Source organism: Oncorhynchus mykiss, chromosome 8 (assembly GCF_013265735.2).
Source record: "Oncorhynchus mykiss isolate Arlee chromosome 8, USDA_OmykA_1.1, whole genome shotgun sequence".
NCBI lineage: Eukaryota > Metazoa > Chordata > Actinopteri > Salmoniformes > Salmonidae > Oncorhynchus > Oncorhynchus mykiss.
This window is the reverse complement of record NC_048572.1, coordinates 52,192,043-52,252,990: the sequence shown is the minus strand read 5'-3', so window position 1 is coordinate 52,252,990 and position 60,948 is coordinate 52,192,043. Positions and strand designations below refer to the sequence as shown.

The 60,948-nt window shown below is 42.4% G+C and overlaps 2 protein-coding genes and 1 long non-coding RNA gene across 6 annotated transcripts; 2 read left to right on the top strand and 1 right to left on the bottom strand.

The window, feature by feature from the left end:
* Positions 1-4,728: 4,728 nt before the first annotated feature.
* dis3l2 (DIS3 like 3'-5' exoribonuclease 2) lies at positions 4,729-22,313 on the bottom strand. 2 transcript variants are annotated; one of them, XM_021612868.2, is made up of 21 exons: positions 22,168-22,313; positions 19,815-20,623; positions 19,533-19,663; positions 19,267-19,320; positions 19,084-19,185; positions 17,891-18,065; positions 17,689-17,729; positions 17,209-17,438; positions 15,103-15,276; positions 14,803-14,882; positions 14,537-14,649; positions 14,279-14,386; positions 12,583-12,816; positions 12,232-12,311; positions 11,453-11,636; positions 11,100-11,186; positions 10,160-10,307; positions 9,660-9,790; positions 9,130-9,234; positions 8,276-8,380; positions 4,729-7,184 (listed from the first exon to the last, which is right to left on the bottom strand). In XM_021612868.2, exons 2-21 carry the CDS (start codon positions 20,584-20,586, stop codon positions 7,086-7,088), a joined length of 3,153 nt encoding a protein of 1,050 aa, XP_021468543.2. In that variant the 5' UTR covers positions 20,587-20,623; positions 22,168-22,313; the 3' UTR covers positions 4,729-7,085. The 2 variants fall into 2 exon arrangements, with proteins under 2 accessions (XP_021468543.2, XP_036841508.1); XM_036985613.1 differs by lacking the exon at positions 22,168-22,313 and adding an exon at positions 21,932-22,106.
* A 12,555-nt stretch (positions 22,314-34,868) lies between these two features.
* LOC110530074 (nucleolin) lies at positions 34,869-40,991 on the top strand. 3 transcript variants are annotated; one of them, XM_036985612.1, is made up of 14 exons: positions 34,869-34,887; positions 36,482-36,557; positions 36,670-36,822; positions 37,002-37,130; positions 37,389-37,466; positions 37,567-37,690; positions 37,842-37,978; positions 38,087-38,213; positions 38,325-38,467; positions 38,645-38,774; positions 38,969-39,105; positions 39,196-39,322; positions 39,409-39,635; positions 40,633-40,991. In XM_036985612.1, the coding sequence occupies exons 4-14, from the start codon at positions 37,019-37,021 to the stop codon at positions 40,665-40,667; spliced, it is 1,377 nt and encodes a 458-aa protein (XP_036841507.1). In that variant the 5' UTR covers positions 34,869-34,887; positions 36,482-36,557; positions 36,670-36,822; positions 37,002-37,018; the 3' UTR covers positions 40,668-40,991. The 3 variants fall into 3 exon arrangements, with proteins under 3 accessions (XP_036841507.1, XP_036841506.1, XP_036841505.1); XM_036985611.1 differs by lacking the exon at positions 34,869-34,887 and adding an exon at positions 35,252-35,399 and having other exon boundaries at positions 37,389-37,463; XM_036985610.1 differs by lacking the exon at positions 34,869-34,887 and adding an exon at positions 35,252-35,399.
* Positions 40,992-48,431: 7,440 nt separating this feature from the next.
* On the top strand, positions 48,432-54,802 carry LOC110530073. Its single transcript, XR_002474478.2, has 6 exons — positions 48,432-48,586; positions 51,059-51,163; positions 51,255-51,609; positions 51,793-51,902; positions 52,584-52,697; positions 54,013-54,802. It is a non-coding gene; the product is annotated as an uncharacterized LOC110530073 (long non-coding RNA).
* Positions 54,803-60,948: the final 6,146 nt, after the last annotated feature.

Genomic DNA, 60,948 nt, shown 5'->3' with positions numbered 1-60,948 from the left:
TTGGAGATACAGTGTACGATGGTCGAACTGAGCATTTGTAAGTTATATTCTTCAATAATCAATGGGTACATATTATTCATGTAATAGTCCAAAAATGGATGACTGCTGATTGCCCCTTTAAGTCACTCCCCCCCCACAACAAAAAATGTGCTCGGCAATGTTCCAAATCCAATAACAAGGTATGAAGACCCCCCCTCCCGTAAATTCTCATATTTCAACTTATTTGAGAAGAAATTGTGAAAACTGCAAGACGCCAATATCTTAAGCCGCAACGTTAAGATCGAGTCCACTTTAATTTTGGCTATGGGTTCATCCAGTGCACTGTTGCCATTGACCTTCACCTTGATATACAGTCAGTGTCTACAATCCAAATAATCTTATCAGGCTCATATTGTGCTTATCTCCAGGGAGGATTCTCCAGTTTATATGGTCATCTTTGGTCATCTAGGAGCGGTACACAGTGGATATGGTCAGTAAATGAGTGCGTGTGAGCAATGGGGCGGAGGAAAGATACAGATAGGCCTGGGTGTATACATGGGAGTTGCTACATAGAATCTTTCATTTATTAACTTAAAATTGATAGTCTCCTCCTCCATGATGTCCTGGAACCCTGTTGGTTCATGATTCATGAGGGTGAAACCTTGACAATGTTCCAGATAAAAAATAAAAACCCTCACACAATCATGTCAGAGTCAAATATAAAGATCTCAGAGTCATGTAAGTTCTGGACAACACATTTATATCTCCTAAAAAGCCCCGTTGTCTACAAAACCCTTGATGAAACAGATTCGGCAATCTGCCATCTTGATAAATTGTTTACACAATTCAGTGTCGTTTTACTGAGCTGTGTACCATAGGGTAATACATCCTTTCTAGAGATTTCTACGGTTATGTCATATTAACCCTTGTGTAGTCTTAACATTCTGTATACTTCCCTTGTCCTAAGGGTAAAAAATGACCCGCCTTCACTAAACTCCTAAAATAAAGCAGCTTAATTGAATTTTAAACCCCAAATCTATTTTGCATGAAGAAACAACCTGTCATTCATCACAAACTTTGTGAATATCTGGGTTTTCCATCTTCACAATTCAGAAAGACTGCATTTAATCAGTACACCTGTCATAATTGTTTTCTTTACTAAAGTAGGGGTTAATTATTATTAGTATTGCTAAAGGAACTGCATAGGTGTAAACATACACTTTTTTTAGCAAGATATAGCACTTGTATAGCCTAAGAAAGTAGCAGAAATGTGCAGAAAATATTTTTGAATGCATTTTATTGAAGGGAAACAATAATAGTATTGAACCTTTTTGGCAACATAGTGATATATTCTTATATACTGTACAGTTCAACTACAAAATACTAGTCTTCTCCCATTTTTAACCATTGCCCCCACCCACAAGGTGTATAAACAACACCAATAAATAACAAAATGAGATACAAAAGAAAAATGTGAAAAACATAAATCAATCAATTCTAATTAGCACATGTAGGACAGTATGCATGTGTGTGTGCATGGACTTTGCAGATGTATTTCTCACACAGCACATAGTATTTGCTTTACAGTCCTTCTTTGGGGAGCAGAATTGGCATATCCTCCTCTTGCCTGCCCCAGCTGCAGCCTCAGGTGGATCAGGACAAGATTCAGCCCCCTGAACAGCTTTCACAAGCGCTGCAGAGGCTGCTGTGCGGGGGAGGCACTCCCTTCTTTGAATGTGTGGGGTTACAAGCGTCTTTCCCAGCTTCCTGTCCTCACAATCACTGATCTCAGCCGTTTTGTGCAGTGTGCTCAGGAGGACCACATTCTTGTTCATCTTTGGAGGTAAGAAACTAGAGTGGTGGTGCTGTGAAGGCAAACTTTGATGAGAAGGCCCCTCTCCCCCTTGCGAGGAGGGCAGGGGGGAACCAGTTGCTCATCCACTGTTACTTCAGGCCCAGGGTTGTAGAGGTATGGCAGACGCTCCACCCACTTCTCCCAGACCTCTCTTATGGCCACCAGTTTGTCTCTCACACGTCTTGCAGGTCTTAACTCACGGTGATCAAATCGCAGCATTCTTGAGAAAGTGTGAAAGACTTTCAGTGGCATCCTAGCCTCACCTCGGGACCTATACACACCCGCTAAGATTAGCAGCCCTATGTAGGCACGCAGGTCAATCTCATCCATTATTTTCCAGTTGTCTCCATGTTTACAGAAACCCTCCAAATGTGTCATCTCCAGGATGATTTTTTTTGATGGCTGGTGTGATGAACATGTAGAATGTTGGTTAAGGCGATGTCCTGGGCATGGGTAACTGCATGTCTTGTGGGCCCTGGGGTCATCCTTATGACATTTTGTGCTGCCATCCTGCCCTGGTTGTCATATGGTGACAAGGACCATGCTATTTCGCTGTTCTTTGACAAAAATGTCTCTCAGCTTGGCGGATTTCTTCTTCATCTGAAGATGATGTATCGTGCTCTGGCTTGTATTCTTCCCCATCTTCTTCAGATACCTCCTCCTCTTCTAAATCATTGTTCTCTTGTTCCTCCTGGATATCTGAAAAAAATCACATCTACGACCTGTTGGGCACTGAAATGTGCAGTCATGGTTTCAGCAAAGAGAGAACTGGCGGTACTGTCATCTGCAGCACCTTCATAGCCTCTGACTGCATTCCCCTTTACTAAACAATGCTTTCAAGAAATGTTAATTTTGTCAAAGTGTTTTTATTTTGTCTGTGAACTTGAGTCATGTGTGGGGTCATGGAGGGGAGATGTTGCACATGCACAAGGAAGATGTAGTTTTGTCTGAGTTCAATCAGTAGCACACAATCTCAATTTGTCATTGTGTGTGTGTGTGTGTGTCTCTTTGTGGTTTTTGTGGTGTGTAAATTATTTTGGAACTGCCTGGTCAGAAATGACCCTAAGGCAATCGTTGTACCCTGGTGGTGTACAGCTTTCATGGAACTATGAACAAAGGTGATGTTTCACTTTTTCTAATGTTGGGGTCACTCTACGAAGTCATCAAATTTCAAGGTGAAAAAATATAATTTAGGGGGGTTTCTCTGCTGTTAAACATAGTGGCGGGTCATTTTTGTCCCTTAAGACACACAAGGGTTAATACTTAGTGAAAGTCTACAGACCCCTTGCACAGTCTTCACATTTTGCTGCCTAAATATTACATCTAAAAAGGGATTCAATTGTATTTTTTCCTACGGATCCACACAACCTATTCCACATTTTCAAAGTTAATGAAATATATAAAACATTTTCCAAATTAATAATGGTCTTGATTGTGTATATCTTCACAATGATGCAAAACACAGCATTATATGATTGCACAAATTGACTGGGGTAGTGCAATTTTGACAAAGAACAATTTATATATGTTGCCCTAAGTGTTGTGTAAGGTTGGTACAATGTTAATCAAACGCTTCCCACATTTGTTTCAAATTGGCTGGATGTACTTTAGGTGGTGGACCATTTTTTATACACACAGGAAACTATTGAGTGAAAAACCCAGCAGTGTTGCAGTTCTTGACACAAACCGGTGCGCCTGGCACCTACTACCATACCCAGTTCAAAGGAACTTCCATGTGTCGTCTTGCCCATTCACCCTCTGAAAGGCACACATACACAATACATGTCTCAAGGCTTAATTTTTTTATTACATAAAACGTATTTGTCTTCTCTTCATCTACTCCGATTGATGTGGATTTAACAAGTGACATCAATAAGGGATCATAGCTTTCACCTGGATTCACCTGGTCAGTCCATGTCATGGATAGCAGGTGTTATTAATGTTTTGTATACATTTCCACACTGAGGTTGGAATAATACTGTGAAATTGAGTAAATGATAATGCCATTATATGGTAAGAGGTGTTTGGTGGGATGGAGTTTGAATGTCTGGTGACCAGGCGGTAAATTAGTTTATAGACAAAGAGAGTTCCAAACCTTTGCCAATTAAAGCTAGTTTTCAGTTTTCCCCTCCCAACTCAGACAACTCCCAGACAGTCCTAGCTAAAGTATTGGTTGAGAAATGTCCCTTTGCTGAGAAGCCGTGTTTCTTTGTGACCATTTATCAATCACATTAAGATACTTAAATTGTAACTTACATTATTTGGTAGAGATAAAAATGGCTGCACTGGACCTATGCAAGACACTCATTTTGTATTTCTTAGTAATTTGGACAATAAAATTGTTTTATCACTTTGAAAACATGGAGTAGGTTGGGTAGATCAATAAGAAAACATAATTTTAAGGCAGCAAAATGTGAAGACTGTGGAAAGGGTTAGTTGACTCCCACTAGCGACTATGGCATGCCAGAATACCGCTAATCTCAAAACACAAATGAGCCAAATTTTTATGTCAGTTTTCTAAAATGACATTGCCATTTAGCAGATATTCTTATCCGAAGCGATTTAGTGCATTCAACAAAGCCTCGGTAAGAGAACCATAATCAGTCGTTGTTGCTATTAACCTCAATAGTCACTACCCTTTGAGCAGTCAGTCCTTTGTAGTAATTAATAACGTTCCTTCCTTGTCATGATGATTAGGAGGGTGTGGGGATTGCTGTGAAGTCAAATGACGCATACCAATGCTTTACCATTTCAAGTCCAACACTAATTTCTCCATCTTTATTGCACAAGAGCCAGCTAATAACTGATTTGGTAAAAATTCACAGGTACACCCTTTATTAAATGATTTTTTAAAATGTATTCAGTACGGTACAAAATGGACAGTACTAGAACAATTTAGTGAAGCCGATGTTTATTTGGTTCACAGGGGCCAGCCACATCAAGTACACTTTTACACCAATTCCTATGTGATCACTGCTAATACATTAATATTGCGTGTCCAGTTGGATAGTATAACATGTTAACACAGCACAGTTCTCCCACTCCCCAAGCAACAGGACAACACCTGGGTCATGTTCAGTAGAGCACAATTAAGCAAAACGTTTTGCAAAGGCAAACAATTTTTTTTCTTTCTTATTGGACAAGTTATTGTGGTATATCCATGTTTCACTGTTTTATTACATTTTCTTCCTATTGAACATAACAGGGTCCACTATAACAAGGTTAATAGAAGTTTGAGACATTGACAACCACTGCAGTCTATACATTGGCATCACCATGAGCAAGGCAATGCAAGTACACCTACAGTACTAACGTCACGAATGGAACGGGGAGTGCAGTAAAAAAATAATGCAATCAATGAAAAGATGCTTGAATCCTAAATCTTACAACTGAAAGCTCAACTTATTTTCATGTAAGGCATAGGTTACGTGGGCAAAATGAATGGAATATATTACGTAAAACAAGCGCAAAGGAAATAAGGTATTGTGTGGACTGACGGCCTAGCTCTCCCGTTCCTGTTAAAGGCCCACTACTCAATTGCTCTCGGCGACCCGATTACAAAAGACAATCACAAGCTTTTTAAAATCGCACCAACAAAAAACAGCCCCCTTTAAATAGAGAGCTCTGGAAATGGGTTGTTTTTGCTAATATTTAATGGACTCCAAAATTGTAATTACTTAGTAAAAAGGCAAAAAGGTTTATTTGTTATTGAAGAATTTTTTATTTTTTTTCTAAACCCAGATTGTAACCATCTGGTCACAAAGACTAAACAGAAATTTAGGAGTGAGCTACAGCTACTCGTTAGAATTATACTACTTTAGCAACACATCCGATTTGTGAGTTTGAACATGGTATCAAGAGTTGAAAGGAGTTCCTTGCTACTGGCACCTTACAATTTGCAGAACATTTATGGTCTTACATCATATTAGCTTAACTTCATTTACAATGTAAACCAAACAAGATAAAGGTTGTTTTACTCTAGAAAGAAAAGCAATGTTACGGAAAAAGGCACACCTGCTTATGGAGCAAGACCACTAAGATGGCTGCCCTCCAAAACAATACGAGATTTATAAATCATATCATTACTGTCATGTACAATACTGAGATGAAAGACAAAAAAAAAAAGTATTGTGTCAGTATTGTTTGGACATGCAGGCCATTAGGAGGATTTTTTATGGGAGACAAAAATGGTCAAGGCCTCACATTCACAAGGTAGTTCTCAACAGCAGCATCGTACGCCGTCATTTTAGAGTCACTGTCAAAACTGTCACGAAAAAAGTCAATTTCACACACTTGACAACTTTGAGACAATGGATTAGCATGCTTAGAATCTGCACTGTAAATGCCAGCATGCACTGCCATAAACATATCAACGGCGGTATATTAGCGGATAGGGTAGGTTCATCTTTTTGTTTTTCACTAAGGAACAGTTCCGTCAACAAGGATTTCAGGTCTCACTTTAAACGACTTCACAAGACACTGTAGATGCTCCACAGACAATTTACAAGCAAATGTCTTGCTATATAAAAAAAAAAGGGTGGCAAAGCATTTGGCAAAAAGTCAGACGTTGCTCATTGTGCAAATTCACTTTTAAAATAACTGAAGCCTCTACAAAGTCCTTACGGAAAAAGGTTGATGAACGCTTCGTCGAGCCTTTAAAGTAGATTAATGTGGGGACGAGTGTCATACTATGAATTGAAGTGGAAAAGCATACAAGCTCTTACTAGGTTACAGCTACAAATAAACAATGACAATTGCATTGCGACTGAAACGACCAGTTACAGTACACTTGACATTAATGGAACAGCTTCAATAAAACTGGTTTGAAACCTAAAATAGTTTAAGCCATCATCTTCACACATTGACTGTGTATATAATTATAATATCTAAAAATGACCTCCTAAAAAAGGTAAAAACTGCAAAATAAAAAGTTCATTGCACAGTCTTGGCGCTTTTTCAGTTAAGCAGCCTGGCCCCTACAACAATACCACTGCTTCAGTGCTACGGTCCAGCCTCGGCTCCTCAATGGTAACTGAACTGTAAAGTTTAACTACAAAAAAGTTGCTTTTCTAATACATATTAAAAAAACGTGCAAGAACGTGTGTGTTTGTGTAGTCAATGTCAAAATACTGGCAAAACTTCTTCGGCAGTGCTGTGTGTGTGTGTGCGCGTGTGTCAGAGAATGTGTGACATGGTGTGTGTGTGTGTGTGTGTGTGCGAGTGTGTTATTCGGGACACATGAGAGTACTCATTACGCCGTCTCATTAGGCCTCTTGATGACAGCGCTGTATTTCATAGGCGCTCCATCTGCCCTCAGCTGCACATCCACCAGACTAAAGATGGAGATCTCCTAGAAGGAGAGGCCGGAACAGGACAACCCTCTGTTAGTGACAGACACTCAAAATAATAACATTCTGTTTGCATTCAGCGGCTAGTTTAACATGGGGTTGGGCTTCAATGCTCTACTGTTTAAGAGAACCTGCATAAAAATGTCCTAGCGGTCTAGCGCCTTCAAAACAATCCAACCAAAACACTTCAGCTGAGCTCTTGGATTTGTATTGAGAACTGTTATCGTAGCAAATATGCTTAATCATTCAATGTACCATGGTTGGGGCCTCTGGAAACAGCAGTTGGAACATGGCTCATCTAGAGTTTTGCTTGTGTATCCAATACCCCCCCCCACTTTTCTCAATTTTGTCTCATTGCTGTAACTCCCCAACGGGCTCGGGAGAGGCGAAGGTGGAGTCACGCGTCCTCCGAAACATGACCCGCCTAACCGCACTCCTCAACACCTGCCAGCTTAACATGGCCCGCCACAAGGAGCCAAGTAAAGTCCCCCCCCAGACAAACCCTCCCCTAACCCGGAACAAATTGTGCACCGCCCTATGGGACTCCCACCAAAGCCGGTTGTGGCACAGCCCGGGAATGAACCCGGGTCTGTAGTAACACCTCTAGCAGTGCGATGCAGTCCCTTAAACCACTGCGCCACTCGGGAGGCTACATCCCTTTCTGTAAGCAGTAATTTCCGAAAGCCTAATGGGAGCTTGGGTGAGTCGATCTTGCGTTGAGGGAGCGGTCGGATAGAAATTTAGTGAGACGTACCAGAGGGAAAAGAGAATGGAGGGAAGAAGGCCTGTGATCACTTGGCTAGGTTTCTTTTTTTGTGGTGAGTCACTAATGGACATAACAAATGGAAGGAACACTTAACGGTTGTCTTCAGGACAAAATGTCACCTGCCCAGTCGGGCAGCTACAAAGCAGATTGAAGAGGCCTAAGCCCACTGTACGACTGCGGTCGAACTTCATTGCCCCTTAGCAGACATGCCACGCAACAGGATTTCACTTGGATGTTCATGAAATGTTCCAATCATTTTATAGGAAAACTATTAGATGGCGGTTACATTTTTATTTAAAGTCATTTGGCACGATCCCTAGGTCTTACCTGCCGTACGCTAGGCTTCCCGGGTTCCTCTGCGGCCCACACCAGAGTCAACTCCCCCCTTTTCCCCACCTTGTGGAAGTGGAACGTCTCCAGGCCATGTAGACCCTGAAGAACATGACAACACAACTTAACACATCAACTACACACCTCCGCATTCATTCTGTTCATCCAAAACAGGAGAATAATTTACTCTCATACATCTGGGTTGTGTTCATCAGGGCACGTAACAAAAATAAAATGTGGTAGTCCCTCCCCGTTTCAGTCCATTTTCTACTGTTTGATGTCAATTGAATATGAACCCGATTTCATTCAACTTAGAATCCATGAATGTCATTCAAATTTGACTAAAGCTTATTTTTGTTGTTGTAGTTGTGTAGTGCAAGAGCTGACAAATGGATGCAATCATGCTGTGTGTCAGCCAAGGTCTTGGGGTGTAAAGTTATGAAATGACGACCTAACAATGTTTATGTAAATTCTTCTCTAGACCATTGCCGAACCTTATCATGTATATTATAGTACACGATAAAGCCTAGAGAGAGGACCATAAAGCTTGATGTGGTATCTGATAGAAAGATTAGTCACTTATGAATGGTAACCTGGGTCATGTTTACACGGCACAAAATTGAAGACAACTGTCAAAAATAGAGAGGTTCTTTCTGAACTTGTCATATATATATATATATATTATTATTTTTTTACGAAACACTTGAAAGGTTGATACGGTGTGTCCCAAATCAGCAGCCGTCGTGTTTGGCACTGTACGGACCCAAGCAGTAGATAAAACAAAAAATCTCAAAATCAGATCTGGTATCGTCACACAAAATGAATACTGCCCTGGTTCGAGTGGCACTCACTTTGCAGTAGATGCGTTTCTGCACCCCGTAGCGCAGCACGAGGACGTCGAAGGCCTGATCCAGAATTCCCATCACCATGGCCTCAGAGTCCAGAGGACCACTCTCCTGCAGGGGGGGTGGGGGGGGGGGGGGTAAATAACATTCTGAACAGTGCCACACTTGGGTTGCCCTGAATGCAACACCAGGGGCTAAATCCTAACTGAAGATATGAGTGTGTAACAGCCCTGGGTTCAAATAGTATTTGTTTTCTTTCAAATAATTCAGATGCACTCGATTAAGGTTGCCTGGTGCAATGGAACCAATAGACCAGTCCCAAAAGTACACCACCCATCTAAGACTTAGCAGGCTCAATTAATTGCTCATAGTATTTGAAATTTAACAGATAGTATTTCAAACCATATCTGGTATAGGGCCCTCAAATGCAACTCCGAACGTCAAAGCCGGTTCAACTGGATTTTCTCGTTGTTCCCCTCTAATCAGGGACCGATTTAAACCTGGGACACCAGGTGGGTGCAAAGTCTTGGGTGTACCTTGACGAACACACTGAAGAACAGCTCTGAGCTGAGCTCCTGGACTCTCTTAGAGGCCGTCTTCTTATCGTTGCAGTGGGACGCCTGCTTCTGCACCTCCTCCCCTTTCAACTCCAGGTGAGTACCACAGCCTACACAAACCAGAAATAAGCAAAGGATGTATTGTAAAGACAAGACAGGCAAAACGACACACACACTGGAGTCAACTTGAACTACTTCTCTCTTACAGAGATGGCAGCACTACACCGTCAAAAAATGGTGAATCTCAGACAGACACAGGGACAAAAAATAAACATCAGGTCAGATTCAGGGTGTTTTGGAATCTAAGGGACGCTTTTGTGTTTTACCACGTTGCCATTCTACCACCAGAGCCACATTTTCTTTGGGCACAACCACACAGCTGAGACACCGCCCTGCCCTCGGTCCACCCCTCTTAACACAGCGAAGCCATTGTTCTCTAATGGGGTAAAACACACACAGCACAGTGTCTCACCACCCACCAAGAGAGGCGGCCAGCAGCCTGTGGACGATGACGTCAGCGTAGCGCCGTATGGGCGAGGTGAAGTGGGTGTAGAAGGGTACGTTGAGGGCGTAGTGACGGAACAGGAGTTCCTCCTTCAACACCCCCGTACAGAAGTACATAGCCATCTGGGGAGGGAAGCATTCACATATCATTGGTCACAGTGAATTTTTATATTATTTTTATTTTACCCTCTTTTCATAGTATCCAATTGTTAGTAATTACTATCTTGTCTCATGGCTACAACTCCCGTACGGGCTCGGGAGAGACGAAGGTCAAAAGCCATGCGTCCTCCGAAACACAACTCAACCAAGCCGCACTGCTTCTTAACACAGCGCGCATCCAACCCGGAAGCCAGCCGCACCTGTGTCGGAGGAAACACCGTGCACCTGGCGACCTTGGTTAGCGTGCACTGCGCCCGGTCCGCCACAGGAGTCGCTGGTGCGCGATGAGACAAGGATATCCCTACCGGCCAAACCCTCCCTAACCCGGACGACGCTAGGCCAATTGTGCGTCGCCCCACAGACCTCCCGGTTGCGACAGCGCCTGGACGCGAACCCAGAGTCTCTGGTGGCACAGCTAGCGCTGCAGTGCCCTAGACCACTGCAGCACCCGGGAGGCACACAGTGACATTTTTGAAGTTGGCTCAAAAGCAAAATAGGTTAGCGAGAGAGAGTGTAGAAGGTAGCCTTCAACAAGACCATTGACATTAACTGGTATAATACAAATAGATTTTCTAAATGTTTTGGACATGTTGTTTGGCTACCTGGGGGCAGCCCAAGAGGAAAACACATGGGGACAATCCAGATAAACATAGAGCTAGAGCCCCAGTAGACTAGCGGTGGACTGAAACAACCCACACAGGAAGCCAAAGGAGGCAGCAGTATAGAGAGAGACGATGGGTAGTGGCACACACTAACCTGCATGGGTCTGGAGCACATGTGGGTCAGGACCTCTTTCCTGGCGCTGGTGTACTCGTCATCGCCAAGAGTCTCATTCAAACTTTTCTATTGAGGGGAGGGGCAGAATGCATTCCGGCTGAATTTATGTGCTTCAGAGAATGAGTGTGTCCATTTGGTATTAATATATGAGCAGTGATGTGGGGGAGATGGTAAGGACAAGGGACAAGTTAAAAAGAGACAAACCCACTTAACACATACGTGAACATTTGTTTTAAAAAGTTATATTCTGCATTTCTGTTATTTTTGAGTAGGCCTCCCACTGACAGACTTGTTGTGTTTTAGAGTGCATGCTGGGAGTTGGAGATACCCACATGGAGCGTCCCGGCCGTGGAGAAGTCGATGTGGAGGCCCATCTGGTCGCAGAACTCCTGCAGGTCGTCCACCATCTTGGTCTGGGGCGGGGGGTGGCGTCGCAGCAGGGCCTTGTTGGGGAAGGAGCGGTAGATCTGGTGGGCCGTGGCCATGTTGGCCAGCAACATGAACTCCTCTACCAACCTGGGAGAGAAGACAGCGAGAAAAGCATTCAAACAAAAAACTTGACATGCAAGACATAGTATAGAATCGGATAGTATCTCCATCTGAGAGCACCGTCGCTGTTAAGCTCACTTTAATTCCGTTAGCTTGCTTAGGGAGCCGACTCTTTGGGTATGTATGCACATACAGAGTGTACAAAACATCAGGAACACCTTAATATTGAGTTGCACACCCTTTTGCCCTCAGAACAGCCTCAATTCATCGGGTCATGGACTCTAAGGTGTTGAAAGCTTTCCACAGGGATGCTGGGCAATGTTGACTCCAATGCTTCCCACAGTTGTGTCAAGTTGGCTGGATGTCCTTTGCGTGGCGGACCATTCTTGATACACTGGAAACTATTAAGCGTGAAATACCCAGTAGCGTTGCTTTTCTTGACTCAAACTGGTGCGCTGTCTCCTCCCCTTCATCTACACTGATTGACGTGGATTTAACAAGTGACAAAAAGGGATTATGGCTTTTACATGGAGTCGCCTGGTCATTCTACCTCATGGAAGGAGCAGGTGTTCCTAATGTTTCGTACAGTCGGAGTATGTGTATTGTTGTGGGGTTGACTTACTTGTTGCTGTCCCTGTACTGGTAGACATAGCATCCCTGGGGCATGCTGGTCTCTCTGTCTAGCGTGAAAGACAGCTTCAACTGCGAAAAAACAAAGGAGATCATAGTCATCATTCTGAGATTTAGCTCTGTCCTTTCACATGGTAAAAATAGAAAAACGTTTTTATAAATCTTTAGATTCAAAAAGTGTCTCGGGGTAGCAGTGCAGATCGAGGATCGGGTCCCCTGTTCAGTCATTGTGATCTACAAGGCTAAACTGATCCAATATCAGCACTCCTATTCCCAAGACCTTCTGACAACAGCACAAAAATGGCATGACACAGCGGTCCTATACTATGCAGCGCCCTCTGACCTGGTCAAGGCGCAGGGCGCCACCCTGAAAGCGCTGGGCACGGAGCCTCTTGGCGATGGCGTGCAGGTTGAGCACGGCCTGGTGGATCTCGTCCATGGGGTGCTCGGCGGCACAGGGGGGCAGCTCGTCTGCCTGGAACAGCTTGTCGGGGGACTCGATCATGCTCTGGGCGTGGTCGTAGCTCAGCTTGACGCACGAGCGGATCACCGAGCGACCGAACCACTCACTCAGGATCTAGAGGGGTAGAGACGGAGTGTGGTGAATGTGCCACACATCTGCATACAGTGCATTTGGAAAGTATTCAGACCCCCTGACTTTTTCCATATTTAGTTATGCTACAGCATTATTCTAAAAGGTTCTATGTCACAATGCTCCATTACAACAAGAAACAGGTTTCTGGAATTTAAAAAAAAAAATGTAAATGTGATATTTCAGTTAATACAAGTATTCAGACCCTTTGTACTTTGTTGAAGCACCTTTTGGCAGTGATTACAGCTTAGTGTCTTTCTGGGTATGAAGCTACAAGTTTGCTACACCTGTATTTGGGGAGTTTCTCCCATTCTTCTCAAGCTCTGTCAGGTCAGATGGGGAGCGTTGCTGCACAGCTATTTTCAGGTCTCTCCAGAGATGTTCGATCGGTTCAAGTCCGGGCCACTCAAGGACATTCAGAGACTTGTCGCGTAGCCACTCCTGCGTTGTCTTGGTTGTGTGCTTAGGGTCGTTGTCCTGTTGGAAGGTGAACCTTCTCCCCAGTCGGAGGGCCTGAATGCTCTGGAGCAGGTTTTCATCAAGGATTTCTGTACTTTGCTCCATTCATCTTTCCCTCGATCCTGACCAGTCTCCCAGTTCCTGAAGCTGAAAAACATCCCCACAGCATGATGCTGCCACCACCACCATCATGCGTCACCGTAGGGATGGTGCCAGATTTCCTCCAGAATTTTCTCCCATCTCCACAGCAGAACCATAGGGTTCTTGGTCACCTCCCTGACCAAGGCCCTTCGCCTCCGATTGCTCAGTTGGGCTGGGCAGCCAACTCTAGGATGAATCTTGGTGGTTCCAAACTTCTTCCATTTAAGAATGGAGACCACTGTGTTCTTTGGGACCTTCAATGCTGCAGAATTTTTTTTGGTACCCTTCCCCAGATCTGTGCCTCGACACAATCCTGTCTCGGAGCTCTACGGACAATTCCTTCAACCTCATGGCTTGGTTTTTGCTCTGACATGCACTGTCAACTGTGGGACCTTATTTATAAATACATACACAAATCATGACCAATCAATTGAATTTACCACGGGTGGACTCCAATCAAGTTGTAGAAACATTTCAAGGATGATCAATGGAAACAGGATGGACCCAAGCTCAATTGAGTCTCTTAGCAACGAGTCTGAATACCTAAGTAAATAAGGTGTTTTTTATTTTGTATAAATTAGCAAACATTTCTAAAAATCTGTTTTTCGCTTTGTCATTATGGGGTATTTTGTGTAGACTGAGGATTTTTTAGATTTTTTAAATCCATTTTAGAATTAGACTAATGTAACAAAATATGGAAAAAGGGAAAGGGTCTGAATACACTGTATAGTATTATAAAGAGTTTAAACTTCATGCAATACAATTACAGTGCATCCATCTGAGAAACAGTGCCACAGCTTCCGGTTTCTATGGAAACACTAGCATACTTAGTTTGAAGGTGTTGTACCTTGCCCTCAGGGGTGATCTTCCAGATGACGGAGAAGGTGAGTCTGTCAGTCAGGGGGTTTAGACTGCACAGCTCCTCACACAGCAGACGAGGCAACATGGGGATCACCTGGGAGTAGCACAGGCCAAAGTCAACAGTTAATTACCAGCTGGGCATACAGTAAGTTATCTAATAGTCAGAACTTACTTGCTCCAATAATACATTCATTCATTATCAATTGACTAATACATTAATCATTTGGTAATAACAAACAAAGACCTTCTGAACCATGTAGACACTGGTGGCTCGCCGACTGGCGATGAAGTCCAGCGCATTGCCTTCTTCCACGAAATAACTCACGTCAGCAATGTGGACGCCCAGCTCAAAGTTGCCTAACAAAGAGAACATACCAGGAGAACTTTTGTCATTGATGAATTCCACAAGTCAATAAAAACATGAGTAAATTCAAAACCCGTCTGCATTAATAAACCATAAAAATTGCATTCCCTATGCTTCGTTTCCAAAAGGAACACAAAATGGCTCACCGTCGGGCAGTGGTTTGCAAGACAACGCATCGTCCAGGTCTCTGGCGGTAGCTGGGTCAATTGTGAATATGCATTCTTTCCTGAATAGAAAACAATAACTCTGCATATATGAGTGTTGTCTCCACCTCTTCAGTTGTGTCAAATTAGTATTTATAAAAAAGGCAAAGACAATGGCGCAATACATATGTACATCGAGTGGCTCCATTGGAATTGGGCATGCGAGAGCCTTTGTGTACGGCGTCAATGACAACTGACGACTTCCTGATATGGATGCCGTATTTGTGAGCATCCTCTACTCACCTCAGGTCTCTCCTGTTGCCTAACTCCTCAGGGGGGATGGTCCAGGGCAGCTTCTGGGGCAGGCAGCCCAGCACCTCGACAGAGAACTCGGAGAAGTCCACGTCGTACTCTATCAAGATGCCCTCGGTCTCCGGCTCAATCTCCCCGGCCTGGCCCAGAGTCTTAGCAAGTCGACTGGGGGGGGGGGCATAAGGAGGACTGTCAGCATCCGATAGATATGGGCAAGATGTGAGCTTCGATGTAACTTAAAAGTGTATTACATAGATAATGAGTGTCGTAGAGCTGATCCTCTAGAAGCACAAGTGCATCATCCCCTACTAGAATTCACAGACAAGCACTTACACTCAGTGGGCACCCTGTACACCAAAAAGGTCTGGAGGACTAACTGTTTGAACCGTGCACTGTTTGATGAAATAATTAGGACAGACAAATTTCTTTACAGGGAGTCCAAACGCAATTGACTTCATTGTGCCGGGCTCAGACTAAATGCAATGTAAAAAAATGTAAAAAAAAAAAAACACAGAGTGCCTGTGTCTCGCTCGCCTTCCTGCTGCAGCTACCACCACAGAACAGGGTTTATCGCACTGTTCGTGTTGCTGCAACATAAGCCATCTGACTAAAGTTATTTTACCAAAATCCTTCATTTAAGGAAAAATATTCCCAATTCCCTCAACCCTTGCTCTCTTTACGTGACATGTACGCATCGTGACCACTGGTGCCTGACATATAGCCCATCAATAAACTGGTTATAAAACTGAACACGCGACAGCAAAAATGGTTGCTCAGGAGGGAAAGGGGAAGTCAGATGTGTGGAAGAAATTTGACAAGTTGTGGAAACTACTGAAGATCAAGAAGAAGCAAGCGCTGCATGCATATTGGCCAAACAGGTGGTGAGAAAAGTAATACCAAAGAGGCCGTTCTAACAACAACAGAAAGTGAAAAGCCGCAATCACAGCATGGCAAAGAATAAAAACAGCTAAAATTGTGCAATTGCTTTCTCCAACATGTGGTTGCGTAAGGCTTGGAGCTCACAGAATCAGTAGGCTATCAAACAAACATTCAAAACCAGCAACAGAAGCATGACCCGTCTTATTTCTGTAGATATGTATATGGATGATTTATAGTCAGGCACATTTAACAGTCAGGCTATTGATTATAGACCTAATCAAGTTGGGGTTTCCCCGCTCCTCACTTTTCTTAGACAATAAGGAAAGAGCTGTTCTTATCTCCTCAGTCGGCATTGTTCTCAAAACCAATATGCTGGTTACCTTTGCTATTATGCACAAAGCAACATGGTCTAGGAAAAGGCGCCAATTCAACAGCACACTGATGTTTCAGAACCGCAGACAATGACCGCTATCCAACGCAGGAGAAAGGCTATTTGTTATAAAATATATATTTTTTTATTGTGGCACCATCGTCCTTACATAATGTAACCATGTGCAATTTCAGTAGCGCGTCTTAGAATGTACAGTGCCATCCCCAAGGCCTCCGCAATGGATTAGTCCACTCAGACAGGCGTGAAGCAGACAGGCATCTTGAGCAGCTATCGACCAAACAATCGATCAGTCGACTAAACGGACTTAGCCCTACTTTTCCACGCACAACGTGTCTAGGGTTTACCGCGAATGGTGCGGCATCTCTGGAACGCACAACTCGTCAGTCCTTGTCACGGATGGGCTAGTGCAGCAGACGACCACAACCGGGTTCCACTCCTATCAGCTAAAAACATGAAGTGGCTCCAGGGGGCACGCGATCACCAACACTTTACAATTGAGGAGTGGAAAAACATTATTTGGTCCAACGAATCCCCGTTCCTGTTGCGTCATGCTGATTGGCAGAACCAGGAAATGGCTAAGTAGCATGAGTCCATGGCTCAATCCTGCCTAGTGTCAACAGTACAGGCTGGTGGCGGTGGTGTAATGTTTTCCCTGGTACTTGTTTGGAGGGGAGGGTACCAGATGGGTGTACCTAAAACTCTAGAATTATTTTACGAGCCATAAAGTCAAACACTTATGCGTGAAGGGGAGTATAAACAAACGAGACAATGCTACGGGGTAGGGATGCAGACAATTCCCTACAGTGAGACAGTGACTCATTACATACCCCTCTGCAAAGTTGCTGTCGTCTGGCCAGCTGGTAATGCGGACGATGAACAGGATATTGGCGTAGTCTCCCGGGCGGGAGCAAAAGTCGTGGGGGCAATCTGGCAGGGGAACATTTACCCGTGGAACACGGTGGTCAACAGGAGAGAACATGGCAAAGGGCTTGTCCGGGAGGAACTTGAGGAAGCCTGTGGCGGCCCGCGAGTGCTTCTGCTCCACTATGTACACCACCTAGGAGAGAAGGTGCAGATGAAGAGGACACAGGAACATCGATTTTGACTAATGAAAAAAAAAAAATAAAGCAAAGAGAAGCGAACCCTTTGACAGAAGGATAGGTCTCAATGCAAATGTTTCTGTAGAGCGAGATGTTTGTTGGAAATCAGTATATTTTCTTTGAAAATGTTTGTGACTAGAAGTAGGTCTTTCTTCATGCAATAGCACAACAGCCATAAGGATCCAATTTCAAAATAAAACTGCTTACCTTAGCAGTCCTTTGGAGTATCTCTTTTTTAATTCCATCTTCTGCAGAGGCAGAACAGCAAAATTAATTGGGGGAAGTGCTGGAAGTTACTAATCGGTGTCGATTTCCTATTTTTGTCAAATGGATTTGCTCTACAGTTTTGAGAACTTTTGCCATAAATGTGTGTGGTTTCATTAAACCTGCTGAGGGGAAATGCCTGTACCTGTGGCGTTGAGGCTGATGTTCTCCACCCTCTTGGCCAGTTGTTCCTCAGCTTCAGTCTCGGCTTCCACAATGACATCAGGACTGGGGGGGCGTTTGGTCTTCTTTCCTGGTGTCTGGCTCCTCCCAGACTGGGTCTCTGGTTCGCTCACGCCTTCACTGTCTGACTTCACAACCTGTACACGTACAACCACTTAGTTCCGTTTTTAGGATAGCCACTGTGCATCAGCAGTGTTGGAGACGATCTGACTTGAGCCAGTTTTGGTCTGTTTGTAACAGTATAATGAACCTGGCAGTAGTGATCGTCAGGTTAGATGGAATGATCTATATGCATTGTATTTGAGCAGAAGGTGTACAAAAAGGCCTGGAATGGGGGGCTTAGTCAGAAAATATAAGTGCTTGTGTGACGTGTCGGGGTCTTTTGCCGGTGCAACATTCAGTGAGGTGAATAAATCTAGCTTGAAGCTAACAGCGGGTAAATTGTGTATATTATGAAGAGCATGACAAGTTATTGCCTCAGTGGATATAAATGAGTGGTTCAAACTTAAGTGCCATAACCAGACATCGATGGTCATAATCATTGACAGTTGGTGGTAACCCACCTAAATCTACTTGAATGTAGGGGAAACACTGGTACTCCTCTTACATAGCAGTGGATGCGATATAGCTGCTCTACACCGAGTGTACAAAGGCTGATGCACAGCTATGATCCCTTATTGATGGGACTTACTAAATCCACTTCAACCAACGTAGATGAAGGAGAGGAGACACACTAAAGGACTTTTAAGCTTTGAGACAATTGAGACATGGATTGTGTGTGTGCCATTCCGAGGGTGAATGGGCAAGACAAAATAGTGCCGTTTAACGGGGTATGGTAGTAGGTGCACCAGTGTGTCAAGAACTGCAAACGCTGCTGGGTTTTTCATGCTCAACAGTTTCCCGTATGTATCAAAAATGGTCCACCACCCAAAGGACATCCAGACAAATTTACAAAACTGTGGGAATTACTGGAGTCGACACAGGCCAGCATCCCTGTGGAACGCTTTAGACACTTTGTAGAGTCCATGCCCCAACAAATTGAGGCTGTTCTGAGGGCAAGAGGGGGGGGATGCGACTCAGTATTAGGAAGGTGTTCTTAAAGTTGTGTACACAGTGTATTTATGCTGAGGCGGAATCTTCCACCATGGAGCTCACCTTCCACTGCTCCTGAGGGAGAACTTGCACCACTACCACATCCCCGTTCAGGGCCCTGTTGCGGGCTGCGGTTCCATCCAGGAAGATATCCCGCTTGCCATCCTGCAGAGATGCACAGTCCCATTAGACAAATATTACTGCCAACACCTATAAGCTACTGTATATTTCTATTGACACACTCACCGGTGCTGCAATGAAAGCCTCGTGGTACTTTTTGGGGTTGATTCTTATGGATCCCTGAAAAGAATATGGAAATGTTTCTATTAGTAGGCTAAACTTGTCACGCCCTCGTGTCAGATAATCTTTGACCGATAAAGCCTTAGGTCAGAATTTTCTGACCTTCGGTAAACAAGTAACCGTTTACATTAGTGAGGTTAATTGGTTTGATACAATAACCATATATATTTTTAGTTATTTATGAAGGTTTAGTCTTAGAACGCTGGTTTCACCTGAATGAGCTCTCCTCTCTTTAGGCCGTGGGAAACGTCCTCTGTGGTCATGTACGCTTCAAACACTTGCTTCTTTGATCCTCCTTGGCTTCCTCTAGTCTTCTTACCCTTGTCAGAAGGCGTAGAGGCACCTGAGGATGACAATAGAAGTCCGATTACAATCCATTACAATACATCTTCAACAGAAAATGCAGCTGTTTGCAAAAGCTTGATCACATATGACAACTTTGCAGTCAGGGTATTTCAAAAAGTATATTCACTTTAGTCAAGACCATTTTTTACCTTGTGGTTGCATGTTTTTGGATTTGTTAAGGGGGGATGTTGACATGTCTGCATCGAAGTCAGGATACATGGGCCCACCTCTCTTGTTATCTGCGTTGGTCTTTGGCACATTCTTCTTCTTGGACTTCTTCTTCTCTTGCGCCTGAGCTGGGAAAGATGAGAAGGCTTTCGGGGGGGATACCCCATAACTCATGTCCTTGTTCACTTGGTTACTTGTGGGCACTTTGTAAGCATGGTCTTTGTAGCCTTTGTTTCTTATATGTTGTTGCTGCTGCTGGGAGTCCCTCTGTTTGAGGGAGGCAAACTCCTCACCGGACTCCACATCTCCATCCTGACTGGTGTTGGTGTCCCTCCTCTCCCCGCGTCGCTGCTTGTCGGAAACCCCCTGCCTCCTCTCTGGCTCCTGCAGGGCTCCTCGACTATTCAGCTTGTCCATGTACAAGGATAGAGAGCTCTCTTCACCTCCTTTACCTTTCATAGGCGAAGGCGAGAAGTCACTCGAGTCAGAGCACTCGATAAACGCCTGGTCCCTTTTTCTCTGCGGTATGTCTTGTTTTTCGCTGTATGCTAATCCCTGCCTCTGTTCGCACGGCCCTCTCTCTTCCCCCTGTTGTTGGACATACTGGTCCAGGTAGGATCTGAACTTGCTGCTGTGATGCTGGCTGAGGAGTCTGGCATAGGCATCTTTCTGATGAGGGACAGTGGACTGGCTCGGTCCACGTTTGCCATCCCGAGGCCTGTTGCCTCCCTTGGATTGATGAGGAGGATCCATTTGCCTAAGATATGTCCTTGTCCTGTGAGAGTACTGCCTAGAAGAAGTAAAAACAGACAACGTTACCAGTGTTAACTAGATTGATAATGCATTCATTCTATCAATGTAATACATTATTCTGGTGAGCACTGCTTTATTAGTCTTCCAGGGCAACAAGTTAGGACAGGCCTAGGTGCAGCTTCTCTTCTAACTATAGTAAAACAAATGGCCTACCAAATGGTCCAGTACGGAGTATCAGCTAAATATTTACGGTGGATCGAACTGAGCAGGTAGCCAGCCTACTTTTCAGAGTGACTCCTTTGACAAACATCACATGATAGGCGAAACAGCCTGTGCAGACCACCAAAAAGAAGACGTTTACATGCCATAGTATCCCGTCTAAGAGCAACATATCCCAGGCATCTTATCCGAGTTTCTCATAACCGGGATGCAAGCTTTTTTGGGATATTGTAAACGGATATTATGTTTATTAAATGCGTCAACTCAAGTATTCTGTGTTTGAGTATGTCGAATAAAAACTGGATATTTGTATGTAAACGTGGTCAATTAGTAGATGATCTTATCAAGAGCCACTATGATCTTAAGATAGCTAGCGGAGACAACCACATATCATTGTCAAATACAGTATACGAACATTCCATCCCACCTAAACAATTGATAGCGTTCTGCAAAAAAAATAAAAAATTAATACACAGCTAAAAATCTATGAATTAAAAATGTGAAAACACTAATATTTTAGACATGAAGGTATCCATAAGCAAACATTTCAATGTGAAAATTGGTGGATATAAGAGCTTTTCCAGAAATAAGCTCTTCAAGTATACAATTATACCAGCAAAAACATACAGATACGTAGATTGACTAGTTAGTTGCCACTTTGACCAATCTGTTAAACTGAAAGGCTGCTTTGTCTAGCTAGTTTACGTGACCTCCAAGGTTATTTTGCTCCAGCCACACTGATGCAAGGCTCTCCAACCCTGTTCCTGGAGAGCTACCGTATGTTCTCGCTTCCATCCTAATCTAGCGCACCCGACTCTAATAATAAACTGGTTGATAAACTGAATCAGGTTAGTTAAAACGAGGGTTGGATCGAAAATCTACAGGAGGTTAACGTTAACTCTCCAGGAACATGGTTGAGAGCCCTGCACTGACTGACGTGTGGTCAGAGATTGTGGCCAAGTTGACACAGCTGCAAACACTAATTTGATTTAGCCATGCATGACATCAAGTTATTTGCTAACTAAGACAATGTAACTTAGCTAGTTAAATAACTAGACTCGCTACCTAACGTTAGTTATACTAGAAACACAAGCAACCTCATACACCTCAGTTTTTAGTCACTCACCAATTATAGGTGTCGATTATCAATTTTCCTGAGTCATAATATGTCCTGAGGCTGAACTAAATATCCAGTTAGCAATTGTAGTAGCTATTATAACTCGCCAATGTTGCTTCCGTTCAGCGGTAACGTTAGCTAGTAAGTTAGTCGATATAACCAAACTTGAACTTTGTATAACACGTCAGCTGTAAATGACAGTTGGTTGTACGAAAAGCAGATTGCTATAAACAAGACGACATTACCTGAATGCTGTCCTGCTGTTGTTCGCTTCGTGAAATCGATTAGGTAGCTTTTGTTAGCTAGTTAAATGACTAGCAAACATTAAACTATTTCCGGGGGTTGGGTCGAAGTGCATGCTGGGAAAGAAACTTTAAGACGCCGTTCGCGAAATGTTCCGTGCTATTCGGGATCCTTGGGACGACCCTACCGCATTGAAGTTGACATGTACAATGGTTAAGGTGGTTGAGTATTGTGATCTATTGGATGACTTCCATGTTATCTTATTTTTGAATATTCAGAAAGCATTTGATACCGTAACTCACAGTTTTATCTTTGATTGTCTTATGCATTGGAAGTTTGGTAATTGTTGTTGGTGACGCTATTAGAACGCTGCATAATGGTGCCAATAGCTGTATGAAACTGTCATGGAACATCCTCAAGGTTTAACATTTACCAAGGAATACGACAAAGTTGTCCAATCTCACCTTTCATTTGTATTTTTGTTAGTATCTCAAACCTTATGCTCATTAGTTTATCACAGTCAATCTGAAGGCATTTACATTCCAGGCCAGAGCGCTCAAGATATTCCAATTGACAGATGACACGTCACTTTTTTTGAAAAATGTGTCAGTGGCTAGATTTGCATTGGATATTGTTAAGGAGTTCTCCAAAATCTCAGGTTTGGTATTAAATCTTTCCAAATGTGAGATGTTGGTTCTTAAAGGAGCTGTCAATCCAGCAGGTTGTAACATCTCTGAATTAAAAAAAAAAAATGTAACCTTTATTTAACTAGGCAAGTCAGTTAAGAAGAAATTCTTATTTACAATGAAGGCCTACACCAGCCAAACCTGGATGACGCTGGGTGCTGCCCTATGGGACTCCCAATCACAGCCGGTTGTGATACAGCCTGGATTCGAACCATCTGTCTGTAGTGACACCTCAAACACTGAGATGCAGTGCCTTAGACCGCTGTGCCACTCGGGAGCTAGATACTGTAACCTACAGTGCCTTCGGAAAGTATTCAGACCCCTTGACTTTTCCCACATTTTGTTAGGTTACAGTCTGTGAGAGAATAATCACTATTTAACTGATGTGTTTAATATTAATACTTAACTTTCTTCAGTGTCAATGCTGTGCTTCTGAGAAAGGATGGTTCTTCTCTTCCACGTTCACTCCCCACAGCTGTTCTGGGCATGTAGTCAAGGACATGAGATAGAGATCAGCTCAAGGAATTGTTTTGGAATTGATATTGTTTCAATGTCTCTTTGCTTATGAGTAACCTGGTCACACGGCATAATACAAAGAGCCTCTGAGAAGAGACCACAGTTCTTCAGCCCATCCTGTTCTTTTATTATCTTCCAAGGGCACCTTGTATGTGTGTGTTGTATTGACCTGCTCCCTTATTAATACGTGAATAAAGATTTAGTTTAAGTATAACTCTGACTTAAGTGATAAGTTTGTCTCTCCTTATTTGGTAATACAGAAATAACCACTACAAGCCTTATTATAAAATGTATGAAATAGTTTTTTTTCCCTCAATCTACACACAATACCCCATAATGACAAAGCAAAAATAGGTTTTTAGAAATGTTTGCTAATTTATAATAAAAAATAATAAAAACAGAAATATTCCATTTACATAAGTATTCAGACCCTTTACTCAATACTTTGTTGAAGCACTTTTGGCAGCGATTACAGCCTCGATCCTTCTTGGGTGTGACACTACAAGTGTGGCACACCTGTATTTGGGGAGTTTCTCCCATTCTTCTCTGCAGATCTTCTCAAGCTCTGTCAGGTTGGATGGGGAGCGTTGCTGCACAGCTATTTTCAGATCTCTCCAGAGATGTTCAATCGGGTTCAAGTCTGTGCTCTGACTGGGCCACTCAAGGACATTCAGAGACTTGTCCCGAAGCCACTCCTGCATTGTCTTGGCTGTGCTTAGGGTCGTTGTCCTGTTGGAAGGTGAACCTTCTCCCCAGTCTGAGGTCCTGATCGCTCTGCAGCAAGTTTTCATCAAAGATCTCTCTGTACTTTGCTCCGTTCATCTTTGCCTCGATCCTGACTAGTCTCCACAGTCCCTGCAGCTGAAAAACATCCCCACAGTATGATGCTGCCACCGCCATGCTTCACCATAGAGATGGTACAGGTTTCCTCCCGACGTCATGCTTGGCATTCAGGCCAAAGAGTTTAATCTTGGTTTCATCAGACCAGAGAATCTTGTTTCTCATGGTCTGAGAGTTTTTAGGTGCCTTTTGGCAAACTGCAAGCGGGTTGTTTTACTGAGGAGTGGCTTCCGTCTGGCCACTCTTCCATAAAGGCCAGATTGGTGGAGTGCTGCAGAGATGGTTGTCCTTCTGGAAGGTTCTCCCATCTCCACAGAGGAACTCTATGTAACATAATAAAATGTGGAAAAAGTCAAGGTGTCTGAATACGTTCTGAAGCCACTTTACCTCAATGTAGATACCACCAAAAAACCTTAAGGCTGTGAATGATCTTAATTTGAATCCTGTAACTGAATCATGGTTAGGGAGGGATTTAAGTCTTCAAGGGAGGGTTCTTTTATCCAAAGCTAAGGGACACTCTCGTTCATCCTATCTTTTTTCATCTATTGACATTTCCAAATCCACTTGCTGTTTCTTCGATAGGCTATTGAACAACTTCATTTTGGAATATTGTAACCTCATTTTGTTTTTCTGAAGCTCGGAGGGCTTAATTTTTACAACAATGTCCATTATATTGTAAGTAAACTTTCTGTGAAATTGGTGGCTTTTCACAAGCAGGCTTTAATGTGCTGGGCTTTGCTGTATAAACAACTTTTCACCTCATGAATGTTTTATATGGACTGATGGGTCAGTATTACATAGAAACAAGATGTTATTTTACTGTAATTGGTTCTTGAAAAATATTATCCTTGTCAGCCAATTACTTAGCATTAGTGGGAATCTATTTATGCGGAGATAATTTATGGAAAGATACAACTTTGAGGTTTCAAGCAAGGAGTATGACATTGTTATAAAAGCTATACCTAGTAGACTATTAATGATAAAGGGAGTCAAAATCACACATCAATGTAGTCTGGTCTGATGGTGCGGTCATGTGGTGTATAACCAGTAGTCCCAAAGCAGTGCTTGCAGTTTAAAAGAACAATGTTTTATTCCCTATTCTTTACCATTCTAAACTTTGGTGAAAGTGCGAATTGGAGCAGTAATCAAACACAACTTTCCTTGAATTATCACCTATATTGTAACGCTCCGGGTGTCGTGGGTGTGGAGTCAGACGCAGGAAACAGAGAGTGCAATACTGTGCTCTTTAATGCACTCACGCAACACTGGGTGCTCAAAACTGGGTGCTCAAAACCAAATGCCCCAAACACGGGGGACGAAAACAGTACAGTAGAATACACGACCAGGAACAAACACGTTCCTCTACTACACAACCGAAGGTCACAATAATTAATCCCGCACAAAGAAACAGGTCTAATAAAGCCCAACTAATGACTCACTAACAGGTGCTAACAATAAACATACAAGGAGGGGGAGGAAAGGCAATCAGTGGCAGCTAATAGGCCGGCGACGACGACCATCGAGCGCCACCCGGCCGGGAAGGGGAGCCACCCTCGGTCGAACTCGTGACATATGAATGAAATGTTTTCAATTAATTAATGACTTACATTTTATTTTCGTGTCAAATCGCCAACCCATCTCTTATGGGATTAATTGACACATACATAAACATTACAATAATTCACTGTGGTAATTAAATAACAATTCTTCTTCCGGTATTCTCTGCATTGGGCATCGCACAATGAGTGACAAAATGTAAGGTAGAAATCAATATATAATAGTAAAGAAGGTTGTCCAAACAATAATTATATCCCTAGAGCAGTAAAATAACATACATACATACATACATACATACATACATACATACATATACACACACACACACACACACACACACACACACACACACACGTGACATCTTCCTCTACCAAATCCTACTTCTGCCTCTGAATCCTCACCATGTTCTCCTCTACGGACTCCTTTACTATATCAATGTAAGGATGACAATGTCCCTCTTCTGGCCGAAGTGGTTACAGCGGTCCTCTGTAGCTAAGTTCCAGGCTGGGTCCATGAGGAAGATGAGAGGCAGCTGTGAGGTTGCCTTTAGGCCCACCAGTCCAGTTTTGAATGATAGCTGCTTGTTCAATGGGCTGACACGTGCGTCGCTCTGGATCTCCTTTCTCTTATTTTTTACAGTGCCATCCAGATGTACAAACTTAAAAGCCTCCTCCCTAGAGACGAACCAAACAGACACAGAGAGGGAGAGATGTACAGAAAAAGGAAGAGAGAGAGAGAGTAAGAGATCAAGAAAAAAAGATAAGAGAGGTCCATATACAATATTTGACATTTGTTTTATGTGTATATTACCTGAGTGGGCCCTACGGAAGAGTCAGAAAGCGTGTGAACTGAGACACCCAGACTTGATGGTCCCATCCTCACGGCATAGTCTGAGTCCCATTTGGCTCTGTTGGTAGAGCGTTTGGTGTGTAACAAGGATTGTGGTTTTGATTCCTACGAGGGACCAGTATGAAAATGTGTTCACTTTCTACTGTAAGTAGTTCTGGATAGTGTGTCTGCTAAGTTACTTAAATGTTACATGAGCAGGGTAGACATTAGTCAACAGTGAACTGAACCAAATAAGCAACAATTGTCTTTGTAAACATTTATTCAAGTGTTCAAATAGTGAAAGTGTAAATAGGTTGTGAGTCACGTCATTGACTGACAGATTTCTATAAATGATTATGTGGTTAGCTGAAAGGAAAAATAGCTATCCAGGCATTGTAAGAGCTGGTAGGCGTCAGCAAAGCCTGAGGAACGTGTCCCTAGTAATGATAGACTAGGCTTTAGGTAGCTGACTAAACTCAATTCCATGATTTATGATTGAGTTGAGCAGCAACTACTGTGTGCAGACTCGAGCTGATGTCACATAATAATACAATGTCTTGTGTAACGGCATGCTATTACTTTGGGTGCTGGAATTGATTGTTTTTAGTTTTTTTTTAAACACACAGTCGCTGCTCAACAATAAACCCCCCCCCCCCCCCCCCCCCCCCTTGCTCGAAATCATAGCTAAAGTTCATATTTGATGTGGCGCAATTAATGTGTGTATGTACTTTTTACCACTATGCTGCACAACATTCAATCTTGTGTGACTCCATCTGTGCCCACACACACACATAGTATCTTGGTTTGTATCTAGAGGGCTGGCAGAGGCAGCAGTGATATATATATATTACTTGCACTTCGTGCAAGGGGCTACATTTATACAGTACGGCCATCAGCGTCTTTTCTCACAGTGGTATGCTGTCAAACACAAACATTAGTGTCAAATACTTAACTACTGTAGTTAGCTAGATGAGTTCATAACCAGGGGTGAACATAGAATAAGGACCACCTGTTTAGCAAAAAAATAAATGTTATGTTACCTGTTTTGCATGTTATTTTGGCATTAATATGCATCACACATCAGTTTGCAAACAATGTAAAAACATTTTTTTTACATAATAAAGCTGAATGCAAAAATTGTCTCTTTTTTGCTTTCTTGAGTAAGGCAGATCCAAAATGCAGGTGCTTCAGCCTAGCTCAGTGCTTTCTGTGGTGGTGGGGCCAGCAGAAAATACAGAGCTTAGGGGTTGGTAATGTTCTCTAGTTGCGCCGTGATTGGCTCAGTGTTCTGTCACTCACGGGGACACTAAGTCACCTCAAAATCTATGGGTAGAACTAGAAAATTCAAGCCCCTTGGGGGCTGCCTTAGATTTACATTAGAAGTGCCAATCCAGGAAGGCTCAAGGTCATTGGCCACAGATAAAATGATGTCAAATCATGTTATAGCTACTGTAGCTTTGATTGGACTGATCATGTCAAGATCTTAGTTTCAAAACCTTAGCTAGCAAGCTAGACAAGCAGTCATCATGAATCAAGTCGGCAATCTACTGGCAAATTATTTTCAATCCTTGTCATATTATAGATAAAATGTATGGGAGGCCCCGATGCACAACTGAGCAAGAGGACAAGTACATTAGAGTCTCTAGTTTGAGAAACTTCTCTCCGTTTCCGGTTCAAGCTCTGTCACAATGTCAAGGTAATCCACAAAAAATGTATCCATGTGCATACGTCTCTAAAAAACTGTCTGCTGCAGAAAGCAACTATGATGTCGGTGTACTGGAGCTCCTGGCGGGGATGTTGGCACCTTTGCACCCCCGGGCCAGACTACACTAAATCATAGGACCTACTGAAGAGATGAGTCTTCAGTGAAGACTTAAAGATCGAGACCAAGTCCCCTCGGGAATTGGTATTTCAAAGAGAGAAAGAACCTAAGAAGAGTTTTGGTGTCAAAAGGCAAAACACATTATTGTCCAAATCAAGACTTTTCCTTGCAGCTTCAAACATTTTAAACTGAAAGGAGGTTTTACAGTAGTGACCATGGTTGTAATTGTCAAGGAATTGCATTTCTGTTAAATATAGTTGGAATACAATGTGGCAAAATTACACGTTTTTGAGAAGCATTTTCTTCTGGTTTAACCCTTACTGTACTTAGTAGATAGTTATGAATTGTTTTGAATGGGCCCCATTCATTGTAGTTTTTAGGTTTGTGTTTTGCCACCTTAGATACTTAGTTGCTCGGGGTGTGTTTTATTATTATGTCTTACAAACCCTCCAGTTCAAGTCACATGATAACAGTATCCTCTTCTTAAGATGTTGCCTGTGTTACATTTTTAAAGGACACAACAATAAAAAAGTGACAATTATTATATATTTTTTTCAAGAAAGAAACAGACAACTTGAATTTGTCTGTGAGTAAGTTGTTTTGGACTGTACATATTTCTAGAATGAATGGGACCCTATCACCACAATGACAAAACAAACCCCGGCCACGAGGCAAAATACAAACATACCAAATTTCTCTGGTAATTGACTGCCACCAGGGTAAGGCAAAGTTTCACATCTTTCAACTATGTTGTTGGTGTTGCTGTTGTGGTGGTAGAATCCTGTGTAAATGCAGCCTACCAAATCAGGAAATGGGATTATTAGGCAAGAAGGGAAGGGCTCTCTTGCTGAAAAGCTATTGAAACGTCATCGGAGGGCTCACTCAAATGGAGGGAAAATGGAAGGGGACGTGCTTAATTTGGAATGGACTAGGGCCAAAAGCAAATCTAGGGGTGAATCTCAAAAGATTTTCTTTCATTTCTTGCACTCTCTTCTCTCCTCGCCTCTCTTCTGTTTTTCAAATTGGAAGTCATGATCCAAGGGATGGGACCTCAGATCTTCTCATCCAATGCCCTTTGAGAAGGTATAGGAGGGGATGCAAGGAATCCAGGAAAGAATTTTGATTCACTCAATGTTAACATCTGATGTTCCCTTACACCAGGACAGCAAGTGCATCCTACTGGCCCTAAGACAACAGTTAGCATTGTGAAAATTGATTGATTGCTTATCCAGTGATTTTTATTTCACAAATTTCACTAATACACATTTCTACACTGGACTTTACGTACCATTTGTTTACACATATGCTGCTATTAGAAAATGTATAATGTATGTTTTCACATTTATAGTGTCACAGAGGGCAGCAATGGACAAAACTACATGCTACACCTTTACAAAAACTACAAAGATTGCGTGATCTTACTGTTGTGCAATTCATTCCTCATGGCCACAACTGCACGGACAACAGTATTCCTGCTCCCCTGTGTCAAATGGCCTCAGTTTCTCTTGACCATCCATATGTGCATAGCCTAAATAAAAAACAGAGTATATATGACTAATCACATTGATAGCAGGTTTGGGCTCAATTCAGAATTGAATTGAGAATACCTCAAATTCAATTTCAGTTCTTGAATTTGAATTGAAGTAGTAAACAGGATACAGAATTGCAATTCAGTGAAATTCCCAATGTTAGGGCAGAGACACAAGCATCTCATTATGTCCAGTATCTCTGACTGGATTAAATTCTACTTCCTGTCATTCAAATTCAAATTCTACATCCTGTGGGGTGTGGCCAATTCAAAACTCATGAGTTGAATTGGATTCAATTGGGCCGGTACAGGGCCGGTTCCAGGTGTAAGCGACATAAAGCCACTAGGAGGCCCCAACTCCCCCAAAAAGTATACATTTTTTAACTTTTAAAACTTTGATCACACCTACAGCGTCATTGCGCAGAATAGTATGCAGCATCATCTAGATATGTGTGCAACAAAAGTTCAACTTTAAGCTACCATTTCCATCAAGCCGTCTACACATACAATGTGATGCATACGCTAGAGAAATCCAACGTATGCACCACACAGAACGCACTGCAACTGCCTCTCTGCAATGCAATGCTGCAAGGTAGAAGCAGAGTTCCATTGGAAATTAATGTACTTCTGGCATACCAAAACTAGGTGTGTTAGGCACTCAGTCGGGGTCTCAACTTACTGTTGAGAGTAAAATAGTATAATACACCAGGAGGAATTTTGAAATTTGGTTGTACATCAGTAGTTTTTCTCTTGTTATGTCTGTCACTGTCAGGTCATCTAACATTTTTTAAATTGGTAGTAGTTAGTCTAGCCAGCCATCTAAACGTATGTAATCATTGCCGAATACCGATCGGGCACATTCCCAGGGGCCCTAACCTCCAGGGGGCCCCCATTGATTTTGTTAGTCACTCTCACTCAGATATCATTTTAACATGGCATAAGTCACTATAAAATGTGTATACTTGCAGGAAATGAACTGAAACTAAAATGTTGCTCTCCACCGTCAAGAGGGTGGGCACTAAAAACATTTTCCACATCCAAATCTCACTTAGGGCCCCTAAAAGGCTAGAGCCTTTTACCTTTGTAAAAATCCTGGGGAACCTGTTGGATCTTCCATTAGCACACCTTCAGCACATCTGTTGTCTCCTCACTTACAATGAAGTAAGCAACAGCAATTCCACAGCCGTTCTCATGCTGAATGATTAATGATGCATAAAATGCATTACCATAAGCTGTGACTCCTTTGTAGGTTGCATCCAGGAAAACCATTGCGTTTCCATCTTTGGCAAGTTGCTCTCTCTGCCAAACACTTTGCAGTACAATGACAAGTGGCTGTTTGTTGGAGTGGAACAGTGGTGGGTAGAAAACAAAAACCTGTTGAAGCTCAGACTTGACCAGTCTGTCAACGCTGATGCTGTCATTCTCATCCAGCCTGGTGGTGGAGGCTAGAGAGCGTTGGATGTTCCACACATATTTTGGTGTCGGGTAGAAACGTCTTATCAGCCACATTGTGATGGCCCTCTTCTTTGGCCCACTGTGTTGCCTTCCTCAGTTGTTGTGCAGTGTTGACCTATCCACCTCTCAACCAAATGCTGCAATGTGTGATCAATGCAATTAATCACATTCTCAACAGCAAGGACTTCCGGCCAGCTCACACATGGTTTCCATTACTTACCATAGCAACAAAATCTAATTTGCTATATACTGCAGTAAAATTTCATTTATTAATCTTTTTTTTTTAAATTGTACCTTTTTTTTAAAACTAGGCAACTCAGTCAAGAAAATATTCTTATTTACAATGATGGCCTACCAAAAGGCAAAAGGCCTCCTGTGGGGATGGGGGCTCGGATAAAAAATAGATAAAAAATATAGGACAAAACACACATCCTGACAAGAGAGACACCATAACACTACATAAAGAGAGACCTAAGACAACAGCATAGCATGGCAGCAACACATGACAACACAGCATGGTAATAACACAACATGGTAGCAACACAACATGGCAGCAGCACAACACGGTAGCAGCACAAAACATGGTACAAACACTATTGGGCACAGACAACAGCACAAAGGGCAAGAAGGTAGAGACAACAATACATCACGGGAAAAATGCATAAATAATTGACAGTTTTCACTTTTTGGTCCTAATTTAAGGTTAGGTGTAAGGGTAGCAGTGTAGTTACGGTACGGATAAAAAAAAAGCAGATGCAAGAAAATCAATTGTAGAAATCCCTTTAATGCAGGGAAACTTAAATCAGTTCTACCAAATCTCTATCAACATGTTAAATGTGCAACCAGAGGGAAAAAAATTCTAGATCACCTGTACTCCACACACAGAGACGTGTACAAAGCTCTCCCTCACCCTCCATTTGGTAAATCCGACCACAACTCTATCCTCCTGATTCCTGTTTACAAGCAAAAATTAAAGCAAGAAGCACCAGTGACTCGGTCTATAAAAAAATGGTCAGATGAAGCAGATACTAAACTAGAGGACTGCTTTGCTATCACAGACTGGAACATGTTCTGGGATTCTTCCGATGACATTGAGGAATACACCACATCAGTCACTGGCTTTATCAATAAGTGCATTGAGGACGTCGTCCCCACAGTGACTGTACGTACGTACATATCCCAAACAGAAGCCATGGATTACAGGCAACATTCGCACTGAGCTAAAGGGTAGAGCTGCCGCTTTCAAGGTGCGGGACTCTAACCCGGAAGCTTACAAGAAATTCCGCTATGCCCTGCGACGAACCATCAAACAGGCAAAGCGTCAATACAGGGCTAAGATTGAATCATACTACACCGGCTCCGACGCTCGTCAGATGTGGCAGGGCTTGCAAACTATTACAGACTACAAAGGGAAGCACAGCCACGAGCTGCCCAGTGACATGAGCCTACCAGACGAGCTAAATCACTTCTATGCTGGCTTCGAGGCAAGCAACACTGAGGCATGCATGAGAGCATCAGCTGTTCCGGACGACTGTGTGATCACGCTCTCCGTAGCCGACGTGAGTAAGACCTTTAAACAGGTCAACATGCATAAGGCTGCGGGGCCAGACGGATTACCAGGACGTGTGCTCGGGCATGTGCTGACCAACTGGCAGGTGTCTTCACTGACATTTTAAACATGTCCCTGATTGAGTCTGTAATACCAACATGCTTCAAGCAGACCACCATAGTCCCTGTGCCCAAGAACACAAAGGCAACCTACCTAAATGACTACAGACCCGTAGCACTCACGTCCGTAGCCATGAAGTGCTTTGTAAGGCTGGTAATGGCTCACATCAACACCATTATCCCAGAAACCCTGACCCACTCCAATTTGCATACCGCCCAAACAGATCCACAGATGATGCAATCTCTATTGCACTCCACACTGCCCTTTCCCACCTGGACAAAAGGAACACCTACGTGAGAATGCTATTCATTGACTACAGCTCAGCGTTCAACAGCATAGTACCCTCAAAGCTCAACACTAAGCTAAGGATCCTGGGACTAAACACCTCCCTCTGCAACTGGATCCTGGACTTTCTGACAGGCCGCCCCCAGGTGGGGAGGGTAGGTAGCAACACATCTGCCACGCTGATCCTCAACACTGGAGCTCCCCAGGGGTGCGTGCTCAGTCCCCTCCTGTACTCCCTGTTCACCCACGACTGCATGGCCATTCACGACTCCAACACCATCATTAAGTTTGCAGACGACACAACAGTAGTAGGCCTGATCACCGACAACGACGAGACAGCCTATAGGGAGGAGGTCAGAGACCTGGCCGGGTGGTGCCAGAATAACAACCTATCCCTCAATGTAACTACGACTAAGGAGATGATTGTGGACTACAGGAAAAGGAGCACTGAGCACGTCCCCATTCTCATCGACAGGGCTGTAGTGGAGCAGGTTAAGAGCTTCAAATTCCTTGGTGTCCACATCAACAACAAACTAGATTGGTCCAAACACACCAAGACAGTCGTAAAGAGGGCATGACAAAGCCTATTCCCCCTCAGGAAACTAAAAAGATTTGGCATGGGTCCTGAGATCCTCAAAAGGTTCTACAGCTGCAACATCGAGAGCATGGTTGCATAACTGCCTGGTACGGCAATTGCTCTGCCTCCAACTGCAAGGCACTTCAGAGGGTAGTGCGTACTGCCCAGTACATCATTGGGGCAAAGCTGCCTGCCATCCAGGACCTCTACACCAGGCGGTGTCAGAGGAAGGCCCTAAAAATTGTGAAAGACCCCAGCCACCCATCATAGACTGTTCGCTCTACTACCGCACAGCAAGCGGTACTGGAGTGCCAAGTCTAGGACAAAAAGGCTTCTCAACAGTTTTTACCCCCAAGCCATAAGACTCCTGAACAGGTAACCAATGGTTACTTGGACTATTTGCATTGTGTTCCCTACCCAACCCCTATTTTTACACTTCTGCAACTTTCTGTTCATCATATATGCACAGTCACTTTAACGATACCTACATGTACATACTACCTCAATAAGCCTGACTAACAGGTGTCTGTATATAGCCTTGCTACTCTTTTTTCAAATGTCTTTCTGCTGTTGCTTTATTTCTTTACTTACTTACACACACACACACCTTTTTTTGGGTACCATTGGTTAGAGCCTGTAAGTAAGCATTTCACTGTAAGGTTTACTTACACCTGTTGTATTCGGCGCACGTGACAAATAAACTTTGATTTGATTTGAGGTGGGATTTATAACATTGTGGTTGTGGTAACTAGTGACGACCCCTCACGCATACACAGAGATATTGGAGAAAGGAATCACATTGGCCAATAAATAGAGGCACGTAACGCCTCACCCAGCAGACGGTCGACCAATCGCGTCCACGTTGTTATGCCGCGTCACACTGTTGCTAAACTAATCGTCACGCCATCCCTTCTGAAAGTCAGGGTATGAGTTGAGAAACCTGTGTATTTGCCTCGAAAGTACGTATGTCTCGATTCCAAAACTATACGATATTACAGATAACAACTTAATTATCTCACATATTGGAACAAAATCGTAATATTGTACTTTTTGTTGACGAAATGAATGAAAATGTGGGTTGATAATGAAAACGTGGTGCAAGTAATGGGCTGTGTCTTGTCACAAATAACAAACACTTCGAATGTCAAAATCGCAACGCTTGTCATGAGCAATACCAATGGTTTTGTAAAAGCGCCACCAAAAAAAAGCTCTGTTGAACGTTTATGTTACCTTGCGCACTCAAGAAGGCTCAACCAATTATTTTTTCAACTCATTGTTCTATTTGTGGCTCAACCTGTAACCCGACGGGTTCTACGGCGAAAATCATGAATATTCATGTCTCGCCCCTCCCCCTCTACTAAAGAAGGAAATTTCGCCCACCGTTCATGGCCGTTCATGTGAACAGTCGTGTGCACCGTACATTAGCTAACTAAAAGAAGAATATTCCGAAACCATGGCACAATCAGGCAAAGTAAGAATGACATCTAAAATCTACTTATGTTTAATGGTTCACGACAGTTGGTCTCACACGGCCTCAAGTTAAATGACAACATGGTTGAACTCGCTAGCTAGCTAACGTTAGCAAATGAGCTAACTACTGTAGCTATTGTGGAACTACACTTCTATTGGCATGGAATGTTTAGCTAGTTACCTAGCTATTTTGCATCACTGTTGTTCACTTGAAACACGTGCTGAACATTGAGTTACAATTGATCTATTTCGAATACACATTGGGCGGGTTCGATTACACTGAGCGGCGGGACACCCGGCATAGATAGGCCCGTCACGTCATCGGGCGAAAGCAAGCAGTAATCTGAGCCGCTTGGTCATTTTGTCAACAAAGCAGCATGGTACATTGTCCTGAAACATCTAATTTCCATGAAATACGTTAAGAGTTGTCTAGACAACTTTCGTTAGAAAGGCAGATGAAGCGTTTATCAAAAGCAATCCATTTTGCTTGGGGAAACAATCTCACTAATATAATGTAATGGCGCCTTTTTGTAGGCAATAACTCCACCATGGTTCGTTGGACAAAGCCTATGAGGAAAATTATATTTGGGTTTGGGTAAACGCTGAAAATGAGGTCTGTGGTAAACACAGGTTTGAGATCTTATACGTTTGGTTCTAGGATATAATCTTCGTCAGCTGTCATTTTCAGTGAATTTTGAAGAATTTATGTAATATTAAAATACATAAATCACATAAAGGCGTCATAATTCGTAAAGGCCCTGTTAACCGACTGCTATCTCATAGACATTTTTTAAATGAGATTTCCTAAACCTCTGTTAAGCTCAGACCTTATTTTCTGCGTTTATTCCATAACCCTATTCTTTCCCCATTTAATTTTTCACACACAAAGGGATATCTGAACGGACCAGAGGTAATTTATCTCCTGGTTTTAGGAATACAAACTGGCAAGCTCTACTACTGCAATCAATTTTAAACCCAGGCAGGATTAATCGAACCCTCCCCCAGTTGTCTGTTTGTGATTGGTTGGTGATGATGGGTTAAAGAACACCAGTTCAAATGCTTATCCCAAAGGTTGTTTTATAGGGAACCCCATCAAGAACATCAACTAGACAGAAAGTTGGAGAGATTGGTGACGACAAACAGGATGAAAATAATTCTGGTAAGTGGTACCCAACTATTTTCTCCTTTATAGCCTGTGCAATATTTAATGCAACGTATATTGAGAAAGTTACTTGTTTAATGCGTCCTTGATACATCAATGTAACTTTCAGAAGGCCAGACTGATTCTCCAGCATCAACAGAGGTAGCTGCCCCTACTCCACAGGTCATCTTTTCCACAGAACCTGATGCTAATGAGGATGGAGATAAAGTAGCTCCCATTGAAGATGATGTTACAGAGAACAAGGAGGTCAAAGATGTCCCAGGTAAAGAAAATGCTTTGAGGGAAGGCAAGCATAGACCATATATTTAGTGTGTGTGACATTGTCCCAGCATGTAATTGGAATAGGGATAATGTTCATATGACATTTCTTAAACGCAAAACATTTGCTGTTCCGTTAAATTCAGTAGGTATTTCCTTTGTTAATGAATATTGTTTATGTAGCTTGTGAAGCGGAGCAGATGGACACAACTCCTGCTGCTGAGGAGGAAACTGTTAAGGTCACCTTTGAGTCAGAAAATGCCATCGAAGATGAAAGTAATGTTGAAGAGAAGACCAATGGAAATGACCCGGGTGAGGTCAAAGAACAGCAATTGTAATGCATTTTTGCCAGGGGTGTATTCACTCCGAACCAAACGGAAGCAAAAGGGGAGGCACCTACCTTCATTTATCCATTAAAAACTCACGTTTTTGTTGCGTAACGCAACTGGACTAATAATTACCCCCCCCCCCCCCCCCCCCCCCCCCAGATGTCACTCATTTATGTTTTTCCATCAGGGTATGTATGGAATAGGGTTTAATACATGTGTCTATGTGTGTTTCTCTCTCCAGCTGTTGCAGTAGCCCCAGTGAAGAGGAAAGCAGAGGATGAGACTTCTCCAGCTAAGAAGACAAAGTGCATTAATGGTGGTATGGTTATGAGCAAGAGTTAATATCACTCCTGTTTTGAGTGCTTGATTGATGGTGTCAGTGAGCTAACATGCTCCTTTGTTTCTTTTTTTTTTTTTAGGTTTTTGTCTTTTTGTTGGTAACTTGAACACATCCAAGGAAGTGGAGGAAATCAATGATGCCTTGGCCAACTTTTTTACGTCGCATAGTCTGTTATTTCAAGCTATTCGAGTGGACATAACAAAGTGGGTACCATTTTTATGCACTTAATAAACTTAAACTCTTCAAATGTTTGTACATTTCCTCACGAGACAGATTATTCCCCTTAGCATGGCAAATGATTTGTACAAATATATTGACATAATGTCAAATGTTTTTTGGGGGTACATTCTCTAGGAAATTTGCATATGTAGACTTTCACACAGAGGAAGACTTGACAAAAGCCCTTGAGCTGGATAGGGTGAAGATCCTGGACCAAAAGATAAGGCTAGGCAAGGCTAATGTCAAAGATGTCACAGCAGAGGAAAAAAAAGGTACTAGTCTCATCTTGAGTGACTTTTCCATGCTACTGATATTAGACATTTCTAGAATTGATTGATTGATTTCCATGTACTGACAGACGTCTCCCTCCCCACACACAGCTAAAGATGCCAAGACCTTGTACGTCAAGAATATCTCATTCTCGGCAACAAAGGAGGACTTGAAGAAAGTCTTTGACACGGCGGTCGAAATCAGGTTTCCTAGAGGCATTGGCCGACCAAGCAAAGGGTGAGAGTTGTCATCCAAAGTGCCCGTTTGATATCAATGCTTGATTTACAAGGTACCGTGTGGATCCCAGGATTCAGCTCTTAACACTTGGCGTCTACTTAATTGTGACAGAATTGCCTACATAGAGTTCAAAACGGAGGCCATTGCTGAGAAAGTGCTGGAGGAGAAGCAGGGGACTGATGTCCAAGGCCGTGTCATCGTTATTGACTTCTTGGGAGAAAAGAGCCAACAACAAAAAATGATCAATGCTCCAGGTAAGGATAGACTGAAATGAAGTCACTGGGAATTCCATTACTGTAGAAGCACAAGGTACTTGAATAGCTATATGGCTAGTCACGTTGCTCTATAGCATCTTCGAGGTGAGACAGATTTTTACAAAGTGTATTAATTCACTGGTTAGTTAACATGTCCTCAAATGTTCTGTTCCATAGCTGAGGCCACACCGAATAACGAGTTATTGGTGACAAACCTGGCTTACACTGCGAAAGAGGATGCCCTAAGGAAAATCTTTCTCAAAGCAGTCAGTGTCAGAATACCACAGAGCAGTGGCAAACCAAGAGGGTAAGGGTGCACATTGATGCTGCACCTGCTTTTTGTTGCGCTCTACTGAACATTTTGGGCGCCATCAAATAGATCATTATAAATATTCTGTTTGGATGAATTTGATAGTAATTTCATGTTCAGAATGCACATGGACATGGTAACTTGAGACAATTGTGTCAATTTGCCCCCCCCTCTTTCTTTTTTTTTAAAAGTCATGCCTTCATTCAGTTTGAAAGTGTGGAGGATGCCAAAGAAGCCATGGAATCATCGTTAAACAAAGAAATTTGTGGAAGAGCCATCGGAGTAAAGTTCAGCCAGAAGAGGCCAGAAGGTGACCAAGAGAACTCAGGTAAATATAGCAGAAAATTCGTAGGTGAATAATTCACGTTGTTTGACTGTGCCATCATTCATACCTATGTGTTGTGTGTTCTCTTGGTAGTTCCTTCCAAGACGTTGATGGTCAGGAATCTTGCCAAGGAGACGAGCGAGGAGACTTTGAAAAGCTCCTTTGAAGGTGCCATTGAAGCTCGAGTCACTAAAGACAAGGAGACTGGTGAATCTAGAGGGTATGTTTCAAAATATGACCCTTTTGAAACCACATTGTTATTACATTCAGACAGTGCTTTGAATACTCCTTCTTTGTACTTCTCAGGTTTGGCTTTGTGGACTTTGAGAGCATAGAGGTCTGCAAGGCTGTTAAGGAGGCTGTGGTGGACCTTCAGATTGACGGGAGCAAGGTGACCCTGATCTATGCCACGCCCCAGGGCGAACGAGGACCTCGTGGAGAAGGAACAGGCTTCAACAGGAGCTTCAGAGGGAAACCCGGAGGTCGAGGTGGCGGTCGGGGCAGGGGTGGAGGCTTCAGGGGTGGACGAGGAGGTGAGGTCATCTAGTTTGAATAACAATTTTTGGAAAAGTCATGAGGACATATCAATTGATACTTAAAATCCAATTTGATTTGTCACATGCTTCGTAAACAACAGGTGAAATGATTTCTAACGGGTCCTTTTCCAACAATACAGAGTTAACCATAAAAAAAAGATGAAATAGAAATAGTGACGCGGAATAAATATGCAGTGAATAACAATACCAAGTCAAAATAACATGGCTAAATACAGGGAGTACCAGTACAGAGTCCATGTTCTGGGGTATGAGGTAATTGAGGTAGGTATGAACATATAGGTAGGAGTAAAGTGACTTGGCAACAACATAGACCGTAGCAGCAGTGTATATGGGCAGTGTGAAAGTGTGTGTGTGTGACGTCAGTGTGTGTGTGTGTGTGTATTAGCGTGTCAGTGTAATTACCTGTGAGTGAGAGTCCAGTGTGTGCGTGTTGTCAGTGTAGAAAAAAAAGGGTAAATAGCCATTTGATTAGCTATTTAGCAGTCTTATGGCTTGGGGGTAGAAACTGTTCAGGGTCCTGTTGGTTCCAGACTTGGTGCACTGGTAACGCTTGCCATGCGCTAACAGAGAACTGTCTATGGCTTTGGTGACTGGAGCCTTTGACAATTTTTTGGCCATTCCTCTGAAACCGCCTGGTATAGAGGTCCCGGGTGCCAGGGTGCTCGGCCTCAGTAATGTACTAGGCCGTACCTGCCACCCTCGGTAGTGCCTTGCAGTCGTGTTTCTTGCAGTTGCCGTACTAATCAGTGATGCAGCCATTCAACATGCTCTCAATGGTTCAGCTGTATAACTTTTTGATGATCTAAGTGCCTGTGCCAAATCTGTCATGCCCTCTTCACAACTGTGTGTGTGTACTTCACACTTTTTAATGTGGTTCTAGTGCCTGAAATGTCTCTTTTACTCGAGTTATATCTACCAACAATTCTATCAGCTTTGGAAGATGGTGTCATTTGTTGTTATTGTTGTTTTTCAGGCAGAGGTGGTGGCGGCGGTGGAAGGAGGACTTAAAACAGCAAATATCTTCTTTTTTTACAATGGACTGCTGCAGCTGAGCTCTAATTCAACATCTGAATTAACTGACAAGCTTGTAATGGGCATCTATCCCTAATAATTTCAATAAAACAAATGAATTTGTTCGTAGTTTAAATGATTTATGTGAAAAGATTCTACCACGTTCATACTTAACAATGTAATGTCTTACACACTTACTGTATGTGTAACATTTTGTTTGAGTTTGTCTGTCTTCCATTAGTTTACCTTTTTAATTGTTAATTTCTTGATTATGCAAATACTATATTGAAGACTGAGTAATTAAAGGGTTCCCAAATTTAATGTGGATTTTCAGATTTTTCTTTTTGAAAAACTTTATTTTGTGAGATGTGCAACAAATGATGGAGAATGTGGACTTTTAGTATTTCTACAGTAGGTTTCCTCAAGGAGAAAGCTTCGATGTTAAAGATAAAACAAAAACACTTTAGTAAATGCTATAGTATAATACAGTCCGCAAAAACAATACAATTCAAAACTGAAATAACACATGGAATCATGTAGTAACCAAAAAAATAAATATTTTATGTTTTTGATTCTTCAAAGTATTTGGCATTCTCTCAGCCATCTTCACCTGGAATGCTTTTCAACAGTTGGAGTTCCTACATATGCTGAGCACTTGTTGGCTGCTGTTCCTTCACGCTGCAGTCTAACTCATCCCAAACCATCTCAATTGGTTTGAGGTCGGGTGATTGTGGAGGCCAGGTCATCTGATGCAGCACTCCATCACTCTCCTTGGTAAAATAGCCCTTACACAGCCTAGAGGTGTGTTGGGTCATTGTTCTAATGAAAGACAAATGATAGTCGCACTAAGCACAAACCAGATGGGATGGTGTATCGCTGCAGAATGCTGTGGTAGCCATGCTGGTTAAGTGCCTTGAATTCTAAATACATCGCAGACAGTGTCACCAGCAAAACACCATCACACCTCCGTGCTTCACGATGAGAACCACAAATGCAGAGATCATCTGTGAGTCAACAGACCAAAGGACAGATTTCCACCTGTCTAATGTCCATTGCTCGTGTTTCTTTGCCTAAGCAAGTCTCATCTTCTTGGTGTCCTTTAATAGTGTTTTTTTTGCAGTAATTTGACCATGAAGGGCTGATTCACCCAGTCTCAACTGAACAGTTGATGTTGAGATGTCTGTTACTTGAACTCGGAAGAAGCATTTATTTGGGCTGCGTTCTGAGGTGCAGTTAACTCTACTGAACTTCTTCTGCAACAAAGGTAGCTCTGGATCTTCCTTTCCTGTGGCGGTCTTCATGAGAGCCAGTTTCATCATAGCGCTTGATGGTTTTTGTGACTGCACTTGAAACTTTCATAGTTCTTGAAATGTTCTGCATTGACTGACCTTCATGTCTTAAAGTAATGATGGACTGTCATTTCTCTTTGCTTATTTGAGCTGTTCTTGCCATAATATGGACTTGGTCTTCTACCAAATAGGGCCATCTTCTGTATACCAGACCTACCGTGTCACAACACAACTGATTGGCTCAAACGCATTAAGAAGGAAAGAAATTCCGTAAATTAACTTTTAACGAGGCACACCTGTTAATTGAAATTCATTCCAGGTTATTACCTCATGAAGCTGGTTGATAGAATGCCAAGAGTGTGCAAAGTTGTCATCAAGGCAAAGGGTGGCTACTTTGAAGAATCTCAAATCTAAAATATATTGTGGCTCATTTAACACTTTTTTTTTTGGTTACTACATGATTCCATATGTGTTATTTCCTAGTTTTGATGTCTTCACTATTATTCTACAATGTAGAGAAAAAAAAGAAAAACCTGTTCAAACGTTTGACTGGTACTGTAATTATGTGTGGGTATGATACAGAGGAGTAAATTCCAGACCAGAAGATGCGACTTAGTGAGTATATCCCACTCTGCCCATGTCCCATCTTATGCTTCATTAGAAATCGAATGTTGCGTGTAATTTAGCCTCCACATGTCATCAAATGATCTAGACTACTTGGTCTCATTGGTGGACCAAATAGGCCTTATACCAGTTACTACATATAATGAACAAATGAAATTGTCAGATTTAACAAATTAGTTAAGAGTTTTGAGGGAAGGGGGATACCTAGTCAGTTGCAGAAGCGAATGCAAACAACTAAAATGTGTCTTAGGCATTTAACCCAACCCTTCTGAATCAGAGAGGTGCTGGGGGCTGCCTTAATCAACGTCCACATCATCAGCGCCCAGGGTGCGGTTGTTGGGGGTTAACTGCCTTGTTCAAGGGCAGATTTTTCCCCCTTGCCTGTTTAGGGATTGGAACCAGCGACTTCTCGGTGACTGGCCCAAGGCTTTTAATCGGTAGGCTACCATTTTGTCAATGTTTTACTCAGAAAACAATACTTTACAAATATGTCAATGTCCAACCTGAGTGTAATATGGTCATTTACATAAGGACACTGTTACTTTTGGAATACACCTGTTCTGTTGCCATGCATTGGCCTGGTATCAATCGATTTTAAGTCATTAGAATTCTCTTGGATAGGCATAGGGTAGTGTAAAGCAATGGAAAACAGATTTCTGAATTAATTGGAACATGTTCTCTCCCATGTTCTCTCCCAAGAAAACAGAATTATTCCATGCAGAAAATGTAACGTATTGTGATGTATGACGCAAACCCAGTCTTGGAGTTCTTGCTACTTTGCACTCAGAACAGTTTTTAACTTTTACAGAGGGTTAGACAGCGATAGCAAAGAGTAAGAAAAGGGGATGAATTACGCTAAATGTGTCCTTTAATGACCTCACGTCCTTAATGGTTGCGAATGAACCAGTTTCGGACGGTCAGTACCCTCAGAGATCTGTATATAATGACGAGATGCTCATATCTCCACCATAACAATGGGAGTTGTCCCAAAGGTGTGAAGGCACGCGACAAGCTAAAAAAAAAGCCCATAGAAACACGTTGGGCTTGTTATGGACAGAGTGAAACCTCTGGCTTCGCTGAGCACTTTCCAGCTCACTGAAGTTGTAGAATACGTTTGAGAGCGTGCGGTGAAATTCTGAAAACTTCTTTTAACCCACAATACTATTAGTGATTTCTGACAGCAAGAGGCCAGAGGCTTTCTGGTAAGTCAGTATTGTACGTGTTTATAAGCAAATATATCGAACATATAACTTTTGAATTGCCAATAAGTTGAAGGTGAGTGGGGGCAGGATATTACTGTAATGAAGTAACAATAGTATAGTATAATAATAGCATTATAATTCTGTAAACTCAGTATTTACCATGTGTATACTTTCAAATAAATACTTGATTAAATGGGTTGTGAAATGGAATATTTTTATTTGTCACATTTTTTTCAAACAAACATTCATCAAACAAACTTTGCCTCTTGTAGAGTGACAGGTGTACAATAGGTGAAAAATAGCATTTCATCAAGGTTCAACAAAAGTGATTGTTAATATTCTCTCACATGCTGTAGTGTAGTAGACCACCATTACTGATAATACCATTACGGACACTACTTTTATTGATGACAAAGTTTAGAAGTCCACCTCTTATCAAATCGGAGAAGTAGACCGTAGACATGGTTCTTGATCAGTGATCAGACTCCACCCAGTCAAGGTTGCATGTTCATGTAATTTATAGGCGAACGCCCAAAACCCCACTAGTTTTATTGTTTTAAATTAAAAGGGTCAAAAAGAAGCAAAAATAGCTTAGCAAATGGCAATTTCCTATGCAAGAATTCTGCTAAGAAGTGGTATGTGTGGGCAGGGGAAAACTGAAAATGATATGTTATTGGTAGAAAAGTTTGGAACTCTCTTTCTTATTGGTGTATTAACTAATTTACAGCATGGGGATGTCACAATGGAAAGTCAAAACTCCCTCCCACCAAAAACACGCAGACATTTCTGGCAATCTTTTTAAAGTGCTCTCACGTTCTTGACACAAAATGGTGCGCCTGGCACCTACTACCATACCCCGTTCAAAGGCACTTACATCTTTTGTCTTGCCCATTCACCCTGTGAATGGTACACATACATAATCCATGTCTCAATTGTCTCAAGGCTTAAAAATCCTTCTTTAACCTCTTCTGGACAGAATAAACATCTTTATTGACACAGACAGGGTTGAAGAGCACACAGCCTTGCTTAATGCTGATAAGGAGGCCTCAACAAGACAACACAGACCAACAACACAGATAAGCCAAGTGTCAGTCAATTAATATTGTTATTTGTATAGCACGTTAAACCAATGATTTTGTCAGAAAGGGATTTACATCATTTCGAGACGATTCTGACGCAAGCAAAGGTAAAAATTTCAAGGTACACTACATGACCAAAAGTATGTGGACACCTGCTCGTCGAACATCTCATTCCAAAATCATGGGCATTAATATGAAGTTGGTCCCCCCTTTGCTATAACAGCCTCCAGTCTTATGGGAAGGCTTTCCGCTAGATGTTGGAACATTGCTGCAGGGACTTGCTTCCATTCAGCCTCAAGAGCATTACTGAGGTCGGGCACTGATGTTGGGCAATTAGGTCTGGCTCGCAGATGTCGTTCCAATTTATCCCAAAGGTGTTCGACGGAATTGAGATCAGGGCTCTGTGCAGGCCTGTCAAGTAATTCCACACCGATCTCGACAAACCATTTCTGTATGAATCTCGCTTTGTGCATAGGGGCATTGTCATGCTGAAACAGAAAAAGTCTTTCCCCAAACTGTTGCCACAAAGTTGGACGCACAGAATAATCTAGAATGTAATTGTATGCTGTTGCGTTAAGATTTCCCTTAATTGGAACTAAGGGGCATAGCCCAAACCATGAAAAACAGCACCAGACCATTATTCCTCCTCCACCAAACTTTACAGTTGGCACTATGCATTGGGGCAGGTAGCATTCTCCTGTCATCTGCCGAACCCAGATTCTGCCAGATGGTGAAGCGTGATTCATCACTCCAGAGAACGCGTTTCCACTGCTCCAGAGTCCAATGGCGGCGTGTTTTACAACACTCCAGCCGACGCTTGGCATTGCGCATAGTGATCTTATACCCCGTGTACACTAGTATGCGGTGTCGCATGGTGAAACACAACTTCCCATTCATTTTCAATGTAAGGAAAGCGATGAGAAGCGGAGAGGGAGGGGCATTGGGCATTGCGAACGCGGTGTAGGCAGGAGGCTGTGAAAAAGTTCAGCATTTCCCAACTTTATTATTTTACTCCTTTTTCTCCCCAATTTCGTGGTATTCAATTGTTTAGTAGCTACTATCTTGTTTCATCGCTACAACTCCTGTACGGGCTCGGGAGAGACGAAGGTTGAAAGTCATGCGTCCTCCGATACACAACCCAACCAAGCCGCACTGCTTCTTAACACAGCGCACATCCAACCCGGAAGCCAGCCGCACCAATGTGTCGGAGGAAACACTGTGCACCTGGCAACCTTGGTTAGCGCGCACTGCGCCCGGCCCGCCACAGGAGTCGCTGGTGCACGATGAGACAAGCATATCCCTACCGGCCAACCCCTCCCTAACCCGGACGACGCGAGGCCAATTGTGCGTCGCCCCACGGACCTCCTGGTCGCGGCCGGTTACGACAGAGCCTGGGCGCGAACCCAGAGTCTCTGGTGGCACAGCTGGCGCTGCAGTACAGCGCCCTTAACCACTGCGCCACCCAGGAGGCAGCATTTCCCAACTTTATGGAAATCACCAGTGGCGACCGCTGGGCGATGACCAATCATATCGAGTGGTTCCCATGAAGAATTTGATGCTATGTGACCCATCGCTGGTGACATTCTTCAGCAAAGATGGCCGACAAAAATACTAGGATGGAAGCAAATATAAGTAATTATAACGTCATAACGAGTCATGAAACAAATGTACAGTTGAGTGGAATATGTAGCCGATCTGTGTATGGACCCTAAAACATTTGGTATAAATATTAATTCAGAACCTAGCTATGAACCTCAGCTATCATAGCCTGTTCTATCGACTTCAAAACAGTCTGAATGGCAATAATGAAGCCTATGGATTGAGTAGAATATAATATAACTTTATTGTGCCAAGGATGCAAGTCCTATATACTGTACATGTAGTTATTACCAAGCATGAGATCCCCACATTGTAGCCTGTACATTGAATATATTCACTGATCATGTGCTCTACCTTGGCAAATAAAGGTGCGGTTCAGGAATGAGACATTGTGAGACATTCTTTTTCAGACATATCCAATACCAGGAGTATCAAACTCCAGTCTTTGAATGATGCTGTGTCTGCATGTATGTATTACAATTATAAACTTCAACAGTGTTTACCAATCCTGGTCCTGGGACATCAATGGTTGCACAATGTAACTATGCAGTAGACTAGAAACGTGGTGTAACTAGTGAAAGGCTGATTTGTAATTCTTATATACAGAAACAGAAATTAAAAAACAGTACACTACACTTCCTACGCATCATATGAAATACTCTAAAACCGGTTCATCTCAATATCAAACTCCCTTCATCCGCATTGATCTGAGGACACAGGATAGGTGTAGTATTTCATCAAATCAGAGACTTACTTTCAACCAGTTGAGAATGTGAAACGCTTTCTTGAAAGAAGTTTGTTATCCAAGTAATATAAATACATAATGCATGCATCAAAATATTATCATTGTAAATACAAGTTCAATCTGTACTTCAATGCACATCTGGTGTGCATTATAAAAACAGGAAGAAAGAGGAGGAGGGTAGAGAGGTGTAAGAAGGAGCGCAACAGACAGAAAGGGAAAGCGGTATGAACAGAGGAGCAGGGAAGAGAGCATATGATTAATGAATCACAGTGCTACCCTAATATTATCTGAGTTCATCACAATTACATAATAATGTCTCTAGTGGTGTCTCATAACAGTCTTGGGCCCCCAGTTGGCCCGAAGGTTATCTTATGAGCGGGTGAGATGGTGATGATGGGATAGGGGGTTGGCACCCTCTCTCACATCAAAACGTACGTGCAAACGAGCCTTGTGGGGGTTTTTTTTCTTCGAACACTGTCAGTCATCATAATCATCAGGAGGTGAAATGCAAAACTGACCTTGTATCATTAACTCTGGGACTACTACATCTCTATCTGTATTTCAACGTAAAGCATCTCTTTAATAATACTTCCTGTTGACCCGACCAAGTGACCTCTCACCTCTGATCATGCTGTGCTCTCTATGTGTCAGCCAGTTCAGATGCGGGAGGGGTTCACTGACACAGCTGATATAACCTAGAGGATTTGGGGAGAAGGGGGGAGAGGGCCCTCTTGCCGATTCTTTGAAGGTGGAAGGAGCCACAGTTATACACCTGAGCCTGCTTACTGCACAACACAATCCATCAATCAGATTATACACGAGTGTGTAGGTGCACTCTCATTGAAGATGGTTTGGACCTTTGGGGGATCCAGAAAGTTGAAAATGACAGGTGAGAATGAGAGGGATATTCTGTGTCGCTGTTTTTATGCTCATGGCCTCCATGGCTAAGGAGAGATGTTCTCTTCTACCATGTATCAGTTATCTTCTGTCTGTGAACCTCCTTTGTTCTTTTGTGAGAGAGTTATTAATGATCTATGATAGAGTCAGTCGATGAATACCACAGCTCCTTTGTTTCCCCCAGTCCTCTCACTACACCCTGTCCCTAGTGCCCTCATTTAACCTCACTATGTAAAAGTGATAGTTACACATTTACTTAAGGTTGTAGTTACCTTTGAGGATTATTCAGTCAGAAACCCCAAATTTGAGCTTGTTTACTTAGCTACAGCCACCTACAGGGAAAAACATCATACGGATGTTACATCACCATCTAAAGACAATTTCATCCTAATTCTTTTTTCCCTCAGTTTCTCTTCCCATGATAGACGGAGAACTTTCCGGAGACCCACTGGACCTAAAGATGTTCAACGCCACAGACTGGGTCAATCAGTCTAAATTCTGTTTCAAAGTTGTCTCAATGTTTTCTCAATGTTGTCTCTGTTCCTGTATGGATATTGTAACCTACAGTACATTCTGTTATAGCTATGCTAACAATGCTACATGCTAACACCGTTTCTGTATGACTACTGTAGCAATGTTGATGTTACACATACTGATATTACACAGGAAGCTGAAATGTTCTGACTTGAATTGGAGTTGTTTTTGCTCAAAAAAGTTTGCCTGACTTCATATATTTTTCTGTCATGACTACAACACCACAAAGCATATTGTCAGGTGGTGGCAGCTGTGGGATCCTTTCTGTTATAGCTATGCTCAGAGTGCGAATTCTCAATTCAAAAATATATGGGCCTAATCATAAAGACGGAATTTAATGGTAAAAATGAATGACCATTTAATGTGGGATGAACACAACCAGTCATGATGCTTTCATCTGATTGTCAAACAAATCACTTCAAAAAGTAGGCTACCAGTGCATGTTTGTCCACTCCAATATAATCCAAACAGTGCAATGCATGTATCCTCACGCTTTTTGATGAATGGAAATAGACATCTGTATGCCTAATGACATTTGGCGATTGCCATTGATTAGGCCTACATTAAGTGATGCGCCTTGCCGACAAATTGACTTTTTTTTACACCTGAAATGGGGCTGAAACGGTCCCGGGAAAAACGGGATGGTCACCCTAACACACACGGCCAATTTACTAGGTTAGGCTACAATGTGTAGGCCTATTACCATGAACTTCAAATAGGCCCACCGGTAGCCAGTGATATATTGGTACAAAAATAGGTGGGTAAAGTCTGATTGCCGGTTGCGGTGACAAAAGGAACGCACCCCATACTTTCAATGCATTTTTCTGAAAAAGGTGGGTAATTGTACACATACAGAACAGGTAGCCTACATTCAACATAATACAGGAGTTGAATCTAAACATGTTTACACCCTAGCCCATGAGTTGTCCATAATTATTTTTTATTTTTATTTGTCTGTTTATTCATCATTGTAAACAAATTGTTATTTACAATGACGGCCTACCCCGGTCAAACCCTAAAACCAGACGACACTGGGCACCTTCCTATGGGACTCCCAATCAAAGCCAGTTGTGATACAGCCCAGGATTGAACCAGGGTGTATAGTGATGCCTCTAGCACTGAGATGCAGTGCCTTAGACCACTGTGCCACTTGAGAGCCCTCAGGAGTCTTCACAGATCCAGTGACATTAAACACTGCCTTATGTCCATTACATGAATTACATTTATGACAGTGTTATTTGTAATTATTAATCATTTAACAATTTAATTAGAACATTGCATTTAAACCCTGTACAATTCCTGGATCTTGGAGATCTCAGAAAATGCACTGTAAGTGTAACTATGTCAACATAACATTTAATTTTGTTTCACTGTGAAATCCGTTCTCACAGGCACACAAATCCAAAATAATGTAGGCCTAATGCTGGATCGAATCCCCAAGCTGACAAGGTAAAAATCTGTGGTTCTGCCACTGAGCAAGGCAGTAGACCCACTGTTCCCCGGGCTCCAAAGACGTGTTGGTTGATTAAGGCTGCACCTCTCTGATTCCGAGGGGTTGGGTTAAATGCGGAAGACACATTTCAGTTGAATACATTCAGTTGGACAACTGACTAGGTATCTCCCTTTCCCTATGCCATTGCAAAATTGAATGCTTCTAACCGAAAAAAAGTAAACTATACTGTAGGCCTACTGTTATGGATTGGATGCGCATTAATTGGTATCTTGCTGTAGGCTAGTTGTCTAGTGATATTGGCGACTATCATCACCTGATCCAGGAAAGAAACCAAACATTGATAGAAAATAATAAAGCTAAATAAATGGTCTACTTCTTCTGGCCACAGAGAACACCAGTACCAGCATGCACCTGAAAAACAAAGCAATGAGCGCTTTAAACAGCTGACTGACAAAAAGCAAACAATGATAAATCAAAGAATAAATCTAATATATCAGAATAAAGGGATAGGCTATTTTATTTTTTTATCAAGGGATCATGGCAAACAAATGGCAAAAATGAGCAAGTACAAAGGAAAATCGATGCGTAAAGGAGCTCAGCTGAGGTCTAAATCAGCACTACTGAGTGGACAGCGCTGTGGACAGGGAGACAGTTTATGTAGCCACATTTAAGGGAGCTAATGTCTCATTCAGGGGAGATGAGACCCCCCCGTAATTCGCACCCTGGCTATGCTAACAATACTATATACTAAGACAAGAACACAATCCCTTCCATAAGCATATGTGCCAGACTGTTTCTGCATTCAGCAATGTTACAGCATTGCTTTGGCAAGATAGCAAAAAAAGATGGCTAAAGCAGACTGGCATTCAGGCTACCTGTCTGAATCACCTTTCGTCTGTCAGATGGGGCTGACAGTTTTCAAGGGGGTCCCTGATGTTGCTTAACACCAATGATTGTGAATCCTAGATTCTGGAGGAGCCTACAGACTAAGAGACAGCCCTCTACAATCCCATAATGCCCATGCAGGTGCTCCCCAAGGTCAACCAGGAAGTAAATCCAGCAAAGGACATGGTAAAGTATTCATAGTATGCTCACTCTTACCTCTCTACGTCTACATACCTGTTAAATATGCTTTAGCCTTATTTTCTCCTTTACTTTTCAGGAGCTGTCTGAGTTGACGGTAAGAAGTCTGAGGACATTTTTCAAAAGCATATTTCTTTCTTTCCTTGAGTATTGATTTGTATGTGAATGGATAGGTTGAATGGATAATGTTTGACTGACCATGTGCTGTCTGTCTGTCATAAATCGTCATATGAGATTGGTATTGTTTGCCAGTTCCCCTTCTCGTCGGCTAAATCGTCATATGAGATTGGGATTGTTTGCCAGTTCCCCTTCTCGTCGGCTCTACAGAGGACGAATGTGGTTGTCCGGACGGAGGCTGGGGAGAAGGGCATGGACACCTACCTCAAGGGGGCGCCAGAGGTTGTGGCCAGCCTCTGCAGAGAGGACACATATTAGTGAGACCCTTAGCTTACCAACTCTTACCAGGGAGCAGCTTGCCAGAACATGTATTTCTATTCCAGTACCCAACCTGTATGTGGACTGTCAAGACAGGCTTTGGAAACACTTCAAATGATATAGACATTATTTCAGGGTAACTGACTGTAACCCATATTTACTCTTCTTTTTTCTTCTTTTAGTATCGGAGAGCTTTACCGAGACACAGGAGTCTGGGTTTCAGAGTCGTTACCCTGGCCCATAGCCAGCTGGAGGCCAAACTCCTGGCCAAACTCAGAATGGGCTGAATACTGTAAGTGGCAATTCTGCAGTAGCAAGTTGACTTTGAAAAGGTAAAAGAGGAGACTTGACTTCCAGGATCTGATGGAAGTAAAAAAAAAAATTCATACAGAGCTTTGGGAAACAAGTGTTCACGTGAAAATGCAACGACTAATAAGCAGCTGAGACTAATAAAAGCCAAGGCCACTAGCGTTGTGTAGTCAAACATGGCTCAGAGGCCAAGTCTCAAGATGATATAGTCATTCTGAATTACGAATACATGCATGGTTACAGACGTTGGTTGATAGGAAACTGACACAACTTCAAAATTGAATAACGAGAACAGTGAGACATTGGCTACTTTAGGGTACAGAGTGAAATCCAGCAGTTTAGTTCAAGATTGGTTGTCAGTTCCTGAAGCCTAGAATTCCGTGTCCTGACATCTGATACAAAGATACATGGGAAACACTTGTAGACTTTTGATGATTATAAGCATAAACATGTGAGGACGTGGTTCGTCGTCGATCTTGTTCGTCTGGATCGGCCCACACAGTACAATGTGCCGAACCAATCACAGTAATGAGAACTAGCTTATTTCCTGTTGGAAGATTAAATACATCTGTAACCTTGAGTTTGCAAGACTCCTTTTACCCAGGATACTTTTTGTTGTTGTTGTTGTATTGTCTGTTTTCTATTCCTGTCATGGATCTCATAGAGACCAATATGGAGTTCCTTGGGCTCGTAATCATGCCAAACAAGCGGAAGGAAGAGACTGCCAGGGCTTTAAAAGACCTACGACTTGCAAACGTTCGCACTGTGATGGTTACTGGTGAGTAAGGCAATCTTATGCACAGTCTTCACTCACAGTAAAACATGTTGAGATTGATGTACACAGGCAGACCAAAAGGTCAGTGTCACATTCCATCCCTCTATTTGGACAACTGAAATGAAAGGACTGTAGCGAGTACTAAATTGACACATTCTAGTGTTTAGTGCCTCCTATAACCATCCTGTGTAGACTGGGTTTGTGAGACCTTGATAGTAAACCCTTTTGGATAATATGGCTGCGTTTACACAGGCAGCCTAATTCTGACCTTTTTACACTAATTGGTCTTTTGACCAATCTGATCAGCTCTTTTGACAATAATTGGGCAATAGATTAGAAATGAGCTGCCTGTGTAAACACAGCCTATGTCACATTGTAGTACAGCATTATTTGATGGTAGTTTCTTCTCTGGGTGGTTCTGTAGTTGGCACTGCAGGCCGCAATACTCGCCCGCATGGCTCCTGACCAGAAGACTCAGCTGGTGGAGTGTTGAGTGAGTCTCCTCTTCAGCACTAACCATATGAGCACAAGATGTTGAAAAGACGTCCTTTCAACGTCTTGTGCTCACTGGGAGCTGTTAGCAAGTATTACATTGGCCACATGGCGTTAAATGCCTCCATGTTTTTTTCTCTGCAGTTATACTGTAGGGATGTGTGGTGATGGTGCCAATGACTGTAAGTATGGGGTTGTAGTTTTTCATGTTGTTGTAAGAAATCCACTGGGTGCTTTTCATCTCATGCTATAAAAGCATGTTTTACTGCAGTTCCACGGTCCTCTGTAGCTCAGTTTGTAGAGAATGGCGCTTGCAACGCCAGGATAGTGGGTTCAATTCCTGGGACCGTACTTATGTAAAAATGTATGCAAGTGTGATTCTACGTTGCTTTGGATAAAGGCGTCTGCCAAAATGGCATATATTATTACTTTAAATAATGTTTTGGAGGGGCAGATTAGTGTTGATGTGATCAGGGCCACTGTCTGTACCATAGGATCAGCTATTTACTGACTGAGCGCAAGCATTTTAGTTGTTTAACTGACACTCAGGGCAACATTGGTCAGTAGAGCCATAAGGGGGCAGTATTCTCATGACAGCACTATTAGGAACAGACCTCTCTTTCTCATAATCTATTACAGATTCAGCCTCTTGTATTTCTGCAATAAACTGTATTTTTTTCCAGACATTGTTATGCAAACTGACAAAGAGACTCTTAACTTTCAACTGACCCCCATGGGAATTGAACCCACAACCAGTGTCCCAAGGGATTGTTTTTGGAGCGCATTGAGAGACCTCCCCCCTCCCTTTTTTCTCTGCTACCTCCAGGCCCTGAAGACAGCTCACAGTGGGATCTCCTTGTTCAGCGCTGGGTGCCTCGGTCACCTCCCTCTTCACCTCCAACATCTCCTGTGTACCCAACCTCATTGGGTACTGTAGCATCCTTCTCATCAACCGTGTTAACTATCACTTTATTTTACAGTCCTTATACAGTTGGTACAAATTGGCAAGCTATAATGTACTTACTTTGGTAACAACATGATATCGAATGGTACTTAAACAGACAGTTAGTCGTTAGGTGCCGCTGCGGTCAAATATAGAAGCCACCTTGCACGATTCACAATTTCTTCAACAACAACAAAAAATAAATTGAAAACTTTTGGTGTTCCCATATGTATTTGTGTGCATTCAACCTTTACAGGACTAAGAAAAAAATATCTAAACTGAAATTAAAAAATGTCAATTTAAGTAAACAAATGGCCGAGACTAAATTATTCAAAATTCTAATTAATTTGGTGGGAGGCAAGTGATACTTGTTTATGTGTAATTGTAAGTTGCAGGTGCCTACAGGGTAAAAATAGCCATTCAACCAATGTGCACTCCATAGTAAAGTGCAAGGGTGCCAATATATTTGACCGCAACTGTATAACAATGTGAATAAACTATAGGTTGTAGGGAATATAACTTCCTGTGGAATAAAATGTATCTGTTGAGGTATTTGAAGTGCTGCATCAAAGTAGTCTCATCCAGAGTTGTAAGAGCAATTGTGAGCAATTATATTCAACAGTGAGCATAAAAAAAAGCATTAAAAAAAACAAAAGAAAGAAAAACATTGCAAGTTTGAATTTTGTAAAGTTTTTGCAAAGTGTGGAGAGGTGGAAAAATTATTGTTATCGCTCAATAATAACAAACCTCCTGGCATTGACAACCTACTGAGGATGGTAGCTGACTCTATAGCCACTGTCATATTTTTAATCTGAGTTTAGAGGAAAGTCTGTCCTCAGGCCTGGAGGGAAGCCAAACTAATTCCGCTACCCAAGAGTGGTAAAGCGGCCTTTACTGGTTCTGACAACAGACTTATAAACTTGCTGCCAGCTCTTAGCAAACTGTTGTAAAAAATTGTGTTGGACCAAATACAATGCTATTTCTCTGTAAACAAATAAACAACAGACTTTCAGCATGCTTATAGAGAAGGGTACTCAACATGTACTGCACTGACACAAATGACTGATGATTGGTTGAAAGAAATTGATAATAAGAAGATTGTGGAAGCTGTACTGTTAGATTTCAGTGCAGCCTTTGATATTATTGACCATAACCAGTTGTTGAAAAAACGTATGTGTTATGGCTTTTCAATCTCTGCCATATCGTGGATTCAGAGCTATCTATCTAATAGGACTCAAAGGGTTTTCTTTAATGGAAGCTTCTCTAATGCCAAACATATAAAATGTGCTGTACCGCAGGGCAGAGCTCTAGGCCCTCTACTCTATTCTATTTTTTCCAATGACCTGCGACTGGCATTAAACAAAGCATGTGTGTCCATGTATGCTGATGATTCAGCCAAATACGCATCAGCAACCACAGCTAATGAAGTCACTGAAACCCTTATCAAAGAGTGGCAGTCTGTTTTGGAATGGGTGGCCAGTAATAAACTGGTCCTGAACATCTCTAAAACTAAGAGCATTATATTTGATACAAATCATTCCTTAAGTTCTAGACCTCAGCTGAATCTGGTAATGAAGGGTGTGGCTGTTGAACAAGTTGAGGAGACTAACTTACTTGGCGTTTCCTTACATTGTAAACTGTCATGGTCAAACATATAGATTCAATGGTAGTAAAGATGGGGAGAGGTCTGGCCGTAATAAAGAGATGCTCTGCTTTTTTGACACCACACTCCAAAAAGCAAGCTCTGCAGGCTCTAGCTTAGTCTAATCTTGATTATTGTCCAGTCGTGTGGTCCAGTGCTGCAAGGAAAGACCTAGTTAAGCTGCAGCTGGCCCAGAACAGAGCGGCACGTTTTGCTCATAATTGTAATCAGAGGGCTGATATAAATACTATTCATGCCAGTCTCTCTTGGCTAAGAATTGAGGAGAGACTGACTACATCACTTATTTTTATAAGAAACATTAATGTGTTGAAAATCCCAAATTGTTTGCATAGTCAACTTACACACAGCTCTGACACACACACTTATCCCACCAGACATGCCACCAGGGGTCTTTTCACAGTCCCCAAATCCAGAACAAAATCAAGAAAGCGTACAGTATTATATAGAGCCCTAATTGCATGGAACTTCCTTCCATCTCATATTGCTCAAATAAACAGCAAACCTGGTTTACAAAAAACAGATAAAGCAACACCTTGCGGCACAACGCCTCTCCCCTATTTGACCTACATCGTTTGTGGGTATGCATTGATATGTAGGCTACGTGTGCCTTTAAAAAAATATATGTAGTTCTGTCCTTGAGCTGTTCTTGTCTATTGATGTTCTGTATTATGTCATCCTGTATTATGTTTCATGTTTTGTGTGGACCCAAGGAAGAGTAACTGCTGCTTTTGCAACAGCTAATGGGGATCCTAATAAAATACCAAATACCAGACTGAATGATGGCCTGTTGTTTCTCCACAGGGAGGGCCGAGCTGCTTCTGTCTGTTCAAGTTCATGGCCCTGTACAGCATCATCCAGTACCTCAGTGTCACACTCCTCTACTCTGAGTACTTGTCCCCGATCAGTTTAGCAGCTTTGATGAACTGACAAACAGGGTACCGGCTGGTTTGAGATCAGTTTTAAGGGCTTGTGCTTCTCTGTTTCTAGATCCTCAGCAACCTAGGAGACTTCTAGTTCCACTTCATTGACGTTGCTGTCATCCTAATCATCGCCTTCACGAGTTGTGTGGATCTCTCTCTCCTACATATTTTAGCTCGCATTACCTGAGCCGAGTGTTTCAACAGACGCTGTACTAAACATCCCAACCACATTCTTTATGAGATTATTTGCCGTTGGGAACAGACATTCAGCTCTTCCATTTATGCTCAACCTTTATGTAAATCACTTTGAGATTTTTCTGTAGAATCAGATGTGCTCCATGAATAACATGTATCATGATATACTGTTGTTTTGATTGATTTCCAATCACAGCCCCCATCCAGTCTGATCTCAGGCCCTCTGCTGTTCTCTGTGCTGACCCAGAACCTTTTGGTACACTGCTACTACTTGCTGTTTATTATCTGTGCATAGTCACTTCACCCCCACCTTCATGTAGAAATTACCTCAACTAACCTCTACCCCCGCACACTGACTCAGTACCGGTGCCCCCTTTACATAGCCTCGTTATTGTTATTCTTATTGTGTCACTTTTAATTATTACCTTTTATTTTAGTCTACTTGGTAAATATTTTCTTAACTCGTCTTGAACTGCACTGTTGGTTAAGGGCTTGTAAGTAAGCATTTCACGGTAAAGTTTACACTTGTTGTATTCGGCGCATGTGACAAATAACGTTTGATTTGATCCTCACCTGCTTGGCCTTCCAGGTCCTGGCCTTCCTCTGGATCCGAGGTCAGAGCTGGCACCAGAATTGGACGCCCCTCTCAGAATGTGTACTGCACTGCCTGGGCAGTGGGGGAAGGAAACTGGGACACCTATTTGGCTATTATGACTCTCCACCACGCCACCTAGTTGTGCAATTATATCTAAGAAGTCCATCCAAAGGTCAATGAAGGTCACCCTTGGACTTTGCTCTGGATGACAGTTACCATCATGGCATATCCTGTAAACAATCTGAGGTACAATATCTGGCCCAAGTAATTAGGTCCAAAAAAGTTAACTTCATGCTAACCCAAGTTCCTCTTCAACAGTGCCTGTAATGTTTCCAGTGCCAGTGTCACCCATGGTCTCAACGTAACATCACATGTCGACCACAGGAACATCAAGAACTATAAGAATACTACTCTCTTCTACAGCTCGCCCTTCCAGTACCTGGCTGTGGCCATCATCTTCTCCAAGGAGAAGCCTTTCAGACAGCCAGCTACAACAACTGTAAGCTTCACCTGTGTGTCGTCTACTATGCACTGATGAACAGTGTTTGAATACACAGCAACTGCAGATATACTTACATAGAAACAACTAAATTCAACCTTTACAATGCTAGTGTTACTGTTTTTCATAGAGCTAACATGAAGCAAAGTATACTCTGAAGCTATTGTTTACAGTATACAGTGGCTTGCGAAAGTATTCACCCCCCTTGGCATTTTTTATATTTTGTTGCCTTACAACCTGGAATTAAAATTGATTTGTTGGGGGGTTTGTATCATTTGATTTACAAAATATGCCTACCACTTTGAAGGTGCAAAATCTTTTTTTATGGTGAAACAAACAAGAAATAAGACAAAAAAAACAGAAAACCTGAGCGTGTATTCATCCCCCCCAAAAGTTGATACTTTGTAGAGCCACCCTTTGCAGCAATTACAGCTGCAAGTCTCTTGGGGTATGTCTCTATAAGCTTGGCACATCTAGCCACTGCGATTTTGGCCCATTGTTCAAGGCAAAACTGGTCCAGCTCTTTCAAGTTGGATGGGTTCCGCTGGTGTACAGCAATCTTTAAGTCCTACCACAGATTCTCAATTGGATTGAGGTCTGGGCTTTGACTAGGCCATTCCAAGACATTTACATGTTTCCCCTTAAACCACTCGAGTGTTGATTTAGCAGTATGCTTAGGGTCATTGTCCTGCTGGAAGGTGAACCTGAGAAGTACACTTTCAAATATTGCATCATAATTCATCAGTTTGTTCACATCAATAAAGGTCCCAGTCTCAAATCTCATTTCCCTGTATTTAGCGCCATCCATCATTCCTTCAATTCTGCCCAGTTTCCCAGTCCCTGCCGATGAAAACATCCCCACAGCATGATGCTGCCACCACCATGCTTCCCTGTAGGGATGTTGTTCTCGGGGTGATGAGAGTTGTTGGATTTGCACCAGACATAGCGTTTTCCTTGATGGCCAAAAAGCTACATTTTAGTCTCATCTGACCAGAGTACCTTCTTCCATATGTTTGCGGAGTCTCCCTCATGCCTTTTGGCGAACATCAAATGTTTTTGCTTACTTTTTTATTTAAGCAACGGCTTTTTTTCTGGCCACTCTTCCGTAAAGCCCAGCTCTGTGGAGTGTACGCCTTAAAGTGGTCCTATGGACAGATACTCCAATCTCCGATGTGGAGCTTTGCAGCTCCTTCAGGGTTATCTTTGATCTCTTTGTTGCCTCTTTGATCAATGCCCTCCTTGCCTGGTCTTTGTGTTTTGGTGGGCGGCCCTCTCTTGGCAGGTTTGTTGTGGTGCCATATTCTTTCAATTTTTTAATAATGGATTTAATGGTGCTCCCTGGGATGTTCAAAGTTTTTGATATTTTTTTATAACCCAACCCTGAGCTGTACTTCTCCACAACTTTGTCCCTGACCTGTTTGGAGAGTTCCTTGGTCTTCATGGTGCCGCTTGCTTGGTGGTGCCCCTTGCTTAGTGGTGTTGCAGACTCTGGGGCCTTTCAGAACAGGTGTATATGTAACCGATGTGAAAAGGCTAGCTAGCAACAACAAAAAATGTCCATGTTATTTTTTTTCATTTTACTTCACCGATTTTGACTATTTTGTGTATGTCCATTACATGAAATCCAAATAAAAATCTATTTAAATTACAGGTTGTAATGCAACAAAATAGGAAAAGCGTCAAGGTGGATGAATACTTTTGAAAGGCACTGTACCTCATCTGATATGTAAATTAAATTGTCCATAGTTTGTATGAGCAGCAAAATGACCTAGTTAACCTCATTTTGTTCAAACCGATCTCAATAGTGAGCCAAAATGGTCGACCCAAAATGGCTGCCTTTGCCTGACATGATGTCATGTACTGTAGTGTATGCCTTGCCTTGTGATGCTTTTGTTTTGAGATTCTAGGCAACCCCATCCCATTGCAGCCTTTCCCCGTAGATTGTGTGTGTTCCCTTGAATGGTGCATAGCAGTGGTCGTCACTGTAATAGTGAATGAGTCTGTGTCTTTTCTATTGGAGGTATATTATAGGGAATTTCATATGTACAATTCATCTCTATAGCCAATTAATTGACAGCTTGTTGAGAATCTTGCATGTAGAAATCTGTGATGCGCACACACCTCCGGTTGGCCCATTTTCGGCTTTGCCTCTTTTTCTCTCTTTCACTCTAGACCTAGTGCAGCTTTTTGACCCCAAGTAGGGCTCCCTCCCTTTCCCCCCGCTGTGCATGGAGAACGTTGGCACATTGATCCTTGCTCTGGCTTCTGAGGTGCTTTACATTCAATGTGTTAATTTGGTGCTGAATTTGTCTGTCCTGAATGGAAAATAAGAGATGCCTACAGTGATTGTTGAAGCAAGAATTCAAAAATCGATGTTTTTCTTACTGTTCTAGCTTTGCTACGAATGAACAATTTACATTAAAATGACTAGGAATTACAGATGCATCGATATAGATGCACCGGTATGGAAGGTTTCAGTCCTATGACCATTATTAGGTTCTATGATCAAAATAAAAATACAAAATGGTTTTATTCTCACATAGACCAGATAGGTGCAGTGAAATGTGTTGTTTCACAGGGTCAGCGAACCAGTGACCTTTCAGTTACTAACCCAACACTCTAACCGCTAGGCTATCGATGTCAAAAACTGCTTTTCAGAAACATCTGCAAATCTTTATACTAGCACACCTTGAGATTAAGCGGCAGATTATTTTGGATATAAAATATCATCTGAATATTGGATAGGAAAGAATATTGACCTGATGCGATATTCACTGATATTGATATCATGTTTTTTAGAGATTATCGTCCAACACTGATATTTAGTCTGGTATATCATGCATTCTTACTAGGAATAAAAAGGAAAAATACTACTTGCTCTGCAGCAATTGAAAAGTGCCTACTGCAACTGTGGTCTATGCTGTTTTCTTGTCTATGTACCATTTCT

Excerpts from the sequence above, each read along its gene's own strand:
- LOC110530074 (XM_036985610.1), top strand. Across the intron at positions 37,467-37,566 it reads GACAAAGTGCATTAATGGTG|GTTTTTGTCTTTTTGTTGGT; the intron begins GTATGGTTATGA and ends TTTTTTTTTTAG. Across the intron at positions 37,979-38,086 it reads CACAGCAGAGGAAAAAAAAG|CTAAAGATGCCAAGACCTTG; the intron begins GTACTAGTCTCA and ends CCCCACACACAG.
- dis3l2 (XM_021612868.2), bottom strand. The coding sequence starts at position 20,586 with ATGGATCCTCCTCATCAATCCAAGGGAGGCAACAGGCCTCGGGATGGC. Across the intron at positions 19,321-19,532 it reads AGAGAGGAGAGCTCATTCAG|GGATCCATAAGAATCAACCC; the intron begins GTGAAACCAGCG and ends TATTCTTTTCAG. Across the intron at positions 17,439-17,688 it reads TACTCCAAAGGACTGCTAAG|GTGGTGTACATAGTGGAGCA; the intron begins GTAAGCAGTTTT and ends CTTCTCTCCTAG.